The sequence below is a fragment of the Eumetopias jubatus genome, unplaced genomic scaffold, assembly GCF_037043125.1.
Source record: "Eumetopias jubatus isolate StellerSeaLion01/CBP00866 unplaced genomic scaffold, mEumJub1_p1.0 scaffold_2, whole genome shotgun sequence".
Classification (NCBI taxonomy): Eukaryota; Metazoa; Chordata; class Mammalia; order Carnivora; family Otariidae; genus Eumetopias; species Eumetopias jubatus.
The window spans coordinates 376,972-438,502 of NW_028274808.1; the positions used below are offsets into that span (position 1 = coordinate 376,972).

At 39.2% G+C, this 61,531-nt stretch overlaps 1 protein-coding gene and 1 pseudogene across 1 annotated transcript; both read right to left on the minus strand.

The window, feature by feature from the left end:
- Positions 1 to 41,119: 41,119 nt before the first annotated feature.
- Positions 41,120 to 42,073, minus strand: OR5V1 (olfactory receptor family 5 subfamily V member 1). Its single transcript, XM_028099696.2, has one exon. The coding sequence runs from the start codon at positions 42,071 to 42,073 to the stop codon at positions 41,120 to 41,122; it is 954 nt and encodes a 317-aa protein (XP_027955497.1).
- Positions 42,074 to 58,854: 16,781 nt separating this feature from the next.
- On the minus strand, positions 58,855 to 59,501 carry LOC114206063 (eukaryotic translation initiation factor 4E pseudogene; annotated as a pseudogene).
- Between the last annotated feature and the right edge of the window lie 2,030 nt (positions 59,502 to 61,531).

Genomic DNA, 61,531 nt, shown 5'->3' on the forward strand with positions numbered 1-61,531 from the left:
ACAATATTGGTTATTGATAGGCTGAGACCAGCAAAAAACAGTATGTAAAGAATCTGGTAAGAAGTGATCAATAAATATCAGTTAACACCTTTTCAATCTTGCAACCCTATGATCATAGTCCTCCTCCTACTGGGATCTAGTATACGCTTATACTTTCAATTGTTCCAATACAAATTCTTACTTAGTAATTAGTTGCCCACTTACACTCGTATCTGAATGGAAAAACAATCACCTGAAAATATGGGAAAAATAAGTAAATCTTTTTTGGTCTTTATAGTATGGATAAAAATGTATGGTTTATTTTCTCCACTCCATATTCTCTCCACACTTATTGAAAGTGTGACACACATGTTTTAATGGTGATAACAGAGCTGAGATTGTCAGTGTCAGAAGGCACCTACTCATTGCTTTTGGAATTGCTCTCCACAGGAAGACTGCCCACTACTATTAACTTGGCCAACACTGAATTTAAAGTAGCTAACTTAAAAAATAAAAATATCCTCTCAAATGTTTCCGGATAAAATACAAGCCAAAATGTAGTCTTTGGAAAATGACAGAAACAACATATAATATTCCTATAAAATACATTTCTTTATTTGTGAAATAGTGAGAAACCAAAGTAAGGTCATAATAGATGCAAAATAAAACAAGAGCACAAGTATATTGAATGCCTGTGTGTTTAAGAAATTCATAGGAAAGCATAGACCTCCTGAACACTGAGTAGCACATTGCAGAAAGATATAAAACTGCAAATACATGGAATAAAAGAATTACTTTTCAAGAAAGAATGACCTGGATGAGCTATGGACCAGACAGCATCATCTCTGAATGATGGAAATCGGGTCATTGGCACTCAGTGGTATACATCGGGAATAAACATCATATGGTACCTTACATTTTTATAACTGCATAAATCTTCACTGAATAAAAAGTTGAGAGGCATTTGTCAAGCTTAGCACACATCACCCTATTGTTTTACTCTCATAACCAGCAACCTAAACAAATTTTTTAAAAAAGAGTTCTGATTAAGCACAGTAGGTTGAACAAAAATGTTAATTCCCATTCCTTTCTAAACACCATAAAAATTACCCTAAATAAAAAGTGACATGAATCTATAAGGACAAGGACTCTGGAGAGGGATGGATAACCTGGAAGAGATGAATAAACTTTTGGAAGACAGGAAACGGGGATGGGAGGAAGCCAATGACTTCCAGGGAACAAGACAAAACCCCACTGGTTTCAAAGGCCTGGGAGGTGGGGGAGCAGCTGGTAGGAACGGGCCCCAGAAGCAGGGCAGACCTAGCAGGGATGGGCAGATGCCAGCCCAATGCTCAAGTCAGAACAGTTCAGAGATCTGCCTGAAAGGTGACAGTCCTTCCAGCCCACACAACCAGGACCAGCAAGATGAGAGAAGAGGGAGCCACACAAAGACAGAGTGAACCCAGCAACTGAACAAATTGTTGAAGCTACCAGCATGGGGGCTGAGCATTCACATCTAAAGGCAGATAAATAAAAACGTCACTTGGGTTCTCAAGAGAAATACTGGAATCTAAACCACAATGAGGCAACAGCTTCAAAATGTCAAGAGAAATGGATTTCCTACTCAGAAATCTATGCTCAGACAAAATCTCCAACCCGTGAATACATATGAATATATGAATATTATCAAGGCATGTTCCATCTGGGAGGCTCTCTCTCTTCTTGCTGTTCACTGTCTCAGGAAGCAACCAGAAGGAGGAAGCTAAGAAAGTGAACAGCCCCAGGTGCAGCCAACATGGGTCCCAGTCAGGAAAGGAAGGGAGAGAAGGCTAGTGAGGGACTTCAGAACACACCACCCGAAACTGGCCACCCTGGTGAAGGGTTGTTTTGAGTTAAAGGCACTTGAAAAGCACCCAATACAAGAAACACACTGACCTTCTGCTTCTTGAAAGCCGGAGATGAAGTTCCCATTTGAAAGATGTCTTCCCAACTCAAGAAGGACAGTGACATTCTTGTCATCAAGGAGGAGAGAAGTTGAGAGGAAGAGAATCCCACACAGCTGAGCTTGTTATTACTCCTGTCTTCCTGCAGCTCCCCCCCATGCAGCCTCCGATCCTTCTGTCCCGTTCCCACAATTGTGTCTTTGCTCAGCTGAATGTAATGGTGAGGAGGTTCCACCACCTGAGTCTTCCTTCCCTAGGAGGGCTCCTGTGTCATGCAACACCCGTATTCCATGCATTTGTATGCTTTCCCTTGTTTATCTGTCTTATGCCAATTTAATCCCCACCTAAAAACTTAAGAAAAAAAAGGTAGGAGTCTGCCCCCTTCACCAGGAAGGCTGCAAAGGTAACTGGGAGGAAGGCAGGCATGTGGAGATGCAGCTTGGAGCCTGAGCTCCAGCACAGCCCATCGAGATGAGACAACAGATACCTAATGTGCTCCATTGTTAGGAGATGAAACTTTCAGTGGTGGGGCCTGTATTAATAAAAAGTGCAGAGAAGAATTACACACACATGTAAGACATTTATTATCTCAATGAACAAGGAAAAGCTATGTGAGGAAAGAAATTTGATCACAGGGCACCCTACAGCTCAGCTATGGAAACTACCTTTGTTACTGCTATAATATAAACTCTGAGTTATTAAAAATTAAGATATAATTATACTAGGGGGTTTGAGGAATAGGGGGGTGTGTGTAGGTAAGGAGCAATTAAATATTATGTAAAAGAAAGCTATAGTCTTATCTTCCTTAGTAGGAAGCTAATAGAGAAATATGAAATGGAACATAAATGAGGGAACAGCAGCCTGCATCCATGCCACAGAAAATCCTGTTATCTCCACTCTCAAGCACACCCAGAATTTTACCACTTCTCTTGCTAAGACCCTGCCTGGGTCCCCCTCATCTCTCCCTCGATTACTGCTGTAGAGTCTGTTTGGCCTCATCACGTCCAGGCTTCCAAAGAGTTGTTCTGAGACCCAAGGTAGACTCCTCTGCAGAGGCCTGAATTTCTATTCTGTGCACAGGAAGAGCTTAAGTCCTCACAATGGCCTGCAAAGGCCACGCCTCTCCTGGAGAGCTCATCCCCACTCCCCTCCTGAATCAGTCTGCTCAGCTCTGCTGACCCCCAAGTCATCAGTAAAATTCGCCAGGTGTCCTGCTGCTGGGCAGCCTTAGCTCATCTCTGGAGGGAAAACTGGATCCAGACATGTGCTTGGCTAATTTCTTCCCCTCCATCGAGGATTCAAATCTCAGCTCTGCACAGAGAGCGCTCCTAACACTTCATTCCACCACCTGTTGGTCTCACCCACCTGGTGTTCCCACCTGCTTCATGGTTTCCATCTCACCATCTCTGGACATACTCCATAGCATCTTTATTAGGCTTTAGTATGTATTATCTGCCCCTTTCCCCTAGAATTTTAACTTCTGAGAGACAGGAGCCTTTGTTTTGTTCCTTGATACATCCCAAGTACACGAGAAGATCCTGCCACACAGAAGCACTGAATGAGAACATTCTGGAAATGTTGAGTCAGTTTAGAAATACCCAAGAAAAATGGCAGATAAAAACTAAAGAAACGGAAAATGCTCACCTTATGAGAACAGAGTGGGATTCCATCTACTGCTTTGTTAATCTCTGTAGAACCGTTTGACTTTAAATTAGTTACATATATTACTTCAGGACATAAGTTCAAATTTTAAACTCAATTTTGAAAATAAAGAGATGCATATTACAAAATAAGAAAAATTTGATTAAAGTATTGGTTTATTTAGTTTCAGACTTTAAGCACATTTTTCCATAGTTGTGACCACACTCTATGTATGCCTCTCAGGAGCCCGCTTAGTGGTATTTGTTGCTTTGTCCTCATTATTGTTAAAAATACCAAAAAAATGTAAAAAAAATATAAGACAAGAAATACATACAATAGGGACATTCACGGGGCAAAAAATCTCTCCTCTAGTCCTAACTCTGTCTCTCCATTCCCTATGCCTCCTGGGATACTCTGCACACTTACTTGTGTATGTGGGGTATTTACACATGTGTCATATGTATATTTGTTTGAGGATATATGTGGTAGAAGAATAGATAATGTAGCATTTGTGTTATGTTACAAATATCCTCCTGTACCTTTTTCCCTTTAAATACATATGCAGGAAACCATTTTAATTTTATACCTAGAGCCCTGCTTCATTATTTTTAATGAATGCATAATATTACATTGTAAAGGTGTATTTAACAACTTAGGAACTGGTGGTATGATACTCTGACCCTTTGGTAATGCAAAAATGTTGCAGTGAGGGTCTTGTACATATATCTCTCTCTACAGGCACAGGTGGGAGCATATGTCAGGTGGATGTCTAAAAATGGAATTGCTGTGGGGCAGAGCAAGATGGCAGAGGAGTAGGAGACCTAGATTTCATCTGGTCTCAGGAATTCAGCTGAATAGGGATCAAACCATTCTGAACACCTACGAACTCAACAGGAGATCGAAGAGGAGAGTAGCAACAACTCTCTGAACAGAGAAGCGACCACTTACTGGAAGGTAGGGTGTGTGGAGAAGTGAATCCGAGGCGATATTCGTGAGGATAGACGGCGGGGGAGGGGCCTCCGTCGGCGGCTTCTGGCAAGTGCTAGAGCCGCGGAGCACAAAATCGGACCTTTTAGAAGCCGGCTCCGCTGAGGGACGGCGCTCCAGTGGCTAAGCGGAGGGTGGAACCCTCGCGGGACAGTGGGGTCTCAGGACCCTTGGGGTCACAGAAAGACCGGGGGAGCCTGAGTGCGGCAGAGCTCCCAGGGATCGGAGCGGGGAAGCCGGCTGCAGAGACGGAGCTGAGGCGCGGGCTCTCAGCTCGGGGTGGCCATAAACTGTGATCCGCGGCCCAGTCGGGCCACTTCTCCAGCAGGGACCCAACAAGCGGCAGATCCGGGGAGACTCCGCTTCCTTCCCGGGGAGGAGTGGCGCGGGAACGCACCACAGGGATCTGCTGGGTTTGGAGACTCCACCCGGGGTCGGGTGCCAGAGATACAAACGCTCGGTCACAGGCCAGGTGAGCACGGAGAGCGGCCGGAGACCGGGGACAAGGGAGTGACTGCTTTTCTCTGGGGGCACACTGAGGAGCGGGGCCCCGAGTTCTCAGCTCCTCCGGGTGGAGATTGGGAGGCCACCATTTTTGCCCTGGTCCTCCAAGGCTGTACGGAGAGCTTGCAGGGAACAAAAGCTCCTGAGATCAAACCGCAGCAGCTTGCTTAGCCCGGACCGACAAGGGCGGGGCAATTCAGCCTCCAGCAAAGATATTTGGAAACCACAGCAACAAGCCCCTCCCCCAGAAGATCAGCACGAACAGCCAGCAAGCCAAGACCAAGTTTACTGATCAAGGAGAATGGGAGAACTCCAGCGCTAGGGGAATACTGCACATAGAATTCATGGCTTTTTTTACCATGATTCATTAGTTCATCAAAGTTAATTTTTGTTAACTGTTTTTTTTTCTTTTTCTTTTTCCCTTTTTCAACCAACATCTTATCAATCTCTTTAAAAAAAAAACAAAACATTTTTTATTTTTCATTTTTAGAGTCATATTTTATCCCTTCATAGTAGTTACCCTTATTTTTGGCATATATATATAAGTTGTTCTCTCTTTAAAAATTTGAGATACAGTTTCTTCTAACAGATAGAAATATACCCTAAATCACTAGTGTATGGTTCTGTTCTAATCTCCTGCCTGATCATATTCTCTCCCTTTTTTCTTTTTTTTTTTTTAAATCTTCTTTCTTTTTTCAAACAACTTCTTATCTTATCAAGTCCTTTTATAAAATCTTTTATAATTTTCAGCTTTACAGTCATCTTCTATCCCTTCATTGTATCAACCCTTATTTTGTACATATATGTCTCTTCCTTTAAAATTTTAGGAGGCACTTTTTCCTAACAGACCAAAATACGCCCAAAATCTAGTGTGTGGCACTGATCTATGCACTACCCTGATCATATTTGATCACATTCTGCTTTTTTTGTATTGTTCTGTCTTTGTTTTTATCTCTTTCTTTCTTTTTCTCTTTCTTTTTTCTTTCTTTCCCTTTCTTTTCCCCTGGTTTCAGGTCTTTTCTGATTTGTATACAGTATATTTGCGGGGGACGTTGTAAACCTGTTAGCATTTTGTTCTCTCATTCATCCATTCTCCTCTGGACAAAATGACAAGATGAAAAAAATCACCTCAGCAAAAAGAACAAGAGGTAGTACCGTCAGCCAGGGACCTACTCAATACGGACATTAGGACGATGTCGGACCTAGAGTTCACAATCATGACGTTAAAGATACTAGCTGGGCTTGAAAAAAGCGTGGAAGTTATTAGAGAAACCCTTTCTGGAGAAATAAAAGAACTAAAATCTAACCAAGTCGAAATCAAAAAGGCTATTGATGAGGTGCAATCAAAAATGGGGGCACTAACAGCTAGGATAAATGAGGCAGAAGAGAGAATCAGTGATATAGAAGACCAAATGATGGAAAGTAAAGAGGCTGAGAAAAAGAGGGAGAAACAACTACAGGATCACGAGGGCAGAATTCGAGAGATAAGGGATACGATAAAACGAAACAACATTAGAATAATTGGGATCCCAGAAGAAGAAGAAAGAGAGGGGCAGAAGGTATATTGGAGCAAATAATAGCAGAGAACTTCCCTAATGTGAGGAAGGAAACAGGCATCAAAATCCAGGAGGCACAGAGAACCCCTCTCAAAATCAATAAAAATAGGTCAACACCCCGACATCTAATAGTAAAACTTACGAGTCTCAGAGACAAAGAGAAAATCCTGAAAGCAGCTTGGGAGAAGAGATATGTAACCTAAAATGGTAGAAACATTAGATTGGCAACAGACCTATCCACAGAGACCTGGCAGGCCAGAAAGGACTGGCAAGATATCTTCAGAGCACTAAACGAGAAAAATATGCAGCCAAGAATACTATATCCAGCTAGCCTGTCATTGAAAATAGAAGGAGAGATAAAAAGCTTCCAGAACAAACAAAAACTAAAGGAATTTGCAAACACGAAACCAGCCCTCCAAGAAATATTGAAAGGGGTCCTCTAAGCAAAGAGAGAGCCTAGAAGCAGCAAAGATCAGAAAGGAACACAGACAACATACAGTAACAGTCACCTTACAGGCAATACAATGGCACTAAATTCATACCTTTCAATAGTTACCCTGAATGTAAATGGGCTGAATGCCCCAATCAAAAGACACAGGCTATCAGATTGGATTAAAAAACAAGACCCATCCATATGCTGTCTGCAAGAGACTCATTTTAGACCCAAAGACACCCCCAGATTGAAAGTGAGGGGGTGGAAAACCATTTACCATGCTAATGGACACCAAAAGAAAGCTGGGGTGGCAATCCTTATATCAGACAAACTAGATTTTAAAACAAAGACTGTAATAAGAGATGAGGAAGGACAATATATCCAACTTAAAGGGTCTATCCAACAAGAAGATCTAACAATTGTAAATATCTAGGCCCCTAACATGGGAGCAGCCAATTATATAAGGCAATTAATAACAAAAGCAAAGAAACACATTGACAACAATACAATAATAGTGGGGGACTTTAACACCCCCCTGACTGAAAAGGACAGATCATCTAAGCAAAAGATCAACAAGGAAATAGGGACTTTAAATGACACACTGGACCAAATGGACTTCACAGACATATTCAGAACATTCTGTCCCAAAGCAACGGAATACACATTCTTCTCTAGTGCCCATGGAACATTCTCCAGAATTGATCACATCCTAGTTCACAAATCAGGTCTCAACCGGTACCAAAAGATTGGGATCATTCCCTGCTATTTTTCAGACCACAATGCTTTGAAACTAGAACTCAATCACAAGAGGAAAGTCGGAAAGAACTCAAATACATGGAGGCTAAAGAGCATCCTACTAAAGAATGAATGGGTCAACCAGGAAATTAAAGAAGAATTTAAAAAATTCATGGAAACCAATGAAAATGAAAACACAACTGTCCAAAATCTTTGGGATACAGCAAAGGCCATCCTGAGAGGAAAGTATATAGCAATACAAGCCTTTCTCAAGAAACAAGAAAGGTCTCAAATACACAAATTAACCCTACACCTAAAGGAGCTGGAAAAAGAACAGCAAATAAAGCCTAAACCCAGCAGGAGAAGAGAAATAATAAAGATCAGAGCAGCAATCAATGAAATAGAAACCAAAAGAACAGTAAAACAGATCAACGAAACTAGGAGCTGGTTCTTTGAAAGAATTAAAGAGATTGATAAACCCCTGGCCAGACTGATCAAAAAGAAAAGAGAAATGACCCAAATCAACAAAATCATGAATGAAAGAGGAGAGATCACAACCAACACCAAAGAAATACAAACAATTATAAGAACATATTATGAGCAACTCTATGCCAGCAAATTAGATAACCTGGAAGAAATGGGTGCATTCCTAGAGATGTATCAACTACCAAAACTGAACCAGGAAGAAATAGAAAACCTGAACAGACCTATAACCACTAAGGAAATTGAAGCAGTCATCAAAAATCTCCCAAGAAACAAAAGCCCAGGGCCAGATGGCTTCCCAGGGGAATTCTATCAGACATTTAAAGAAGAATTAATACCTATTCTCCTGAAACTGTTCCAAAAAATAGAAATGGAAGGGAAACTTCCAAATTCATTTTATGAGGCCACCATTACCTTGATCCCAAAACCAGACAAAGATCCCATCAAAAAGGAGAACTACAGACCAATATCCTTGATGAACATGGATGCAAAAATTCTCACCGAAATACTAGCCAATAGGATCCAACAGTACATTAAAAGGATTATTCACCACGACCAAGTGGGATTTATCCCTGGGCTGCAAGGCTGGTTCAACATCCACAAATCAATCAACGTGATACAATACATTAACAAAAGAAAGAACAAGAATCATATGATCCTCTCAATAGATGCAGAAAAAGCATTTGACAAAGTACAGCATCCTTTCTTGATCAAGACTCTTCAGAGTATAGGGATAGAGGGTACATACCTCAATATCATAAAAGCCATCTACGAAAAACCTACAGCGAATATCATTCTCAATGGGGAAAAGCTGAGAGCTTTTCCCCTAAGGTCAGGAATGCGGCAGGGATGTCCACTCTCACCACTGGTATTCAACATAGTATTAGAAGTCCTAACCACAGCAATCAGACAACAAAAAGAAATCAAAGGCATCCAAATCGGCAAAGAGGAAGTCAAACTCTCACTCTTTGCAGATGATATGACACTTTATGTGGAAAACCCAAAAGACTCCACCCCAAAACTGCTAGAACTCATACAGGAATTCAGTCAAGTAGCAGGCTATAAAATCAACGCACAGGAATCAGTGGCATTCCTATACACCAACAACAAGACAGAAGAGAGACAAATCAAGGAGTCGATCCCATTCACAATTGCACCCAAAACCATAAGATACCTAGGAATAAATTTAACCAAAGAGGCAAAGGATCTGTACTCAGAAAACTATAAAATACTCAGGAAAGAAATTGAAGAAGACACAAAGAAATGGAAAAACGTTCCATGCTCATGGATTGGGAGAACCAACATTGTGAAGATGTCAATGCTACCTAGAGCAATCTACACATTCAGTGCAATCCCCATCAAAATACCATCCACTTTTTTCAAAGAAATGGAACAAATAATCCTAAAATTTGTATGGAACCAGAAGAGACCCCGAATAGCCAGAGGAATCTTGAAAAAGAAAAGCAAAGCTGGCGGCATCACAATTCCGGACTTCCAGCTCTATTACAAAGCTGTCATCACCAAGACAGTATGGTACTGGCACAAAAACAGACACATAGATCAATGGAACAGAATCGAGAGCCCAGAAATGGACCCTCAACTCTATGGTCAGCTCATCTTTGACAAAGCAGGAAAGACTGTCCAATGGAAAACAGACAGTCTCTTCAACAAATGGTGTTGGGAAAATTGGACAGCCACATGCAGAAGAATGAAACTGGACCATTTCCTTACACCACACACAAAAATAGACTCCAAATGGTTGAAAGACCTAAACATGAGACAGGAGTCCATCAAAATCCTAAAGGGGAACACAGGCAGCAACCTCTTCGACCTCAGCCGCAGCAACTTCTTCCTAGAAACATCGCCAAAGGCAAGGGAAGCCAGGGCAAAAATGAACTCTTGGGACTTCATCAAGATAAAAAGCTTTTGCACAGCAAAAGAAACAGTCCACAAAACCAAAAGACAACCGACAGAATGGGAGAAAATATTTGCAAATGACATATCAGATAAAGGGCTAGTATCCAAAATCTATAAAGAACTTATCAAACTCAACACCCAAAGAACAAATAATCCAATCAAGAAATGGGCAGAAGACATGAGCAGACATTTTTCCAAAGAAGACGTCCAAATGGCCAACAGACACATGAAAAAGTGCTCAACATCGCTCGGCATCAGGGAAATCCAAATCAAAACCTCAATGAGTTACCACCTTACACCAGTCAGAATGGCTAGAATTAACAAGTCAGGAAACAACAGATGTTGGCAGGGATGTGGAGAAAGGGGAACCCTCCTACACTGTTGGTGGGAATGCAAGCTGGTGCAGCCACTCTGGAAAACAGTATGGAGGTTCCTCAAACAGTTGAAAATAGAGCTACCATACGATCCAGCAATTGCACTACCGGGTATTTACCACAAAGATAAAAATGTAGGGATCTGAAGGGGTACGTGCACCCCAATGTTTATAGCAGCAATGTCCACAATAGCCAAACCATGGAAAGAGCCAAGATGTCCATCGACAGATGAATGGATAAAGAAGAAGTGGTATATATACACAATGGAATATTATGCAGCCATCAAAAGGAATGAGATCTTGCCATTTGCAACGATGTGGATGGAACTGGAGGGTGTTATGCTGAGTGAAATAAGTCAGTCAGAGAAAGACATGTATCATATGACCTCACTGATATGAGGAATTCTTAATCTCAGGAAACAAACTGAGGGTTGCTGGAGTGGGGGTGGGGTGGGAGGGATGGGGTGGCTGGGTGATAGACATTGGGGGGGGTATGTGCTATGGTGAGCACTGTGAATTGTGCAAGACTGATGAATCACAGATCTGTACCTCTGAAACATATAATGCAATATATGTTAAGAAAAAAAAGACGAAGAAGAAGATAGCAGGAGGGGAAGAATGAAGGGGGTAAATCGGAGGGGGAGACGAACAATGAGGGATGATGGACTCTGAAAAACAAACTGAGGGTTCTAGAGGGGAGGGTCGTGGGGGGATGGGTTAGCCTGGTGATGGGTATTAAAAAGGGCACGTTCTGCGTAGAGCACTGGGTGTTATGCACAAACATGAATCATGGAACACTCCATCAAAACTAATGATGTAATGTATGGTGATTAACATAACAATAAAAAAGATAAAAAGCTTCTGCACAGCAAAGGAAAGAGTCAAGAAAACAAAGAGGCAACCCAGAGAATCAGAGAAGATATTTGCAAATGTTACTACAGACAAAGGGCTGATATCCAAGATCTATAAAGAACTTCTCAAACTCAACACCCAAAAAATAAATAATCCAGTAAAAAAATGGGCGGAATACGTAAACAGACACGTCACAAAAGAAGACATATAAATGGCTAACAGACACATGAAAAAATGTTCATCATCATTAGCCATCATGGAAATTCAAATCATAACCACACTGCGATACCACCTTACACCAGTTAGAATAGCAAAAATCGACAAGGCAAGAAACAACAATTGTTGGAGAGGTTGTGGAGAAAGAGAACCCTCTTACACCTTTGGTGGGAACGCATGTTGGTATAGCCATTTTGGAAAACAGTGTGGAGGTTCTTCAAAAAATTAAAAATAGAGCTATCCTATGACCCAGCAATTGCACTCCAGGGTATTTACCACAAAGACACAGATGTAGTGAAAAGAAGAACCATATGCACCCCAATGTTCATAGCAGCAAATCTGCAATTGCTAAACTGTGGAAGGAGCTGAGATGCCCTTCAACAGATGAATGGATAAAGATGTGGTCCATATATACAATGGAATATTACTCAGCCATCAGAAAGGATGAATACCCAACTTTTGCATCAATATGGATGGGACTGGAGGAGATGATGCTAAGTGAAATAAGTCAAGTAGAGAAAGTCAATTATCGTATGGTTTCACTTATTTGTGGAACATAAAGAATAGCATGGGGAACATTAGGAGAAGGAAGGGAAAGATGAAGGGGGTGGAATGGGAGAGGGAGATGAACCATGAGAGGCTATGGACTCTGAGAAACAAACAGAGTTTTAGAGGGGAGAGGGTGGGGGGATGTGTTGGCCCGGTGATGGGTATTAAGGAGGGCACGTATTGCATGGAGCACTGGGTGTTATACGAAAACAGTGAATCATGGAACACTACATCAAAAACTAATGATGTACTGTATGGTGACTATCATAACATTAAATTAAATTAAATTTAAAAAATAATAAATAAAATTAAGTTAAATTAAAAAGAAAACGCAACTATTCAGAACCCTTGAGATGCCACAAACGCAGTCCAAGAAGGAAGTATATAGTGATACAGGCTGTTCCCAAGAAACAAGAAAAGACTCAAATACATCTAAAGAAGAAAGAATGCCTATTATTCTGAAGCTGTTCCAAAATATAGAAATGGAAGGAAAACTTCCAAACTCATTCTATGAGGCCAGCATCACCTTGATCCCAAAACCAGACAAAGACCCCATCAAAAAGAATTACAGACCAATATCCCTGATGAACATGGAAGCAAAAATTCTCACCAAGATACTAGCTAATAGGATACAAAAGTACATTAAAAAGATGTTTCACTGGGACACCTGGGTGGCTCAGTTGGTTAAGCAGCTGCCTTCGGCCCGGGTCATGATCCTAGGGTCCTGGGATTGAGTCCCACATTGGGCTCCTTGCTCTGTGGGGAACCTGCTTCTCCTTCTCTCTCCCTCTGCTTGTGATCTCTCTGTCAAATAAATAAAATCTTAAAAAAAAAAAGATGTTTTACCACAACCAAGTGGGATTTATTCCTGGGCTGCAAGGGTGGTTCACCATTCATAAATCAATCAATGTCATACACCACATTAATAAAGAAAGGACAAGAACCATATGGTCCTCTCAATGCAGAAAAAGTATTTAACAAAATACAGTATCTTTTCTTGGTAAAAACTCTATCCAGTATAAGAATAGAGGGAACATACCTCAATATCATAAAAGCCATCTATGAAAAGCCCATATTGAATATCATTCTCAATGAGGAAACACTAAGGTCAGGAACAGGACAGAGATGCCCACTCTCACCACTGTTCACCATAGTACTAGAAGTCCTAGCCTCAGCAATCAGACAACAAAAAGAAATAAAAGGCATCCAAATTAGCAAACAAGAAGTCAAACTCTCACTCTTTGCAGAGGACTTGGTACTCTATGTTGAAAACCCAAAAGACTCCACCCAAAAATTGCTAGAACTCATACAGGAATTCAGCAAAATGTCAAGATGTAAAATCAATGCACAGAAGTCAGTTGTGTTTCTATACATTAACAATGAGGCAGAAGAAAGAGAAATCAAGGAATTGATCCCATTTACAATTGCACCAGAAACCATAAGATACCTAGGAATAAACTTAACCAAAGAGGTAAAGGGTCTATACACTAAAAACTACAGAAAACTTATGAAAGAAATTGAGGAAGACACAAAGAAATGAAAAAAAAAAAAAATCCCATGCTCATAGATTGGAAGAACAAATATTGTTGAAATGTATATGCTATTAGAGCAATCTACACATTCAATGCAATCCCTATCAAAATGCCATCAACATTGTTCAGAGCTGGAACAAAAAATCCTAAAATTTGTACAGTACCAGCAAAAACCCTGAATAGCCAAACGAATGTTGAAAAAGAAAATCAAAGCTGATGGCATCAGAATGCCTGACTTTAAGCTATATTACAAAGCTGTGATCATCAAGACAATATGGTACTGGCACAAAAACAGACACATAGATCAATGGAGCAGAATAGAGAGCCCAGAAATGGATCCTCAACTCTATGGTCAACTAATTTTCAACAAAGCAGGAAAAAATATCCAAATGGAAAAAGGACAGTCTTGGGGCGCCTGGGTGGCTTTAGTCTGTTAAGCATCTGCCTTCAGCTCAGGTCATAATCCTGAAGTTCTGGGACAGAACTGCATTAGGCTCCTGTTCACCAGAGAATCTGCTTCTCCCTCTTACCCTCCCCCCTCTTGTGCTCTCCCTCTCTCACTCTATCTCAAATAAATAAATAAAAACTTTTTAAAAAAAGCAAAAGGACAGTCTCTTCAATAAATTATGCTGGGAAAAATGGACAGCCACATGTAGAAGAATGAAACTGAACCATTCTCTTACACCGTACACAAAGATAAACTCAACTTGGATGAAAGACCTAAATGTGAGACTGGAATTCATCCATATCCTAGAGGAGAATATAGGCAGTAACCTCTGAGACCTTGGTGCAGCAACTTCTTGCTAGACACGTCTCCAAAGACAAAGGAAGCAAAAGCAAAAATAAACTATTGGGACTTAAGATAAAATGTTTCTGCACAAAATTAAAAGACAAGATACAAAATGGGAGAAGATTTTTGCAAATGTCTTATCATTTAAAAAGCTAGTATCCAAAATCTATAAAGAATTTATCAAACTCAACACCTAAAAAACAATTATTCCAATCAAGAAATGGGCAGAAGGCATGAATAGACACTTCTACAAAGAAGACATACAATTGACCAACAGACACATGAAAAAATGTTCAACATCACTAGCCATCAGGGAAATACAAATCAAAACCACAATGAGATACCACCTCACACCAGTCAGAATGGCTAAAATTAACAAATAGGAAACAACAGATGTTGGTGAGGATGTGGAGAAAGGGGAACACTCCTACACTGTTGGTGATGCAAGCTGGTGCAGCCACTCTGGAAAACAGTATGGAGGTTCCTCAAGATGTTAAAAATAGAGCGACCCTCTGACCCAGCAATTACACTACTAGGTATTTATCCAAAAAATACAAATATAGTGATTTGAAGGGGCACCTGCACTCCAATGTTCATAGCAACAATGTCTACAATACCTGAAATATGGAAAGAGCCCAGATTTCCATTGACAGATGAGTGGAGTATATATAATGGAATATAATATATAATAATAATACACATATAATGGAATATATAATGATATTACTCAGCCATCAAAAAGAATGAAATGTTGCCTTTGCAAGACCATGGATGGAACTAGAGGGTATTACGCTAAGTGAAATAAGTCAGCCAAAGATAGACATATATCATATGATTTCACTCATATGTGGAATTATTAAACAAAACAGACAAATATAAGGGAGGGGAAGGAAAAATAAAATAAGACAAAATCGGAGAAAAAGACAAACCGTAAAAGACTCTTGACTATAGGAAACAAACTGAGGTTTGCTGGAGGGGAGGTGTGTGGGAGGATGGGTTAACTGGGTGGTGGACATTAAGGAAGCACGTGATGTAATGAGCACTGGGTGTTATACACAACTTATGAATTACTAAACTCTACCTCTGAAACTAATAATTTTTATAAAAGACTTTCTTTCCCTCACACTGTGCCCTTCCCTTCCACTCTCTCTTTCCTTCTGTCTCTTTCTCTCTCTCAAGCAAATAAATAAATCTTTAAGAAATTGAAATAAGGGAAGCCTGGGTGGCTCAGTTGTTAAAGCGTCTGCCTTCGGCTCAGGTCATGATCCCAGCGTCCTGGGATCAAGCCCTGCATCAGGCTCCCTGCTTGGCAGGAAGCCTGCTTCTCCCTCTCCCACTCCCCTTGCTTGTGTTCCATCTCTATCTCTCTCTGTCAAATACATAAATAAAATAAAATAAAATGAAATAAAAAAATAAAATAAAATAAAAAGAAATTGAAATAAAAAATTGCAACAGATCAAGAGATTTAACATGTTTATAATATTTCTTTCTCTTTCATATTATCCATGTTAATTTTCAACATTTTATGCTTTATTAATTGTGTAAAGTCTTAAGCACATGAGTATTCTGTGTTTTATGATGGCAAAAGCCACCATTTTGGTCCCTCTTTAATTCCATTTTTTTCAGGCTTTTTTCTTTGCAAATCTTATACAAAATAAGTGGAATATGAGTTTTCAAATGTGTAGCAACAAAGCTTAACCAGTGTAGGTTACCAAGAGATAGCCTAAAATGACTACTAATCCAGTACTTTTTTCTCCTCAGTTACTAGATTATGCAATCCATCTGCAATAACATGTAAACTATATTTTTTTCTTTTAAGTTGCACACCAATGAAACATGTTAACAAAGTTTATGAAATTTTCTCACATTGACCTATTTTATTAATGACCTTACTAAGTTACAAAAAGAACAATTTTTATCTCTATTCCTATACTTTCAAATCTTTTTCATTAATCTGTATTTACATATGCATGCTAATTAAATAATACCATATTATTGTTCACTGTCATAATATGGGTAATAGAGTCATTCTTTTGTCTATAAGGTATTTTTATTACCTTGTAGTCTTCTTTTGAACTTCTTCATTCACTTCGATAATATTGTGTTTGTCTTTGAAATCATTCAATCATTCAAAATTTGTAGATTAACTTGGGAAAAGTGCTCTTTAACAGTTTCTTTTTAGCAAGAAATATTAAAGGTTTTGTTGTTTGCACTGAAGAAAAATTTGCTTTCTCTTTATGAAAGTAACCTGCAATTTTCAGTAGCCTCACTCTGTGATTTTGCATTTTTGTGGTTGCTATAATCCTGGCTCACTTTCTATTCATGTCAACCATGCACTGCAGATACCAAGCATCTTTGAACACCACCATAGATTCAGGCATAGGACCTGAGTTCTAAGGTTAGACTGTCCAGCCTGAGACCTCATCTTGAAGAAGCAGGCACCATGTGGCTTGTGGTTCAGCTGAGGTTATTGGCCAAACACCCACTGCACTATGGGGAGTGGTGGTGGAGTCTGGAATCTGCCCCAGGACCCACAGGAGCAAAGGTAGTCCAAACCCCTCAGGACCAGCACTGTGCTCTCCCTCACTGCCCAGGACTTCTATCCCCTACACTGGATTATCAGGCCTTTCCAGAGATTCTGTGAGGTAGCTAAGTACAGCCAGAATGGGTTCTGTGTATTGCAACTAAGACATTTGGGAAATATAACTGCAAAGCAGTTGTAGAGAGTAGACTCCTGCTCTCCCACAGAGACCAGGAGACAAGAAAGGTATCTTTCTTGAAGATTACATTTCTGTGGGATGGCTCCCTGGTCTTTGAGAAAAACATTCCTGGGGTACCTCAGTTGGTTAAGTGTCTGACTCTTGCTTTAGTCTTAGGTCATGATCTCAGGGTCTGGGATAAAGCCCCGGGTTGGGCTTTGTGCTCAGCACAGAGAAAGCCAGAGAAAGTGTACCACTTCCAAAATGAGGCAAATACACAAGTTTCCCTCCTTCATACAGGTGAATGCAGATTAAGAAGGGAAACAGGACAAGTGGGTGGCTCTCTGGAGGACTAAATATTTTCATCTAAAAATGAGACTGGATGTTACTTAAAGGGACTGTTTAAATTATCAGTTTAGACTAAGATTAAACTGGGTTTGACATTAGTTAATTTGTATGCCTGCTGAGGGCTCAGCAGAAAACAAGACTGTCTATGGACAAAAAATGATGTTGTGCATTTTTACCTTCTCCAAAGTGTGAAGTTCAATTCTACATACATTCATTACCTGCTTCTGGGGAATAATTTACTTCATGATGGGTTTTGTGCCCAGTTATCTAATTCTACCAGGAGTCTTACATAATGTAATACCCTCCAGCTACCTTGGACATTTAAACTCACTTTGAACTCAGTTCATTATCAAAACCAGTCACCATGAGCCCCACATTCCTGTACACTAAGTCAGCAGTCATGGGTTCAACCAGGATTTCATACTTTCTTCACTCTGTAAAACTCATTTCTCAAAACAAGGCACTGGAGGGGAAAAATGAACGGATAAGACGGACCTCTCTGCTCCCCAGTTCAATATCCCCAACCCTTAACCCAGACCACACATACTGAGTTGTTAATTACCTATTTAAACTCTTCTGGGAGATTTTTAAAAGATTTTATTTTATTTATTTATTTATTTGAGAGCATAAGCAGGGGGAAGGAACAGAAGGAGAGGGAGAAACAGACTCCCCACTGAGCCAGGAGTCCGACATGGGGCCCAACCCCAGGGCTCTGAGAGCATGACCTGAGCTGAAGGCAGACACTTAACTGACTGAGCCACCCAGGTGCCCCAGTAGATTTTTTGACATAGCCTAGATTATAATAAATTTATGTGGTGGGGACAATGAGTTCCAAAAATTCAAAGAGGAAAGGAAAAACAAGAGACAATAATTGGAGCACCTCAAAATTAAATGCAGTTACAAAGAAAAGGGGCACATGGGTGTGGGCAAAATAGGGGAAGGGAATTAAGAGGTACATACTTCTGGTTATAAAATGGTTATAAAATAGGTAAGTCTCAGAGATGGAAATCACAGCATAGGGAACACAGCCAAAGATACTGTAATAACTTTGTGTGGTGATAGTGACTGCGTTTATGATAGTAAGCACTGAGAAATGTATAGAATAATCAAACCACCACAAATCAGGTGTTGTGCACCTGAAACTAATATAAGATTGTATGTCAACTATATGTCATTAAAATTTCTAAAGGTTTTTAATTAAAATTATATATATTTAAGGTATACAACAGGATGATTTGATGTACTTGATTCCTACAATCAAGCTAATATTAATATATTATCTCCTCACATAGTTATCTTTTTTGTGTATGTCACAAAAGCATCTAAAATCTACTCTTTCAGCATATTTCTGGTGTCCAGTACAGTATTATTAAATATAGTCATCATGCCTGTACATTAGATTTCTAGACCTATTTATTTTATTTGCAGTAATTTACATAACTGCAAATTTGGGCTCTTTGATTTATATGTCCCAATTTCCCCCACCTCCTCAGCTTCCTGGTACCACCATTCTACTCACTGCTCTGAATTTGAGTTTGTGGTTTTTTCTTCTTTAGATTCCACATACAAATGAATTCATACAGTATTTGCCTTCCTCTGTTTGATTTATTTCACTTAACATAATGTCCTCCAATTTCATCCATATTGTTGCAAATTGCAGGATTTCCTGCTTTCTCATAGTTGAATAAGATAGAATTAATTTTATGACCTATTAATTTTAGTATTTGCTGATGCCATTAATGGCCAAGGAGAAGTGGGGAACAAATTGGATCTCTAACTGGAATGTCTTAAATTCATTTTTCTGCATGTCCTATTTCAGCTAGCCTGGCTATAGACTGAACACTTAACAAATGAAATCTTGGTGGTCAATAAAAATTGTGTGTGGGGGGGGGGTCTAATCTTTCCTATATTACACTTAAGGAAAGCAAGATTCACATATTTTCCCATTTCCTTCTCTGTCAAGTTCTCAGGTAAGCAGACACATTTACAGCATTTGTTTGCTTCAACATCCTGCCATAGGTCCCCATCAGAACTCCTGCTAGGATGCTTTTACAAAATTGGCTGTTGATACTAGAAACCATGAGTCTGTCTCTAAAAAAAGAATTTCTTTTGTGAGGACTAAAGTTTGGTTTCTTCCAGAGCAGATACTAAGAAGAGAATGTGCATGTAATCTGCTGACTTGGGTGGTAACCCCAGGGAAAATTGTAGGGGGGTGTAAAAGGAAAAGAAAGACCTGGGTGAAGAGTACAATAATGAGCAAGTGACCACTGCAGAGAGGAGGAGCTCACTCCTGCTGCAGGGACTGCAGGTGACAAAGCAGGCATGTCTCAGAGTTAGCACCTGAAGGGACCAGAAAGCTGGGTAAGATACGTATCTATCAACAACTGGAGTCACTGGTAACTTCTGGGTGGTGTGTGGCTTTAATTCTAAGCTCTACAGCAAGCCCAGCAGGTTCCGATGGTGAAAGAAGCTCTCAAAGACACACAGGCTGGAATCCATGACTATATCCATGAAATGTTAAGTGTTGTGGCATTCGGAAAGGGCATAGAGTGCATTTTCCATAGGAAACATGCAGAATGAAAACATCATGACACCACAAAGTTATAAGTAGATGTCAGCTATCTCAGTTTCCCCCACACCTACTAGAAAGCTATCAATCAAGTGAAAATTAGAAAAAGCACAAAATATATATAAAAATATATAAAAGGAGACACAAATACCATGCAGCTCTGCAGCAAATATTTAAAACTGAGTAAGGCAGACACAGCAGAGTGACTGAACTAATCCTTCTGCTGTAAGCAATATGAAATGGGAAACATAAATAGGCCACTCTTTTCAGAATTTGGACAATAAGCAGTACAGGATGTTAATCGTAGAAAGAAAACAGAACAAAACACACAAGGTGGGTGTATCAGGATTCTCCAGGGACATGGAACCAATGGGAGATACATCTCATCTTTGTGTCTTCTCCATACACACACATATATCATCTATATGTACCTACAGACACACATGTATGAGACAGAGACACAGAGAGACAGGAGAGACAGAGATACATGAGAAACAGAGACACAGGGACATAGAGACAGAGACACAGAGAGATGACAGAGATGCTGAGAGAGATCTTAAGGAATTAGCTCATGTGTTTGTGAAGGTCGGCAAGTCTGAAACCTGTAGACGAAGGCTGGCAGGCTAGAGATTCAGCTAAGAGTTGAGTTGAAGTCTGGAGGCTGAATGTTGAAAGTTGAAGCACAATTTCTACGTTGCAGTCAGGCAGGAGGCAGAATTCCTTCTCTTCAATAAACCTCAGTCTGTGCTCTTAAGGCCTTCAACTGATTGAATGAAGCCCACCCACATTATGCAAAGTAGTCTGCTTTACTTAAAGCTAAGTGATTGTAATGTTAATCACATCTTTAAAAATACCCTTCTTGTGACATCTAGACTAGTGTTTGACTAAACAGCTAGTCAACAGAGTCTCAAGTCTGACATGTACAATTAACCATCATAGTGAGCCTCATGGTGACTTGGTTTTCTGCTGAGGCATTCCCTAGGGAACAGTGAAGAAAAGTAGATCTGAAACAGACCACTAAGGTGTCTTGGAGCTTAGGAAGCAGAGACCAGAAATATCAGCAAAGAAATGAGACTCATAAGGCACCTGGGTGATTCAGTCAGTTAAGCAACTGCCTTCAGCTCAGATCATGATCCAGGAATAGAGTCCCACATTGGATTCCTGCTTCAGTGGGAGTCTGCTTCTCCCTCTCCCTCTGCCCCTCCCCCTGCTCATGTTTGCTCTCTCTCTCAAATAAATAAATAAATAAATAAATTTTTAAAAAAGAAATGAGAATCATAAAAAAGAACGGAATTGAAATTCTAGAACTAGAAAGTACATTATCAGAAGTGAAAGATTCATCACCCTATTACCCCCTCTCCCCACCTTCCTCCCCTCTGAAACCCCCAGATTGTTTCAAGGGGTCCATAGTCTCTCATGGTTCATCTCCCTCTCTGATTTCTCCCTCTTTGGATTTCCCTCCCTTCCCCTATGGTCCTCCATGCTATTGCTTATGTTCCACATATGGGTGAAACCATATGATAATCGTCTTTCTCTGTTTGACTTATTTCACTTAGCATAATGCCCTCCAGTTCCATCCATGTCGATACAAATGGTGGGTATTCATCATTTCTGATGGCTGAATAATATTCTATTGTGTATATGTACCACATCTTCTTTATCCATTCTGCTGTGATGAGCACTGGGTGTTGTACTTAACTAGTGAATCGCTGAACACTGCATCAAGGACTAATTATGTACTATATAGTGGCTAACTGAACTTAAAAAAAAAAAGAAAGATTCAGTAGATAGGCTTAACCCATTTAGGTAGATCAATGAACTTGAATACAAATTATTAGAAACCACTGAATTAAGAACAGAGAACAACTTGTAAAATAATAACTCCAAACTGAAAGCAATTCATATATCCATCAACAAAGATGGACAGAGTAGGGTATAGCCATTAAATGGAATACAACGTAGCAATAAAAAAGATTAAAACAATAGACACAACACAATGAATCTCATAGGTGTTAGGCTGAGTGGATGGAGCTATGAGAAGGGTGTCAGTATGGGGCGGGGGGGAAATGATGGTGATGTCCCAGTGTGGGTCCCAGATTTAGCATAGGGGAAGGACAGCATGCAAATTAATGGTGTCCTGGTGTAGGGTGTGGAGCACCCTCATGGGGTTACTTAATAATGACAACCAGCATGTGTCCCATCTCTCTTGTGGGTTCAGGAGGGCATCCCCATGGTGGGGAAAGGCTTCTGGGGTGAGTAGGAGCCAGAAAGGGTGAAGTACGTAGTACAAGGAAAGATTTCAGTTATTTTGTTGATCAGTTACATGATGGAGACATGGCCTTTGGATTACAGCTGTCAACCCCAAATGTAAAAGAACTACCACATGAACAACATGGGATCTTCTGAACGTTGTACTATGTGGGACAATGGTACTCAGTGAGGTTGGTGTTGTCTCCAGGGACATTTGTCTGGAGTTAGGTTTACTTGCCACTACTATTTGGGGGGATGCTCCCAACATCCAGTGGACAGAGACCAAGATACTGCCGAACACCCCACAATGCTGAGAAAAGCCCCCAAACAAAGAATTATCTGGTCCATCTAGGCTCAGTGTGAATGAACCTAGAATGTGTCAATAAGGCTTTTGTTGAGAAATCCTGACATGATGCACTGTGGCTTAAGGAAACCACTCAAGAGAAAGCTGGCCAAATATGTTGGCACAGTTTTATCCTCAAAGTAAGGATACAGCCTAATATGGAAGCAGGAAGTTGTAGATTAACAAGACAATGCTGATCACTCAACATCAGATGTAAAGAAGTGGAAGAACCGTAATGGGAAGGACCGAACACTACATTCACAGAAGAGTATTTATTTACATGACAGGCTGTGTCCATTCCTAACCCCCACCATTTCACCACAACTTTCCTGTTCAAGGCCAATAATCATTCCTTTCTATTTAGCAAAGTTTCATGGTTGAATCTGATTTCTCAATAATAATTGAAATACTTGTTCTTGATGATCCTGAAGTAAGAGTTTGTGGAGGAGTGGTTCAAAGTAGGAACACAGCATGAACTGACCTGTTCTAAGGGGGGGCACACTTCCTCTGTGACACTAGGTGAGATCACTGCCAAGAGACAGCAGTGTAGGAATGAAGGAATTGTGAGTCCTATGATGATTCCTGAGGGGAGTAGGGGCAGCAGGGACCACTGAGCATGAATTTTATTATTTTATAAGGACACCAGAGTGCATGCCTATGGAATTTTCTCTCAATTTTCTAGACTCTATGACAGAAGAGACTGTGGGCTGCTTTGGGTGTTTGTGGAAGCACGGTGGGAAGGTAAGCATGCTGGGGGTCTGGAAGTCAGAGGAAAGGGCCAACGTCTCCTCTCATTGTCCTTTCTGACCCTCTACAATCATGGGTCTTCTCCATGGGGCCAACAATGTGGTCTGGGGGAGCCTGAAGGCTCAGATAAAAGGGAGGTTAAAAAACTGAAGGTATCTACCATTTATATCAACATGGATGGAACTGGAGGGGATTATGCAAAGTGAATAAGTCAAGCAAAGAAAGACAAAAATCATATGGTTTCATTCATATGTGAAACATAAGAAATAGCGCAGAGGATCACAGGGGAAGGGAGGGAAAACTGAATGGGAAGAAATCAGAGGAGTCAAACCATGAGAGACTCTTGACTCTGGGAAACAAACAGGGTTACGGGAGGGGAGGGGATGGGGTAACTGCGTGATGGGTATTAAGGAGGGGCAAGTGTTGTGATGAGCACTGGGTGTTATATGCAAATAATGAATTATGGAAGACTACATCAAAAACCAATGATGTACTGTATGGTGAGTAACATAAAAATAAAAAAAAGGACACACAAAGGAAAGAAATGGAAGGTACCTTTGAGGCAAGAAATGAAAAAGAAGTCATGGGAAAGGCCACTTATATGATTCCACTTTTACAACTATTTATAGGATTACTTTCTCACAAAGGTGAAACTATAGGGACAGAAGCAGATCTGTGGTTACAGAGGCTAGCTGGGGGAGAGGGCTTACTAGGAAGGTATGTGAGATAGGTTGGGGGTGATGGAAATGTTCTATGGCTTGACTATTACTGTGGTTACACCTCATAAAAACGTATATTCAGAGGGTGAAATACTGTGTGTAAAATATACGTTAATAAAAAATTTGGAAAGGAGGAGTGGGAGAAAAGGAACAGGTAATTGTATGAACTTGGCCAAAATCAAGCATGGAGCCATGAGGGAGGGTATGGCTGTGGGTAGAAGTGTGGGTAGAGGTAGGAGGAGGCAAGATGGCAGAGAAGTAGTGGACCCCATTTCAACTGGTCCCCTGAATTTATCTGGATATCTATCAAACCATTTTGAACACCCATGAAATCAGCCTGAGATGTAAGAAATATATCTAGATCTCTACAAGCAGAAAAGCACTGCTTTTTGCAAGGTAGGACGTGTGGAGTTGTCAATCTGCAGGGAGATACTGGAAGATAAACAGAAGGGGTGGGAGCCTCCCTAAGCTGGCTCCTGGAAAGTGATATAACATTGAAGCACAAAATCAGAACCCTGAGAAATCTGCTCTAGAGAGAGACATCCCTCTCTGAAAGTGTCTCTGGAAATGCAAAGGCAGAATTCTAGGTAGGGCATTGTGGTTTCTGGAGCCAACTGGGTGCCTGAACTTGTAGAGTGCCCAAGCAATGGAGCCAGGAAGCAGGTTATGGTCAGCGAGCCCAGGAAGGGACCCTCAGCTCAGATCACATAAACTGTGAGCCAGGCAAGATGATAATTGCTCTTGTCCTGAGCAGCCTGAAAAAATCTGGAACCTGCGCCCATGACGAGGCAAAAACTCACAGAGTGGTAGCGGCCCAGAGAGGACATTAGAGCAGCACCCAGACATGATCCAGGAGCTTCAGGTGTGTCTGCAAGAGCCCATGGCTGCTCATGGTTTTATAATCACAAAGGACAGTGGCACTCCCGAGCCCCTGGGACTACCTCTGAGAGACTTGCTGTGGGTGTGCACCACGGGAGGCTGTGGTTTTGCTGGCACTTACATAAGTGAAGACTCTTTCTCCTGGAGGCTTTGCTAAAGAGGGCAGACTGAATTTTCTGCTCTAGGCCAGAAGTTTCACTGCAGCCATTTTTGCTCTGATCCTCTGAAGAGAAGCGGAAAGCCCCCAGGGAACAAAAGCCACACAGAAGACCGGTTTCCACTGAGCCCATCCATCGGACAGGGGCGGGGCAACTCTGCAGGGTTACCTGAGAAAGAGCAGGCAGGCCCCTCCCCCAGAAGACAGGCTGGAAGAACAAGTGGACGACAACCTTATGGACCCCATAAGACTGTAAATTCCCAACACCAGGGGAAAATGGTATATTGAGCTCCAGGTGTGGCCTCATGACTTGATTATTTTTCAGATAAAATTTTCCTTTCCTTTTTTTTCTTTTTCTTATGCTTTTTCTATGTTTTTCTTTTTACCTTCTCCTCATTTCAACTAGATGTTTATTATATCAACTTATATTTCATAGTCGCTTTTTAACTTACATTTTTCACACCTATAGTTTTTATAGATATATGCTTTATTTTAGTCATTTTTTCACTCTATTCAATATTTTTCACACCTACAGTTTTTATAGATATATGTTTTATTTTAATCATTTTTTCACTCTATTCAATTTTACCTTTATTTATATATGAGTTTTATTTTCTTTGTAATTTTGGGATGTAATGTCCTCTAAAACACAGACCAAAATACACCCAGGAACAACTGAAACACCCTGTTTTATCCACACAAAGATTATAACCCCTCCTTCCACTCCCCCTTTTTTTAATTTTAATTTTCTAATTTTATTCTTGAGTTTCATTTGGCTTTGCTTTTTGATGGTGGCTTTTGACCACTCTGGATTCTGCTAATGTACATCTCTCTTGGGTCGTGGTTTATATTTTGGACTCAGCTCATTCACTCAACCATCGCTTGACAGAATGACTAGGAGGAGGAACTTTCTACAAAGAAAAGAAACAGAGACGATGCCTGTGAGAAAAGAGAAATTAAGGAATCAGATTCCATTTACTATAGTAACCAAAAATTATAAGATACCTAGGAATAAACCTAACCAAAAAGGTAAAGGATCTATACTCTAGAAACTACAGAACATTTACGAAAGAAATGGAAGAAGAACAGAAATGGATTGGAAGAGTAAACATCGTTAAAATGTCTAAACTGCCCAGAGCAATCTAAACTTTCAATGCAATCCCTATCAAAATACCATTGACATTTTTCACAGAGCTGGAACAAATAATCCTAAAATTTGTATGGAACAAAAAAGTACTCCATACTGCCAGGGAAATGTTGAAATAGAAAACTAAAGCTGGGGGGCATCACAATGGCTGACTTCAAGCTCTATTACAAAGCTGTGATCATCAAGACAGCATGGTACTGGCATAAAAACAGACACATAGATCAATGGAACAGAATAGAGAGCCCAGACATGGACCCTCAATTCTATGGTCAAATAATCTTCGACAAAGTAGGAAAAAATATCCAATGGAAAAAAGTGTCTTCAATAAATGGTTCTGGGAAAACTGGACAGCCACATGCAGAAGAACGAAATTGGACCATTCTCTTACACCATGCACAAAGATAAACTCAAAATGGATGAAAGACCTCAGTGTGAGACAGGAATCCATCCAAATCCTAGAGGAGAACATAGGCAGTAATTTCTTTGACATTGGTCATAATAACTTCTTGCTAGACATGTCTCTAAAGGCAAGGGAAACAAAAGCAAAAATGAACTATTTGGACTTCATCAGGATAAAAAGCTTCTGCACGGCAAAAGAAACAGTCAACAAAACTAAGAGGCAACCCATGGAATGGGAGAAGTTATTTGCAAATGGCATATCAGATAAAGGGCTGGTATCCAAGATCTATAAAGAACTTCTCAAACTCAACACCCAAAAAATAAATAACCCAGTCAAGAAATGGGCAGAAGACATAAACAAACATTTCTCCAAAGAAGACATACAAATGGCTAAGAGACACATGAAAAAAATGTTCAACATCACTAACCATCAGGGAAATACAAATCAAAACCACAATGAGATACCACCTTACACCAGTTAGTATGGCAAAAATAACAAGACAGGAAACAACAGATGTTGGTGAGGATGTGGAGAAAGGAGAACCTTCTTACACTGTAGGTGTATGCAATCTGGTGCAGCCACTCTGGAAAATAGTATGGAGTTTCCTCAAAACATTAAAAATAGAATTACCCTATGATTCAGCAATTGCACTACTAGGTATTTACCCAAAGCTACAGATGTAGTGAAAAGAAGGGGACCTGCACCCCAATGTTCATAGCAGCAATGTCCACAATAGCCAAACTGTGGAAGGAGCCAAGATGTCTTTCAACAGATGAATGGATAAAGAAGATGTGGTTCATATATATAATGGAATATTACTCAGCCATCAGAAAGGATGAATACCCAGCATTTACATCAATATGGACGGAACTGGAGGGGATTATGCTAAGTGAAATAAGTCAAGCATAGAAAGATAATTATCATATGGTTTCACTCATATGTAGAGTATAAGGAATAGAGCAGAGGACCATAGGGGAAGGGAGGGAAAACTGAATGGGAAGAAATCAGAGAGGGAGACAAACCATGAGAGACCTTGGACTCTAGGAAACAAACTGAGGGTTTCAGAGGGGAGGGGGGTGGGGGGTTGCAGTAACCAGATGATGGGTATTAAGACATCAGGTGTGGTGATGTGCACTGGGTGTTATACGCAACTAATGAATTGTTGAACACTATAAAAAACTAATGATGTACTATACATTGGCTAACTGAGCATTAAAAAAAAGAAGAAGAAGAAGTGTGGGTAGAGGTGGACCTGATGAGTTCATAAAACCCTTTGGCCACCTCCTTTGGAAAGTCTTTCCAGAAACCTTGTTTTGTTTTTGTGATACTTTTCATATCAGCTGTTATATTTACTACATTGTATTCTGATTACCTGGTAGGTTTATCTGTTCCTGTCCTTATATGATGGATTATTGGAGGATGGGAATGAAGAGTTGACTTCTACATGGTTGTGTTTTCTGATGTCCAGCAGGTACCACAATGCCACATACTAAGTTGGTGATTGACAGCAATTCCAAGAAGAATAAACGAATGTGGGCAAGGAGGTCTGAGGTTAATGTGGCAGCTGGGCCATCTACCTGGATGTTGAGTGGGCCAGTATGACATCCAGTGTGGATGCTCAGTTATCTGCACAGACACCCTGGCAATGGCCAGAGTTGGTGCTGGGAGGAAAGCTCGGGTACAGGAGCACAAGGCTCAGTGAGAATAGGGACATGCCTGGAAGGTATGTAGGTGAGGAAAACAAGATGCAGGCTTCAAAGGGAAAGACCTTTTTATGTGATGGGGAGCAAGAAGCAATCAGGAAAAAAAGAAGGAACTTAGAGAACAAACATTTTGAAAGAAAGGAGCAGCTTTGAACTAAGGAATGATAAGGGAAACAGTATGTGAGAGAAAAACTGACCACTGATGTACAGGAAAATCATCATGAAAAGGAAGTGAGTGGTATTAGGGAATTTGTTCATAATATTGCTAGGGTTCTAAGGAAGTATATTAATGAGGATATGATTCAAAGGGAAGCATCTCAAAACAGAATAAGAATGACCATATAGAGTACATAAGGTGAGGTGACTGATGGTGAAGAAAAACTGTCATGCTGCCTGGTTTTACTTTTCTCCATGTAGAACTTCCACAAATGAAAAAACTTGCTTGCCTTCCAAATAATACATTTTGGTCTTAGGGAAGAAAGATGCTCTTTCAAAGATGTAGTAATCTCTTGGGCCAAATATAAGCAAATAATAACTCCTTAGTCATAAAGCAGACTGATGGAGGACATGAAAAATTTCAGAATTATTTTGGTAAGTAAGAGGAACATATAATTTCACCTTGATTTGCATAAACAGTCATTGGGAAAGCGTTGTATGAATTATTTATATGTTGAAAAATGGGTGCCATGCACTATGGTAATATTATTCATTCAAAACCTCACTACATCAAAAACTAATGATGTATTGTATGGTGACTAACATAACATAATAAAATTAAATTTTTAAAAATCACTCTTTTGTAAAAACCATTTTATAAAATGAAAAAGGAGAACATTTTGTACTAGATGCTTCCTGCAAATAATAGAGAGAAAATGGAATCAGTTTCTCCTAAGATATCTTTAACGTAATCATAAAAATAACTTTCACATGACAAGTACTGTATGGTGATCACTGGCAGGATCAGGCAAAGCAAGGTCACTGGAATTTGTGCTGCATATTAATATAAGTATTCCAAAATGAGGATTAATCTGAGGTTTTCTGGAAAAGACAGTCTTTGAGTGGACAAGAGAGAAACATTATGGTTGCATGAACTGCTCTTTTGAATATTTTCTCTCGAATTGCAGAGTACTAAAAACTGCAGTATTGTTCTGCATGACATTGTTTGAAAATGCACAGGAGTCATGGATCCAGGATCATGGTCCCTGCACTCATGATGTGTCTTGCTACCTAATAAATACTCTCATCTGGTGTGAATTTGTAGTTGGATCTGAGTGAGGCTGAAATGGGGCAGTCATGGACAAGAGTCCTGAGATGTGAGTCTAAAGAGAAAAATTATGTTTTTCTTTAAGTAAAAAAAAACAATTAGTTTCCAAATCAGCCTTAAAGCAGGATTTAACCATTGGTCATATTATTTTTGTGTGTGTATATAAAAACTTACTCAAGTATGTTAATGAAAGTCAGCAAACTGGTGGTTTAACTAGAACTTTGAATATTATGGAAGGTTATTGTCACAAGGGTCTAGTTTATCAGAATAACTAAGGTTTCCATGGATACTCAGAGTTGATATTAACAAGGATCCAGTTCTCATTCATTCTGGGTGACTCTTAGAGAAAAATAAACAAGGTTTCTTACAGTGTCTTCCTTTCCAATAGTAACAATGATTTGTACTTCCAAGTGGAGGGGGGGGTTGTGTGCTATTACCTATCTCTTTTTCCCTGAGGAGGCCTTAAACTTTGAGGAAAGTTCATGCCAATGTTCCTGGTTAAGTGGTATTCCCCAGAGGCCTCTTCTAGGAGTTAAATTGTGAAGTTGTTAAAATCATGAGGAAAACTGATGTACAAACACCAACTGCCAAACAAAGCGGGCTCCTCTGGAGAAAACCCTGAAGTGGTCAATATCCATGCCCTGATCAGGCATCTCACTCTTCAGAGATAATTGTTTTGAGGTGTTTAAACAATTATGTACTTACTTCGTGAAAACATTCGTAACATTTTAATAACATAATTATCTGTATTCTTTCTAATGAGCCCCCAAGTGACCTTGATAAAATAAGACCTTGCTTGAGAACAGCAATTTCCAAGGAGACCATTTTTAATTGCTTGGAAACTGCAAAGTGATGGTGTTAACAGCTGCGGCTTGCTGTGTGTGGAATGCATGGGCTCCTCCCTGGTACAGGTCCTGTTGAGCACATGTATATAGTACAAATTAAGAATTGCCATGATCTGGAGTCTCAGAGAGAGGATAAACACTGTAGGGGTCTCCAGAGTTATTCAGTTACCTGCTCTCTTTAGCAGAAGAAAGAATTCACACTCCAGAATTTCAAATCGTTTTTTTTACTTTTTATTTAAATTCAATTAGCCAATGTATACTACGTCATTAGTTTTTGACATAATGTTCAATGCAGAATTTCAAATCTTTCTTTGTTTTGTGTTTATGTGAGCTCGAATAATCTAATGAAATACTCCAAATAGAATGATTCAATCCCTTTTTACCTATTTCATGAAAACAATACACCATGCTGCTAATTCTGAATGTAGCATTACATCAGTTAAGAACACAGCTTTTAAAATTGGATTCTTTGAAGGATGCCTGGGTGGCTCAGTCAGTTAAGCACCTGCCTTTGGCTCAGGTCATGATCCCAGGGTCCTGGGATTGAGTCCCACATCAGGCTCCTTGCTCATTGGGGAGCCTGCTTCTCCCTCTCCCTCTGCTGCTGTCCCTGCTTGTGCTCGCTCTAGCTCTCTCTCTCTGACAAATAAATACAATAAAATCTTTTTAAAAATTAGATTCTTTGAGTTTGAAAAACAGCCCACCCATTGTTAGATATGTGAACAGCTTAGAAAAGCTTCTTAACAATTCTGTGGCTAAATTGCTTATCTATAAAATGGTAGTAATAATCCCTCTTTTGCCTGGCTGCTGTGACTATCAAGTAGGTTAGTATATGTTAGTCCTATCCTATAGTCACATATAATAAGCTCTAATCATTCTCCTTCCCAAATAACCATGGGTTGTTTTCTACAGTTCCTTAGTTCAAATATTACTTTTGCTTTTATGGTTTTAATACACAACTAATGAATCACTGAACACTATATCAAAAACTAATGATGTACTGTACAGTGGCTAACAACATAATAAAAAATAGTATTTATTATACAGAAAATAAAAATGAAATTAAGAAAACCATAATGGTCTTGACTAAGATTGTACTGGTATTTAACAGTAAATGCCCAACTTCAGACTGAAACCTGTTGACTACAAGTCTGATGGTGTTCCCAGCACCCCACAGCTATCTCTATGCCCACTTACAATGGCTATTATGGCCAATTTTTCCAGTGCTGAGAGAGTTGAAACAGGGTGGAAAATGGCAACTGGAAGAAACAAGCATTGACTATTTTGTTTCACTTAATGTTAAACAAATTTCACAATATAGGATCAGGTTCACAATCTAATGGCATAAACACCTCACTCCATGTCTCCCACTAAATGCAGCCACAAAACCTGAACAGAGTACAAGGAGAAGTTATTTGAACACCCTGAAAAGTCAATATTAGCAGGTGGATTGGGGAAGAATACTGGAATTCAAAGAACTACCAAATTGGAAGTGTTTAACATTTTTTTCCCTCCAGAATCTCTCAACCTGAGCTTAACACAATCAGAAACACAGAAGTAACACAATTAGCACCACACCACCATCAGAGAGAGCTCTAGGAGAAGCCCTCTGTCTCTGGCTCAAGGAGATGAAGGGGAATACTTAATGTTCAGAATGAGGAATATCAAAATCTATCCTAGTCCAGATTCTTGAGAGAACAGAACCAATAGTAAGAGTATAGAGAGATAAATTTATTTAAATCCCTGGCATGCTGGACTCCCAGGCAGACCTGAGGCTACAGGTCAAGCCTTAAGACTGTCTGACTGAAGACCCACACAGGAGCTGATGTCACAGATCAGGTCCTATTATTTTTTCTCTTTTCTCTATTTATCATGTCCAGCCTATTCTGTGGCAGCAGTGGGAACAGAACTCACAAGTGTAAAATTTCTGATAGAGGGGAACATACAGTTCCATGAGAGTGGAGCAAACCCCACTAATGTTTTCTCTCTTCCAGCTCCTCCTCAAGCTGAGCACAGTTGACGAAGTAGATGGCAGACCAGGATAATTAGAGCTCTAGGTCTCTAATCAGAGGACAAAAAGGGACCCCACAGAACCAGATATTACCAGGGAGATCAAAGAATGATAACAAATTTCACATGTGTGAATCTGATACGAAATAGCATATAGCAAAAACTTTCTGATGCGACAGTCAGTGGGACTGATCTGAAGAACCTGAAGAAGCTTTGAAGATTGAACCAACGTTGCTTCCACAGAGAGGTGTGCTGGAACCTGAGGCTTACACTTAACCAGTTGAATTGCCTGCTAAGGCATCCACATTGTCCATAGGATTTATTTTATTTATTTATTTATTTTTACCCTAAGAAAGAACACGCTATAGAAACTTTTTTTTAATTTAAATTCAATTAGCCAACATATGGTATACCATTAGTCTCCAATGTAGAGTTCAGTAATTCATCAGTTGCATATAACACCCAGTGCTCATTACATCACATGCCCTTATTAATGCCCATCACCAAGTTACCCCATCCCCTTACCCACTTCCCCTCCAGCAACCCTCAGTTTGTTTCCTATAGTTAGTGTCTCATGGTTTTTCTCCCTCTTTGCTGACTTCCCATTCATTCCCTCCCATCCCCTATGATCTAGTGTGCTGTTTCCTATATTCCACATGTGAGTGAAACCATATGATATTTGTCTTTCTCTGATTGACTTATTTTACTCAACATAATACCCTCCAGTTCCATCCAGGTTGATGCAAGTGGTAAATACTCATACTTTCTGATGGCTGAGAAATATTCCATTGTATATATGAACCACATCTTCTTTATCCATTCATCTGTTGATAGACATTTAGGCTCTTTCAACAGTTTGGTCATTGTGGACATTGCTGCTATGAACATTAGGGTGGAGGTGCCCCTTTGGATCACTACATTTGTATCTTTGGGGTAAATACCTAATATTACAATTCCTGGGTTGTAGGGTAGCTCTATTTTTAACTTCTTGAAGAACCTCCATACTGTTTTCCAGAGGGGTTGCACCAGCTTGCATTCCCACCAACAGTGTAAGAGAGTTCCCCTTTCTCCACATCCTCGCTAACATTTGTTGTTTCCTGTCTTGTTGATTTTTGCCATTCTGACTGGTGTGAGGTGGTATCTCATTATGGTTTTGATTTTATTTCCCTGATGCCAAGTGATGTGGAGCATTTTTTCAATAACAAAAGACTGGCATTTCTGTCACCAGAGTCCTGGTAGGAAAGAAAAAAACAGTGTGTGATATTTTTAAAAATATATATTAGAAGAAATAATGAAAAATTCCTAAGTTTGGTAAAAGCCATAAGATATATATAAGATATAAAAGATAACAGATTCAAGAAGCTGAGACAACTCCAAACAAGACAAATCCTCCCAAAACAATCTACAACCAGAGAAAATAATGAAAATTAAATAGGAAATATGGAAAACAGCCAGACTAAAACAACGGATCAACTAGAGACCAGTGATCTGAACAACTGCAGGTTGCTCATTGGAAACTATGGAAGCCAGAAGGAAGTGGACCATTGATACAGTGCTTTAAAAAAAAAAAAAGGCACAATTTTATGTGCAGTGAAACTATCCTTAAGGAATTATGTCAGGTAAAAATATTCTCAGATGAGTGAAAACTAAGAGGAGGGGTATCCAGAAGAACTTCACTGAAAGAATTGCTAAAGGAAGTTCTATGGATACAAGGAGAACAATACCTGAGGAAACTTGTAAAATCAGGAGAGAAGGAAGGGAACAAAAGTAGTAAACATCTAGGTAATGATAGTAGATTATCTTTCTTCTCTTAAGTTTAAAGAATTCTCTTGATCAAAGAGAAAGTCAAGGGAGATCAATAAATACTTAAATCAAATGAAAATCAAAATATAATGGTAAGATGGGTGAAATGCAGCTCAAGTAGTGCTTAAATCATCATATTAGAAAATAAGAAAGTGCTCAAATTAATAGCAAACTTCAAGAAACTTAAAAAATAGAAAATAGAAAAAGAATAGGAAAGGAATCCAAATCATGTAGCTGAATGCAAATAATAAAGAACAGTAATCAAAGAAATTGGAAACAGACAAACAATATGGAAAAATCAAGGAAACCAAAAGTTAGTTCTTTGAAAATAATTAATGAAATAATAAGCCTCCAGCAATATTGACAAAGAAACTAAAGGGAAGATAGAGATTAGAAATATCAAGAATAAAATATCAGAAGTGAAAGATGTCAGCTCTCACCATTTCTATTGAACATTTTACTGAAGGTTTTGGGCAAAAAAGCAAAAAAAAAAATAAGATGGATAAAGAAGGAGCAAAACTCTATTTATTTGAAACATAATGTTGCCATAAAAATGCCTTTGGAATCTGCCAAAACAAAACAAAACTTACTTGAAAGGCACTAGTAAGAGAACTTAACAAGAGGACATCAAAGAAGTTGCTCAGGTCATACAGACAAAGTGTACCTGGAGCTGATGTCTTCGACAGGTCAGACTTGCACTGAGATTCTAAAACTCTGATGTTGGTAAATCTTGACAAGAAGAACATGTGGAGGGAGCTGTATACAAGCTTATGTTAGATGTGTTCACTGATGGATGCCAGGAACGGTGGCATCTCTTAATTGTATGCAGAAAGATACACGTTTTCCATTTCTAAGAGTTGGTGAGGTTTAAAAAATTCTAACCAGATTTATCTTAAAACTGGAGGTTTGGTGAGATAATACATAAATTCAATTATTCCCTTCTTCTACATCCCAAACCTTACCCTGTAGGTAAGGAGTAGACTATGGGCTTACTTTAAGGGATTTATGAGCTTGCTTAGGCAAACAACATAAATTGTTGACTGACTAAATAATATATTTTGCATATTTGTACTATTATCTTTTAAACGTATGTTGTGGCTAATACAAAATTAATTCCTTAAAATTCCAAAAGAAAATAAAAATTAGCAAGATTTTAGTAGATAATATTATTACACAAATTCATCTGTGTTTCTATATTTCTATACACTAGCAACAAACAACTGGGAAATCAAATTTAAAGAAGAGAACCATATGCGAAAGCATAGAAACAAACCAGAAAATATTTTGGAATGAATTTAATCAAAAAGACATGAAGGACCTCTATACTGAAGACTACAAAACAGTGCTGAACTATTTAAAAAGCACATGTAAATGGAGAGATAAAACATCCCAATCTGGATCACGTAATCTAAACTGGGATGATGTTGCTCCCAAGGGGGTGAAAATTGGTTCTTGGGGTACAAAAAACTTCTTTGATGTTACAGTGACTTGTGTCCCTTCAAAGGCCACAGTTCATAAACATCTGCAAATATATCTGAGGTATTAAAATTTCACGGGGGTGGGATGATTAGGGAGGAAAATATGAAGAATTCTCCTTAGAGGGACAATTTTAAATGATTGGGAAACCCTGCTCTACGTAAACTCTCTCCAAATTGTTCTATACTTTCAATGCTTATAAAAACCCCAGCAGGCTTTCCAGTAGAAATTGATAAATTAGTTTTAAAATTTATTTGTAAAAACAAAGGTACTTAGATAACTAAAACATCCTTGAATAAAGAATATATTTCAGTCTTTAAACAACTGTATTTCAAAACTTACTACAAAGTTACAGTAAGCCTGACAGTGTGGGGTTAGTAGATGAGTAGATCATGGAACCAAAAATGTAATAAAATGCTGTGTGAGAGAGTAGAAATCAGCTTGAAATGATAAAGCAAAAAGCAGCCTTGCCCTTATTCATGCCAGAGGGCAGACACAGATAAAGCAGCTGCAGAGTCAATAGGGCACACAGTAGCACTTTGAGGGACTGCTGCTTTCTTCTCAGTAGCACCCTAGATTTACTACATCCATCTATAACTCGGGGTACCTAATTGCTACTCTGGGCTGGCCACAGGATAGCACCTAGTCTCCTGTTAATCCCTGCTTCTCCCAAGCCCTCCTCAACAACAGTACCCAATTTAGAACTGAGCCCTGCTTCCCGTAGACCCTGCTCAGACTTCTTCAGATGGAAACCAACCCTTATGGATGATGCTTGCTTCCTTTCTGTTGTCAAGTGGAACATGCAATGGTTACTCTGGAGTTCCCTCCCTCCTTGCAAATCAGTAAATCTTATTCTTTTCAGAATACAGGTTACACCTGGTAGTCTAAGCTCAAACAGAACATAAAACATCTAGATAGAGCAAAATATATGTGCCCAAGTAATTTTGACCAAAATGTCTAGATAACACAATATGGAAAGGATAGTCTTTCCAACAAGGTATGCTGTAAAAACACAATAAAACACAACTATCTCTTCAGAAAAAAATAAAAAATAAGCCTCAACATTACGCCAAAAATTAATTCGAGTTGGATCATAGACCTAAATATAAAAGCTACAGGAAAGTATCTTTGTGGTTCTATGGAGGGCAAAGATTTCTTAGGGCACAAAACCCAAAAGAACTAACAGTCAAAGGAAAAATATATATATGACCATTTGTTCTCTTTTTTTATTTTATTTTATTATGTTATGTTAGTCACCATACAGTACATCATTAGTTTTTGATGTAGTGTCCCATGATTCATTGTTTTCATATAACACCCAGTGCTCCAGGTAATACATGCCCTCCTTAATACCTATCACCTGGCTAACCCATCCCCCCTCCCCCTCCCCTCTAAAATCCTCAGTTTGTTTCTCAGAATCCATACTCTCTCATGGTTCATCTCTCCCTCCGATTTCCCCCCCTTCATTTTCCCCTTCCTTCTCCTAATGTCCTCCAAGCTATTCCTTATGTTCCAAAAATAACTGAAACCATATGATAATTGACTTTCTCTGCTTGACTTATTTCACTTAACATAATACCCTCCAGTCCCATCCATGTGGATGTAAAAGTTGGGTATTCATCCTTTCTGATGGTTGAGTAATATCCCATTGTATATATGGACCACATCTTTATCCATTCATCTGTTGAAGGGCATCTCGGCTCTTTCCACAGTTTGACTATTGCGGACATTGCTGCTATGAACATCGGGGTGCATGTGGCCCTTCTTTTCACTACATCTGTGTCTTTGGGGTAAATACCCAGTAGTGCAACTGCTGGGTCATAGGGTAGCTCTATTTTTAACTTTTTGAGGAACCCTATTCTGACTCTTGTAACCTTAATGTTTTAACAGGGTGCCAAGAGTCTCCCCCTCCAAAAAAATGTTGATTCCAAATACCTCCTGAGACTTATTTCATGCCACAGTTGAAAATGGAGGGAGGAGGAATACTCAGCCAGGAAAGAGAAGGAATTCCTGCTATTTGCAACAACATGGGTAGAACTTGGGGACATAATGCAAGGAAAAAGCCAGACAGACAAATACTGTATGGTGTCATCTATATGTGGAATCTTTTTTTTAAAATGTCAAACTCATAAAAACAGGGAGTGGAAAAGTGGTTTCCAGGGTTGGGAAGTAGTGGTCAGTAAAAGAAAGAGGGAGTTAAAAGGGTATAAACTTTCAGCTCTAAGGTGAATGAGGTCTGAGGATCTAATGTAAAACATGATGGCTATCTAGAGTTGAGAACACTGTATTGTATAATTAAAATTTGCTAGGAGAGCTGAACTTAAATATTCTCATCAAGAAAAAAGGATAAATATGAGAGGTGATGGATGGATGTGTTAATTAACAGGATAGGAGGGGTCTTTTCACAATGTCTACTTGTATCAAATCACCACGATGTACACTTGAAATATCTTACAATTTTATATGCCAATTATACTTCAATAAAGATGAATTTAAGAGAGAAAATATATATATAATGACCAATTGGAATTCATCAAAAGTAAACATTTTTGCTTTTTAAAAGACAGTATAAAGGAAAATGGAAAAGTATGTCGCAGGATGTAGTAACTGTGGGGAGAATTATTTAGTTTCTAAAGGAGATCAGGTGATAAGACAGGCAGTTCCTGGGAGACTGAATGCACTGACCACAGATCATTGTTGTCAGGTGGAGGTCTCTTTGAAACAGGGAAGGAGTCTGCACACAGCACTGCCATGGGAGAGTTAACTCAGAAGTGAGGTGCGGCTGACAGGTGTGGGCTAGGCACTGTGGCAGGGCACAAAGATGGGAACCAGGATGCCAGCTAGGGAGGCAAGAGCAGCTCTGAGGAAGAGGAGAAACAGCTTCTGGCAGAACTGGGAAGGAAGGGACTAGACCCTGGCCCCTCCTCCATGAGCCCTTCTCTCTGCCCTACATTGCAAGGAACTTCTTTGCATCTCTAAGCCTCCTTCCTTATCTTTCACATTTTCTCTCCCTTTCCCATATTTCTTTCTTTCTTAGACCACTTTGCTTGCCCACTTCTCTTGTCTTCATGCCTGTTCCTTACATGGTAATAACATAGAAAAAGCAGTACATTAGTACCTTTGCTTTTAATATGTGTGATTCCTACTCTCTTTTCTAACTATAGTTACTATGCAACAAACAATTTCTATTCCCCCCCAAAACAACCTGTAGTTACGTTTCTGTATATTTTTTTCCAATTCTGTGATCTAATTTTTTCAGCAAAGACTCTATTTTTGTATTTTATTTTTTATTATGTTCAGTTAACCAATGTATAATACATCATTAGCTTTTGATGTAGTGTTCAATGATTCATCAGGTGTGTATAACACACAGTGCTCATCACAACACATGCCCTCTTACTACCCATCACCCAGCTACCCCATCCTTCAACTCCCTCCTTTCTGCAATCCTCAGTTATTTTCCTGATATCCAGAGTCTCTCATGGTTTGTCTCCTTCTCTGACTTCTTCCCATTCAGTTTTCCCTCCCTTCCCCTATGGTCCTCTGCCCTATTCCTTATGTTCCACATATGAGTGAAACCATATGATAATTGTCTTTCTCTGCTTGACTTATTTCACTCAGCATAATACCCTCCAGTTCTATCCATGTCAATGCAAATGGTAGGTATTCATCCTTTCTGATGGCTGAGTAATGTTCCATTGTGTATATGAACCACATCTTCTTCATCCAATCCTCTGTTGAAGGACATCTTGGCCCCTTCCACAGTTTGGCTATTGTGGACATTGCTGCTATGAAAACTGGGGTGCAGGTTCCCTTCTTTTCACTACATCTGTATCTTTGGGGTAAATATCTAGTAATGCAATTTCTGGGTCATAAATAGCTCTGTTTTTAATGTCCTGAGATAACTCCATACCGTTTTCCAGAGTGGCTGTACCAGCTTGCATTCCCACCAACAGTGTAAGAGGGTTCCCTTTTCTCCACATCCTTGCCAACATCTGTCTTTTCCTGATTTGTTCATTTCACCATTCTGACCAGTATGAGGTTGTATCTCATTGTGGTTTTGATGTGTGTTTCCCTGATGCCGAGTGACGTGGGACATTTTTTCATGTGTCTGTTGGCCATTTGCCTGTCTTCTTTGGAGAAGTGTCTGCTTATGTCTTCTGCCCATTTCTTGACTGGGTTATTTAATTTTTGGGTGTTGAGTTTGAGAAGTTCTTTATAGATCTTGGATACCAGCCCTTTATCTGATATGTCATTTGCAAATATCTTCTCCCATTCCGTGGGTTGCCTCTTGGTTTTGTTGACTGTTTCCTTTGCTGTGCAGAAGCTTTTTATCTTGATGAAATTCCAAAAGTTCATATTTGCTTTTGTTTCCCTTGCCTTTAGAGAGGTTTCTTGAAAGAAGTTGCTGTGGCCAAGGTGGAAGAGGTTGCTGCCTGTGTTCTCCTCTATGATTTTGATGGATTCCTGTCTCACATTGAGGCCTTTCATCCATTTTGAGTTTATCTTTGTTTTAGATAAAGATTTCCTAAATTCTAAATACCCTATAAAATAGTAACCTGTTGTGTGGCCTTATTTCTAGAAACATTCTTTCAGGATATTCCATTTTTTGGACACAGTAAGGAATATAAGCTGGGATTGGGAAACTATGACTGTCTTCCTTCCAACATGAAGATAAATTGTCATTGACCCATGCGACTGGGGACAAAACTAACCTTAATTGTCAGCAGAACCAGAGATAAAACATCACTTCATCTTGATTCACATAGCTCTGTCAAAAACAGTGTAATGTGAACTCAGTGCATGATTATGATGCTTTATGAAGAAGAACCTAATAAAGAAAGAAAAGCCAAAAGCATGACTTAAGGAATAAGAAGAGGAATATAATAAACATATATGAGGAGCATTAGGATAAGGGCTTTCACATTCCTCAACATATAAGTGGTAATACACAAAGGAAGGAAAGTCCTAGAAGGTAATGACCATCAAGCACATATTGCATGAAAGAGTGGCACCATATTTTGAATGAAGGATTCAGGAATGGACAGTATTCTCAGAAGAAAATACCTAAAAACAGCAACATCCATGTCTCTTGCACAGGACTAACTAAACTAAAGCTCAAGAATATGTACACTTAGACTTGAGTGTGTCAACTGCTCACTATCTGTCCCAACACTGCAATCAACCTGTAAGTTTAGTGTCACTGCCAACAGTTGGCTAGTGAAAAGTTAATTTCTGATATAAGAATATTGGTTACAGATGAGTGAAAGTTACATATCAAAAGAGGGAATCAGCATCTGCCACCTTCTCCCCATGGCCTTCACAGCCCCTTTGATGTCTTTATTCCTCAGTGTGTAAATTACAGGGTTTAACATGGGGGTAACAACACTGTACAATACGGAGATTAGTCTGTCTTTCTCCAGTGAGTAAGATGAGATGGGCCGCACATATGTGAAGATGGTGCTGCCGTAGTAGAGAAGGACAATGACCAGGTGCGAAGCACAGGTCGAAAAGGCCTTTTGCCTCCCCTCTGAGGACTGGATCCTCAAGATGGTAGAGATAATAGAGAGGTAGGAAAGGCTGATGCCCAGGAAAGGAGCCCACCCAATGAAGACCCCAATGGAGAGCAATGCCAACTCATTTACAGAAGTGTCCCCACAAGACAAAAGCAGCAAAGGGGGGATGTCACAGAAGAAATAATGAATCTGGTTGTTGCCACAGAAGGGCAGGCGGAAGGTCAGTGCTGTGTGCATGACTGAGTTGAGGAAACCCCCAGTCCAGCATGAGGCGGCTAACCGGACATACAGGGTCCTGTTCATAATCACTGAGTACCTGAGGGGTTTGCAGATTGCAATGTAACGGTCATATGCCATGGCTGCCAGGAGGAGACACTCTGATCCTACAAAGAAAATGAAGGCAAAAAGTTGAGCCACACATCCTCCATAGGAAATGCTCTTCTTCTCTGATAGGAGATGCACCATCATCTGGGGGACATTGGTGGTGGTGTAGCAGATGTCAAGAAAGGCCAAATTCCTCAGAAAATAGTACATGGGAGTATGTAGATGTGGATTAGCCATGGTCACCAAGATAATGAAGAGATTTCCTCCCAGAGTACAGATATAAATCATAAGGAATACTGTGAAGAGTAGAACTTGCAAATCATTTAGGTTGGAGAATCCCAAGATGATGAATTCAAACAGAGCTGTTTGATTCTTTCCTTCCATGATGTTGCCCACTTCCCTTTGGGGGATTGGGCAAAGAGAAACCCAGATTACAATAATCCTATGCTGCAGTAGCAATGGTCTGCAAAACAAGGGAACAAGTGTAACAGAGGACAGTCATTACCATGCACATCAGATTCCAACCCAGAAGGGCAGCATCCTCCAGAGCTCATACCTACCACCGAACACAGACATAAGTGATCCAGTGTTTCACTTGTAAATAAAATCTCAAAAATACACAATACAGACAGTATTTAATTAGAAAAAAATCACAAGAGGGCTCTGTACATCCTACGAGTTCCATATTAATAATGGCTGGGTCAGTTCCACCTGCAATCATCCTGGTGACATGTGAACACGAGTTGCGGAACACAGAATGTGCAAGAATCTCTGAGCAAAAACCCTTAATGTCTCCACCAAAGAAAGAAAACATCCACTAATGATTTGGTGTATGTCCTGCTAATCAGTTTTCCATGCATAAATATTTAAAAGTAGGCTCAGAGAGTACATATTCTAACCTGTTTTTTCCTCAGGCACCATATTGTGATAAATTCTCATGGCCATAAATATTCTCCTAAAACATGATGTTTGGGTTATATACAAGTCTTCTTAAGAATACAGCAAACTTTTAATATATTCCTTGTTAGTGGATATTCGTATTGTTTTTTTATTTAATTTGTTATGATAAGCTTCAGTAGTAAACATACTGAATTAGAAACCCCAAATTTCAGGTTAAGTTAATTGTATTTTAATAAACTTTTCAGGAGACTCATCCCAATAAATTAGAGACCCAGTGCTCTGGAAACTTGTAAAGTCATTTGGCTAATGCAGGATTCCATGTCTGTGTACAGTCACCACAGGTGCTGTGTGGAGGAGGACTCTCCCACAACTTTGGAGCACTTTCTATCCAGATTCTCACTAGCTCCTTCCCCTTTTATAAGTCCCCAAGATAAGTAATTGAGTAATGCTGCCATTCCAATTTCTAGATGAAAACACTGAGTCTCAGTGAAATAAATGTCTGGCAGAGTTATGTAGCCACTGGGTGAAAAAATACATATAGTTTTATCTCTCCCAAACTGATAGACTTTTAACTGGGTGTCCAAAATTTAATTTCCCTTAACTGATGACAATAGAATGCTCTCTAAAAATATTTTTAATATGGCTTATATTCATACAATTGGATTATTTTAGTTTCAAACTTTTAATGATTTGTATTTCTATTAATGGCAATATGCTATGTCTGCACCATCTTGATGGTCAAATCTAACTGTTACGAAACATCTGGTCTTTTACTTGAATATGTTTATTTGAATAATTGATTCCTAGGATAGTTGTTATTTCCTGGCCAGATGTAAATTAATTTGAATGTTCGTGTTTGTGTCATTAAAGAATACTGTTCTAGACTTTAAGTTGGTTAATAAAAATGCTTGATAAAATTAAAATAGTTATACAAAGTATCCCTTAGTTCAAAATGCTCAAGTTCTAATTCAAGAAGAATGAATTGTGCAGTTTGATATCTGAAGCAAATTATAGGAGCTAAAGAGGGAACTGAAACTTTTTAAAAATGAAGGTAACTACTGGGCCTCTACTCAAACAGCACTTCTTTGACTGCTCTGCCCTGTGCCCATGTGTGTGTCTGAACCTTAAATTCAGAAGGGTGAGAGAACATGCCAGATAAAGGTTCAGATTCCCTTAGTGTATATTTCACATTACCAGGAGCAAATGAATTCTCCAGGACAACTATATTTCCATCTAAAGAATCCCCAAACCCTGGTCATTCCTAAACTCTGCTTACACTTTTACCTTTTTTACCCTTCCTCCTATTTCTGAGGATAAATTAGACCAATCCACTAGGCTAACCCATCCTGCTCATTTTATTCAATCATATTTTGAGAAACTTCTCTTTGCTGGGCATGTCGGTTTGTGCTAAAAATAAAATGATGAACAAAGCAGAATTTGACTGTACATTCAGGAGAATGCACATTGGGGGTTATAAATTTACCAAATGTTTTTTTAATATAATAAAAACTGTAATAATTGCCTTAAAAGAAAGCAACATAGGGTTCACCCTGTTTTGGAGAAGTCATCAAAAACTTCCCTTAGAAAATGTGAATTGATATCTCAAGCATGGACAGAGGTTAAGTAGGTGAAGGTGAGTTAGGTGTGAAGAACCTTCACACTAAGGAGAGCAGGTGCAGGTTCTGGAGGCTGGAGGCAGTATGAGGCTAGGAAGCCCAGGAGGCTGGAATGAAGGGAAAAGACAGGAGGTGCTTTGGTGGAGTTGGTGTCATTGGGAATCTAAGAGCAGCAGGACAATATTTCTGGGACCTGAGTTGTCCATGTTCTAGAAAGGCCCTTCTGGCCACTGTATGACCACTTCCATTCCATTGAATGGAAGGCATAGCAGTGGACAGAACAAGCCACCAAGGTCATCCAGACAGGGGGGTGATGGCATTTCAGATAAGCATGGAAGCATTGAGTCAGAGGAAATGGAGGCAGTGGAGGGATAGATAGTAAGAGACACAGTTTTTACAGTCTTAGTAGGAGGTGGGAAGAGGGTGGATTAGGAATAATAATCGTAACTGACATACATGGAGTGATCAACCATTCTACAAGCCTTAAAGTAGCCCATTCTCTCACCAAAACACATAAACCTATGAAATAGCATATCACACCCATATTGCAATAAACATTTTTTAAAATAAGCTTCAGAGAGATTAAATAATTTGCCTAAAATTACACAGCTATGACATGGTAACACCAAGTTCTACATTTCAGTTTGCAAACTTGATGATGTGCTGTGCTGACCTAGGTCCCTGGTTTGAGCAACTACATGGTTGACACAATGAGTCACAAAAACAGGGAAAGCTGGAAGGGGCCCAGCTCCAGGAGGAGATGATGAGTTCAGGGCTAGCCATGTTATGTTTGAGGCATCTTTGAGATATCCAAGAAAAGACATCATATAAATATTTGGTATTTGGACCTGAGAGGAGAGGTCATCCTAGAGCTGCAAGTTCATAACACATCAGTATTGAAATGGTTTGTTTCATGGAGCCCTGTGCTGGCAGCCACACCTCCTTCCTCAGGGTCTCCCACACCTTCACTTTCTCCCAGGGATCTCCTCATGGTGTGGCCTTGTCTACTGGGCCCCCAGTCTTGGCTGCCCCACAATCATCCTGCTCACATCCACCACACCCTTCCCATGTTCCCGTTGCTTGTGAGCTGCTATGCACTGGCTGGGTGACATGGGTTATACTGTGCTCCTGCTGACCACTGTCTGCCTCCAAACTAGAGTATCTTTTCCTTTGTTTTTCAGGATCATTTCTATCCACTCAACCTGGATGTCTTTCTTCCTCTCCCCATTTCTATCTGTCAGTCTTCATTGTTTCAAATCTCAGCTTCAACAACACTGTTTCCTTCAAATGAAACTTAAGTTTCTTCCTTCTAGGAAACTGCAGACCTCCACTGCACCACTCAACACACAAGTATTTGTGCAATTTATATCACCCATTTGGCCATAATCCTTGAGGATACTTGTCCTGTCTTACGCATCTATTTCCTAATAGTTATCTGGGGGACACAATGGTTTAACTTTCAGTAATTGATTGCTACTGTTTGAATGTCAGGCACTCTGGCAGAATTTCCAAGAAAAAAAGAGAGAGAGAAAACTCCTTCCCTTCCTCACATATTCAGAATTCTGTAGCACTTAGAAAAAAGGCTTCATATCTACCATATCATCTTACTCTCATACTATCATGAGTTATGGTTTCAAAAACTAAAAGTGACAGAAGATACCTGACTCTTTTAAGCTCACACAGTTAACAGAATAGAAAAACAATTATCCTATCTCCAAACCTGGAACAATGTCCCCCAGGTGGTATTCAAGTCATGATCCACAGGTGAGAGCTGCCCCTCCTATAGAAGAGACTAAGGGCTGTGAGTCACCATGTGAAGCACAGATAATTCACAGAGTTACATGAAAACAGCTTCTTCCTCTCTTATCCAAGACCACAAAATCTCATATAATATAAGAAAAAAAAGGTTTCCAGGGATTCACAGCATAGGAAGATCTCAAGGATGGCCATGAAGGACCCATAAATAATTGTTCTCAGAAAACTCAGGGGCACTTGGGTGACTCAGTTGGTTAAGCATCTGCCTTCAGCTCAGGTCATGATCCCAGAGTCCTGGGATGGTGCCCCACATTGGGATCCTTGCTCAAGAGGGAACCTGCTTCTCCCCTGCCTGCCATTCCTCCTGCTTGTGCTTGCTCTCTCCCTCTGTGTGTGTGTGTGTGTGTAATAAATAATGAATAAATCTTTAAAAAAAGAAAGAAAGGAAGAAAGAAAGAAAGAAAGAAAGAAAGAAAGAAAGAAAGAAAGAAAGAAGAAAGAAAGAAAGAAGAAAGAAAGAAAGAAAGAAAAAGAAAGAAAGAAAGAAGAAAGAAAGAAAGAAAGAAAGAAAGAAAGAAAGAAAGAAAGAAAGAAAGAAAGAAAGAAAGAAAGAAAGAAAGAAAGAAAGAAAAAGAAAGAAAAAGAGAAAATGTGCCTTCCAGGCTCTCAGTCCTGACTTCCTGCTTCCTTCTAAGGACTCGGGGCCTCTTTATTAGAGAGAATCCTCAAAAAAGGAACCTTAGAAATGCAGAATGTTTAAATTGCAAGGATCTCTAAAGTACATTATCCAATCCCTTACTTATAACTGAAATCACATAGCAAACACATAAACTGAATGAGCACAGCAAGAGCTACATAAATTAAAAACTAGCATGCAGTTATACCAGGTCAACGTGAGAGACAGTTTCCCATGATAAAGTCACACAATATGTGTTTCTGACACATATTCACAATGCAGGGTATTCTAGTCTCTTCTCTTTTTTGCAGAATAAAGACATTACTTTTTATTTAATAAAGAATCAGCAAACCAGCAGATGGACATTCTGAGTAATATCAAATTACCTGAAACAAAGGAAGTGCCAGGCTTACACATATTCAGCCTATTCCACCCAAAGCACAGACAGTTTGATTACTCCCTCCCCAGGGTAATCATGTTAGAAGTTAGTTGGACAATTAGGTAGTCAGAGCCAGGGTCCCCAGCAAGCAAACAGGGACCCAGGACAGTTAAGACCACAGTAGCATTCTGTCTAGCAGCTTCTGCAGAAGTGACTTTTGCAAAAGATCCTGAGACAAAACAATTAACCATAAAACATTTGTCACTATCACTAGTTAAGACCTAAGTCTCCAGATGTCAGCCCAAAAAGACCATGAGCACTAAACATTAACCTGATAGATAGACAGTGCATGATCAAAACCCTGATTGGCATGCCTTAGCAGCCAATCTGCAAGAGGCCCACACTCTGGTTGCTTAAAATAGTTCCACAAAAGAGCTTATAACAACCCTTAGATTTAAATGCCAAAATGGCAACCCTCTGGGGTCCCTTCCTTCTCCAGAAGCTTTGTACTATGGCTCAATAAATTTTGCTTTGCTGCCCACCACTCTTCACCTGCTCTACCTCTTCATTCTTCCAAGTGGCATGCCCAAGAACCTCAGGTACTAAAGGAATAGAAATCCTGTAACAATCATACTCCCCTTTCCCACCCATCTTTCTCACAGAGTAAAGCAGGGAAAAGTCTATCTCCAAGAGAAGTGGAGCTCTAGCTGCGCAATTAGAAAATACTTACTCATCTGTGATTGAAACTATGCCAGAGGAGCAGAGATTACCATTCAGACTCTTAGAACCTGATGTGGGGCTGCTTTTATGAGCACAAAGAAGCAGCAGATAATAATGGCCCCTGGAGACTCTGCATGAGGGGTCTCTACCTGAATGCCTCCTCGATCCCTAGAGGCCAGTGCACAGATTGGAGTGGGCACCAGGATGACCCTCGATGCAGATGATTCCCATGTCCTGCCGGGCTGTTTCCAGGGCCTTGGAGACACACCTCTGGGACATTGAACACAGGTCCTGAGACTCACTCCCAGGTTCCTGCCTCAGCTCCTGAGCATCTGGCCGTCCTCCAGCAGCTCTAGTACCATTATAGCTCTGCTTCAGGAAGTCTCATGAGGAGTCAGAACTGCTCCTCTTGGCCCACAGCTGACCACTGAGAAACATCTTGCACCCTTTCCCCACCATCAGAGGGGATGCAGTTCAATAGTTTCTTGTTGCTTTGCCACAGCCGATATATCAGTCCTTAGACTCTAAAATTCCCGGCATATGATCAAACTCTCTCACTGGATCTCTTTATCTCTACTGACTTAAGGAGAAGCATCCTCATTTCCTTGTAGAGCTGGGGAAGCTTATATAGCACACCAGTCTCACCAAGGAAAGTTCATGCACAGATTAACTTTTCAGCCACAGAATGAGTTCATTAAATATCCACTTCTTTGCAGGTTATGAATAAGTTGGTGATCTAGGATCTTGCTTTGGGTAAATTTGCTAGTTGGCTTAGAGATCTCAGCTGAAACAAAGACATATATCTTAACATCCCATAAGACAGTGTATTGATGTGGGGTGCTAAAAAGCTTTTCAATAGAATTGAGGCACAGAAATATCTGGAGACCACTTCTCCTTTTGCCATGAGTGTTCTCCCTCCCAATCCACAAGTTATTACCTTAAGCTATTTTCAAAACAATTTAGTTCCTAATGCAACAATGATGACTTTATAATTTCATCATTCTGTCATCTGTCCCATCATTATGTATCAGAAAAGTTATCACTCTAGGAAGCTAAAGATAATGCTAAGATTCTTAGGACAATCACCTGGCCTGGACATACCTTGAGTCAGAGGAGACTTCTCTGACAGCACAGTAAAGCTAGCACAAAGCAAAAATAGCTTTTACAAATTGTAAGTTACACAAAATTGATCTTCAAAATTCTACTATTTTCCCCAATTGCACCTGTGCCACGCACAACAGCATGCAAGTTTCCTGTGCCTCATAATTTCTTATACTGCTTGGCATTATCTAGCTTCCCAATATTCACAGATCTGGTGTAGGTGACATGGTGGGTCGGTATTGTTTTAATTTTATTTTATTGTGTTATGTTAATCACCATACAATACATCATTAGTTTTTGATGTGGTGATCCACAATTCATTGGTTTCTTATAACACCCAGTGCTCCTTACAGTATGTGCCCTCCTTAATACCCATCACTTGGCTAACTCATCCCCCCAACCCCCTCCCCTCTAAAACCCTCAGTTTGTTTCTCAGAGTCCATAGTCTCTCATGGTTCATCTCTCCCTCCGTTTCCCCCCCTTCATTTTTCCCTTCCTTCTCCTGATGTCCTCCAGGCTATTCCTTATGTTCCACAAATAAGTGAAACCATATGATAATTGACTTTCTCTGTTTGACTTATTTCACTGAGCATCATCTCCTCCAGTCCCATCCATGCTGATGTGAAAGTGGGTATTCATCCTTTCTGACGGCTGAGTAATATTCCATTGTATATATGGACCACATCTTCTTCATCTGCGAAGAGAGAGAGTTTGACGTCTTCTTTGCCAATTTGAATACCTTTTATTTCTTTTTGTTGTCTGATTGCTGTTGCTAGGACTTCTAGTACTATTTTGAACAATAGTGGTGAGAGTGGGCATCCTTGACATGTTCCTGATCTTAAGGGAAAGACTCTCAGCTTTTCCCCATTGAGGATATTTCCTGTGGGTTTTTCATAGATGGATTTTATGAACTTGAGGAATGTTCCCTCCATCCCTATACTCTGAATAGTTTTAATTAGGAAAGGATGCTGTATTTTGCCAAATCCTTGTTCTGCATCAATTGAGAGGACCATATGGTTCTTCTCTCTCCTCTTATTAATGTGTTCTATCACATTGATTGATTTGCAAATGTTGACCACTCTTGCATCCCGGGGATAAATCCCACTTGGTCATGGTGGATGATCCTTTTAATGTATTGTTGGATCCTATTAGCTAGGATTTTGTTGAGGATTTTGAAATCCATATTCATCAGGGATATTGGTCTGAAATTCTCCTTTATGATGGGGTCTTTGCCTGGTTTGGGGATTAAGGTAATGCTGGCCTCATAGAATGAGTCTGGAAGCGTTCCTTCTGTTTATATATTTTGAAACAGCTTCAGGCGTATAGGTATTTTTTCTTCTTTGAATGTTTGGTAGAATTTCCCAGGGAATCCATCAGGTTCTGGACTCTTGTATTTTGGGAGGTTTTTGATAACTGCTTCAATCTCGTTACTGGATTTGGCCTATTCAAGGTGTCAATTTCTTCCTGCTTCAGTCTTGGGAGTTTATAGGTTTCCAGGAAGGCATCCATTTCATCCAGATTGCTCAGTTTATTGGCATATAGTTGTTGATAATAATTTCTAATAATTGTTTCTATTTCCTTGGTGTTAGTCGTGATTTCTCCCCTTTCATTCATAATTTTATTAATTTGGGCCCTTTCTCTTTTCTTTTGGATAAGTCTGGCCAGTGGTTTATCGATCTTGTGAATTCTTTCAAAGAACCAGCTTCTAGTTTCATTGATCTGATCTACTGTGTTTCTTGTCTAATCTTAATTATTTCTCTTCTAATGCATGGCTTAGGCATCATTTGTTGCTTTTTCTCTATTTCTTTAAGGTGTAAAGTTATTCAGTGAATTCGGACTTTTTCTTTTTCTTTTTTTTTTTTTTTGAGTGAGGCTTGGATGGCTATATATTTCCCCCTTAGGACTGCCTTTGCAGTATCCCATAGGTTTTGGACCAATGTGTTTTTGTTCTCATTGGTTTCCATGAAATGTTTCAGTTCTTCTTTGATTTCCTGGTTGACCCAAACATTCTTGAGCAGAGTGGTCTTTAGCTTCCAAGTGTTTGAATATCTTCCAAATTTTTTGTTGTGATTGAGTTCCAGCTTTAAAGGATTATGGTCTGAGAATATGCAGGGAATAATCTCAATCTTTTGGTATCGGTCGAGACCTGATTTGTGACCCAGTATGTGGTTTATTCTGGAGAAAGTTCCATGTGCGCTCAAGAAGAATGAGTATTCTGTTGTTTTAGGTGGAATGTTCTGTATGTATCTATGAGGTCCATCTTGTCCAGTGTGTCATTCAAAGCTCTTGTTTATTTGTTGATTTTCTGCTTGGATGATCTGTCTATTGCTGAGAGTGGAGAATTGAGGTCTCCTACAATTAACATATTGTTATCAATATGACTCTTTATTTTGGTTAACAATTGGCTGATGTAGATGGCTGCTCCCATGTTGGGGATGTAGATATTTACAATTGTTAGATCTTCTTGTTGGATAGACCCTTTAAGAATGATATAGTGTCCTTCTGTGTCTCTAGCTACAGTCTTTAGCTTAAAATTTAATTTGTCTGATATGAGAATTGCCACCCCAGCTTTCCTTTGAGGTCCGTTGGCATGGGAGATGGATCTCCATCCCTTTACTTTCAGTCTGGATGTATCTTCAGGTTCAAAATGAGTCTCTTGTAGACAGCATATGGATGGGTCCTGTCTTTTTATCCAATCTGCAACCCTGTGCCGTTTTATGGGAGCATTTAGGCCGTTCATGTTGAGAGTGATTATTGAAAGGTAGGAATTTATTGTTATCATATTGCCTGTGAAGTCCTTGTTTCTATAGATTGTCCCTGTAAATTTCTGTTGTATATCACTCGGGGTCTTTCTCCTTTTATACAGCCCCCCTTAATATTTCTTGCAGGGCCAGCTTAGTGGTCACATATTCTTTCAGCTTCTGCAGGTCTTGGAAGCTCTGCATCTCCCCATCCATTCTAAATGACAGCCTTGCCAGATAAAGTATTCTTGGCTGCATGTTCTTCTCATTTAGTACCCTGAATATGCCTTGCCAGACCTTTCTGGCTTGCCAGGTTTGTGTGGATAGGTCTGACGTTATTCTGATGTTCCTCCCTCTGTACATAAGGAATCTCTTCCCCCTAACTGCCCTTAAGATGGTTTCCTTGGTTCTAAGATTTGCAACTTTTACTATTACATGCTGGAGTGTTGGCCTGTTTTCCTTGATCTTGGGAGGGGTCCTCTCTGCCTCTAGGACATGAATGTTTGTTTCATTCCCCAAATTAGGGAAGTTCTCAGCTTCAATTTGCTCAAATATATTTTATAGTCCTCTCTCTCTCTCCACCCCCTCTGGGATTCCAATAATTCTGACACTGGAACGTTTCACAGTGTCACTTATTTCTCTGATTCTATTTTCATAGATTCTGAGTTGTTCTTCCCTGGCCTCCTCTTTTCCCTTTTTGTCTGTTAAATTGTCTTCCGGGTCATTAATTCATTCTTCTGCCTCACTTTCCCAAGCTGCTAGATTATCTAGATTAGATTGGATGTCATTGATAGCATTTTTAAGTTCTGCCCATTCAGCTTTCTTGTCTGCCCTTAGAGACTCTGTGTTGCCATTAATTGATTTCTCCATTCTAACTATTGTCTTCACAAATGCTAACCTGAATTCCATCTCTGACATCTTGGTTATATCTGAATCCATTTGTAAATCTGTGGCATAAATTATAATCTCTGAGTTTTTCCTATTTTGGGGGTTCCTCCTCCTAGTCATTCTGTTGAGGGGTGGTTGAGGGAATGTATAGAGTCCAAATTATTGACCAGAACCCAAGCAAGATGCACCTGTTTTCTAGGGACCTTAAGGTTGCTGGCCTCTTGTTTCCCCAGCCTGTCTTCTGGGGGAGGGGCCTGCTGCACTGCTACTCAGTCAACCCTGTTTGGGCAGAGTTGCCCTGCCCCCTGTGGCAGGGGACGCGCTCAGTGAAAACTGGTTTTGGGGGGCTTTTGTTCTCTGGCAGATTTCCCTAGGGGTTTTCCATGTCTCTTCTGAGAGTCAGAGCAGAAGAGACCATTTCCAACCCTCTGCCTCAGAGCAGAGAGATCACAGTTCTTCAGTGAGCTCTCCAGGCCACATTATCTCCATTTCTGTCTGTGCTGCTATAAACTGCAGCAGCCTGGGTTGTGCGCTCCTCAGCAGGTCTCCCAATCCTCGCCTCCAGGTTGGGGCACGGGGGCGCGTTTCTGCCCTTTGTGCTTCTAAAACTGCCAGCCACCCAGTTTTCACATGTGACCTGGTATTGTTTTAATTTGCACTACTCAGATTACTAGCAATTTTGAACATCTCCGTAAGGGGGACTACTTTGTCAGCCATTTAGACTTGCTCTTCTATCAATCTGCCTATGTCTATCCCTTGTACATATTCTCCATTAAGTTTCCTGCCTTTGTCTTATTCACTTGTATGAGTTCCTTATTTATGTGGGATCTCATCAGTTACTTATAAAGTTTAGCTTTTGCAAATAACTTCTAATAATCTACCATCCGTGCATTAACTTTATCTATAATGTCTTTCATAGAAAATAAATCCTTAATTAGTCATGATAAAATCCGTAAGTTCTCAGGTTATGGTTTGTGCATTTTGAGGCTTAAGTTTTTCCTCACTGTGAGGTCACAAATATATTCTCTTATACTTTTATATTAACTTTATAGTTTTCAAATTTTAAATTTTTGTTTCTTAATCCATTCTTTTCACAGAGTTCATCTTTTTTACAGAGTGGAAGTTAGAAATCTAATTTTATTTTTCTATATTTAATGATCTGGTCTTTCCAAAGTACTACCAAGCTTTCCCATTATTGTAGTGTCATGCTGAGTACACATTAGGTCTCCATGCAGATACTAGGTCTGTCTCTGAGATCTCTGTCCCATGGGATTTTTGTTTGTTTTTGCACCAGGAACCTGTCTATTAATAGGCCTTATACTATATCTTAATGTCACGTTCACCAATTCTCCCCTTTAAAAGTTTTTTTTTCCAAAAAATAACCTAGAAAACTGTGAAAATACTACTTTAATACAATCTTCAGAAGTTTGTTAAGTTCATCGCATTCAACTTATAAATTTTTGGGGGGAAACTGATATATTTTAATGTCTCTCTAACCAAAAGCACATACCTTTTAATTTATGTAAATCTTTTTTTAAGTTTTTATTTAAATTCAAGTTAGTTAAACATACAGTGTAATATTAGTTTCAGGTGTACAGTTTGGTGATTCATCACTTCTATACATCACCCAGTGCTCATCACAACTGTACTCTGTACTCCCCACCACCTGTTTCCCCCATCCCCCACCCACCTCCCCTCTGGTGACCATCAATGTGTTTCCCCACTGTGTGCATCTTTTTTGCTTCTTAAATTCCACATATCAGTGAAATCATATGGTATTTGTCTTTCTCTGCTCAACTTATTTCACTTAGCATAATTCTCTCCAGTTCCATCCATGTCGATGCAAATGGTAGGTATTCATCTTTTCTGATGGCTGAATAATATTCCATTGTATATAGGAACCACATCTTTATGCATTCATCTATCAGTGGACATCTGGGCTCTTCCCATAGTTTGGCTATGGTGGACATTGCTGCCATGACCATTAGGGTGCATATGCCCCTTCTTTTCACTACATCTGTATCTTTGGAGTAAATAGTAGTGCAATTTCTGGGTCATAGGGTAGTTCTATTTCTAACGTCTTGAGGAAACTCCATACTGTTTTCCAGAGTGGCTGCACCAGTTTGCATTCACACCAACAGTGCAAGAGAATTTCCCTCTCTTCACGGTTCCCTTGAAATTTAAACATGTAGCTAGTGGACAACATTGGAACATGTAGTTGTAGAGTGTCTTAGTTATTTGTGGCCATGTGTATTGCCATATAAATTTTATTTTATTTTATTTTCCCATACAAATTTTATTGTTTTCAGATTCCACAAAAACGTTGAGACTTCGAATTGAATCTATACAAATTTGGGGAAAAGGTGACATCATTAAAATATTAAACTTTCCAAAGCATAAAGGGATAAATATGGTTTATCTCTCCATTTTTATCTTTTTAATTTACACTCAATAGTATTTTAGACTTTTTGCCCTAGATTTTCAAAGAGTTTTTGAGTAATTGCCTATCTAATTTTTAAGATGTTGGGTGCTTTTCTTATTTTAATTTATACTTCAGTATAATATAGAAAAGAAGTATTGTTAGCAGAAATCCTTGTCTGTCAGCATTTTATTATTAAGAACCATGTATTCAGTAGGTTTTATGTAGACATTTTCTATCATTTTAAGGATGCTCTCTCTTATTCCTAGATTTCCATGAATTGTGTTTTTTATAATGAATAAACATTGAATTTATCACTTTTTCTACACCTATCAGTATATATAATTTATCTTTCTTTTGTGTCTACGTGATAAAATACACTGATTGAGTTTTACTATTAGTCACCTTTATATACCTGATAGAAGGCAAATTTAGCCATGATATGTATTTTCACTGGAATCAACGTTATCCTATTTTATAAGATTTTTATTTTGATGCTCATGATTGATATAGGCCTGTAAGTTTTGTTTCTTGTACTACTCTTGTTGACTTTTATATGAATGCTATAATAGCCTTATTTAATGTTTAAAGGATACTTCTGGGGCACCTGGGTGGCTCAGTTGGTTAAGTGTCCAACTCTTGATTTCACTCAGGTCACGATCACAGGGTCGTGAGATCAAGTCCAGCATCTGGCTCTGTGCTAGGCATGGAGCCTGCTTAGGATTCTCTCCCTCTGTCTCTCCTCCCCACTCCAAAAAAAATAATAAATGAAAATAAAGGTTACTTCTTATTTTTTCTATTCTCTGGAAGAATTTCATAAGATTGACAATATTTTATTTTAAATTTTGATGGAATCTACCAGTAAAACCAACTAGTAAAACCATCCAGTAAAACCACCTGAATTTTCTTTGTAGGAAAAGTTATAATTACAGAGTGAATTCATGTCATGTACAATGATGAATGCCTGACTGTCCAGCTTTTCTTTTTATTCTTCTTTCAACTTTGGTAAGTTAGGTTTTGTTGTTTTATGAAAATTTTCAAAAGAGCTGACATAAAGAAGTTCATAATGGTGCTTTATATTTTTTCGTTGGGGGAAAAGAATAACATATACAATTTGGAAATGATATAAATTTTAGTTTCTTATTGTTCAGAGCAGACAATGGTAATCCAACACTGAGTAGGCATACCAGACAAGCTTAAAGATCATCAGTAGTGCTCAACACACACTGAGGTGTAAAGAAACCATTATACAAAAAGTGTTACATTCATTTTTTTTAAGATTTTATTTATTTATTTGACAGAGAGACACACAGTGAGAGAAGGAACACAAGCAGGGGGAGTGGGAGAGGGAGAAGCAGGTTTCCCGTTGAACAGGGAGCCTGATATGGGGCTTGATCCCAGGACCCTGAGATCATGACCTGAGCCAAAGGCAGATGCTTAATAACTAAGCCACCCAGGCAGATCCTGAACTCTTTTTATCTCATTTATTTTGTTTTTAGATATGAAATTTTATACTAACAAATTAAATAATTTATTTGGATACTTTTTTTTCATTTTTAAATAAACTGCCCAACTAGACTCAACTGTTAAATGTGGGCATGAAAAACTGGCCAGATCAATAGTGTAATATTTATTAGTAAACATAATTTTAGAGTCCACTGCATGCTCTCTTATATTTAAAGCACTGTAAGACTCATTTTAGCTTGATCAGTTGGGGATAGGGCACCAGTCAAATAATTCGTGAAGCTAGCTTGTGTTTGGATAGAAATTATTTTGTAAGAGGTAAGTAAAAGATTTAGTTTTATCCTAACGGGAAGGAGGATGAGTTGAAAGTACTTTATTTTCAAATCACCATCTCTGTTAGTTCTTTATTACGGACTTTTCCGTTTCCATCAATCTCTGCCTTTCTGACAATTTCACCATCTTCTTCTGACAGTAGTGTTTCCTCTGAGTTTTGTCAGTATGTGATGTTGTTCCACCTGGGCATCATCTGACCATCATCAACCTTGTTAAAAAGCTCAGAATTCCTCATGGATTTGTTTTCATTCTCTGTAGCTTTTATTTTTATAATCATCATGGTAAAATTTCTGGCAAATCAGTGATACATTTATTTCTTTCATTGTACGTTACACTTCCACGGGGTTCCAATTAAGAGAATGTAAGGAAGCCCCCATTTCCACTGTTGCCATTTTTGAGAGAGACGGATTCTGTGATCTCTCATTTGGTCACCTGTCTCCTGCTCAGAGGAGGGAGTCAGACCTGCTCAGGCGCTTGAGGAGCTGGGGGCGTTCCCCTGCTACTGCCCCACACACCACTTGCCACCCTGCTTCTCTGGGACTCCTGGAAGCAAACTGCATGTCTGCCTGTGAGCAGAAACGTCAGTGCAGACCTTTCTTCATTCCTGATATTCGGTATCTGTGCCTTCTCTCACTATCATTGATCAGTCTTGCCAGGGTGTGTAAATTTATTAACTTTTTTTTTTAGTATAGTTGATACACAAAGTTCCGTTAGTGTAAGGTATACAGCATAGTGACTGACAGGTTTGTACATTGTGCTGTGCTCACTGGGAGCGCAGCTGCTACTGTCCATTCATCACTGGTACAGTATCATTGACTACACGCCTGATGCCGTGCCTTTTACTCACTCCTGTGACATTCATTCCATCACTGGAAGTCTGAAAGAATCAGAACTTCACTTTGTTAACCTTACTATTGTATGTCTATTTTCTATTTTATTGTTTTCTGTCTTTATATTTATTCTTTCAAACCTTGTACTGTCTTTAAGCTTGCTATTCTCTTCCTGTGTAACTTAATTGAGATGGATATTTACATTGTAAATTTTTTGGGTTTTTTTTCAATTCTAGCATATGTGTTTAGGTTATAAATTCCTCTTGAGCACAGTTGTAACAGTATCCAATAACTTTGAAATGTTGTCATTTATCTCTCATTTCAAAATGTTTCCTAATTTTCCTTTTATTTGTCTAAAAGAATTCATTGTACACATTTTATTTATAGTTTTGTACACTGTCAATATGAATGGGACCAATTTTCTACTTGAGCCATTTTTTAAACAAAGCAAAATAACCTAAGTAATACAAAGTGTTAAAATACATTATAAAGATACAAAACCAGACATACTAATTCTAATTAGGAATGTAATTATGATGTTACATTTTTTATAATCCACAATTATGTTTAGGAAATCACACAAACATAGATCACTGATTTGAATGAAATGCATAAATTTGTGGCAAAGCTTTGTAGTTACAAAAAAAATTACCAAAAAATTCACAAAATTAACATTTATTCCACCTTTGTGTCATATTCTTAGATCCTTCACCAATGTTACATAAGGAAAAAAATAAAAGCAAAACAAATGAAAAACTGAAGTCAGAATCACTAATATTATCATGTAGGGAACCAAATAAATTAAAATCTAGCAGCCATCAGCAAGAGTACAGCAAAGAAAATGCTGTAAAAAGAAACAAAGAAAATTGCTAGAAAACTATATTCATCATACTCTTTCAAACTAGCAAAACATGCTCCTGGAACATAAACAGAATACATACAATGGAACATAAACAGAATTTTTTTCCTGTAAGGTATAGAAATGCAAGTTCTTTTTTGAATATTGTGGATAGGTAAAATATGTTTATAATGGTAATTCTACTAAGCTATTACAGAGTGGGCCAGGAACACATTTATGGATTCTGGGGATGATGTGTACTGTAATTCTTTGATTGGGATAGTGGACACTCTAGCCAAAATTAAAAAATATATATATATATATATATATATGAACACAGAAGTACAAAACAAAGACGAATGAGACTTCTCTTATATCTTAGCAACATTTAGATGGAAATTAAATTTAAATGCAGTCCACTCTGCTTTTGAAGAGGCTTTGGTTCAGTTCCCATATCTCGATTGCTTGACGCAGTCTCCTATGAGAATACTCAGAAGGTGTCTTCTTAAACAACAAACCTATTTTTAGTGGTGGAGCCACTCTTAGTAGCTGTGTCTGCATGGGACTGATAACCAATCATTATCTTTGGAGGAAGTCCTAACGTTTCCTTGTATACCCTCCCTATATGTGTAACAGCCTCTCTGTTTTCACATTCAGGAGTCCATATTGCTATCTTATCACCTTTAGCTCTAACATCAACAACAGCTCCACATACATCATCACTGTAGTCATCAAAAGATTCTCCAATAAGTCACAGCAGTGTCTCTAACCAAAATGGATCCAGCTCACTTCATCTCTGCTGCTTGTTCAATGTAATTAGCCATCATCCTCCTTGTTTGTTTTTCTTTTCTTCCCACATAGGCTCAATACCATCCTTAAAAAGTGAGTAGTTACAGCCAGGCATTAAATTACTGGACAACTGGATGTGGTTGTACAAAGTCCAAAAGTCTTCAACAGTATCAAACTTAAAGATCAGCCAAAGGTTTGCTTGCCAAGTTTTGCTTTTATCATTTTTAAAAAACTAGAGTATCCATCTGTTCTGTAAAGGGGGGTTAACCCAGGGTTAACAACCTCCTGATTAGATTCTGTTTTCTCTTCTTCTGTAGGCGGGGAATTAGGAGTAGGGGTGGTTTCCAGTTCCACAGTCGCCATCTTAGATCAATCTCCAAAATGTTTCCTAATTTTCAATTATCATATGGTTTCATTTATTTGTGGAACATAAAGAATAGCATGGAGGACATTAGGAGAAGGAAGGGAAAGATGAAGGGGGGGAAATCAGAGGGGGACACAAACCATGAGAGACTATGGACTCAGAGAAACAGAGTATTTTAGAGGGGAGGTGTGGATGGGTTAGCCCAGTGATGGGTATTAAGGAGGGCACATATTGCATGGAGCACTGGATGCTATACAAAAACAATGAATCATGGATCACTATATCAAAAACTAATGATGTACTGTATGGTGATTAACATAACATAATAAAAAATATTTTCCATTAATGCATCATAATTCAGTGACATCCATATGCCATTATTATGGATTTCACCAATAAAAATTTTGACTCAGTTAAAAAAAAGTTTCCTAATTTTCAATGCAATATTATATTAACTCATGCATTATTTAGAAAGGTAGTCCTTAATTCCCAATAAGTATATATATTTATTTAGGACTTTCTACATTACCCTATTTTTTGTTGTTGATGACTAACAATTATATTGAATGGTTTCAATCCTTTGAATTTGTTAAAACTTTTAATCGTCCAATGTACAGTCAAATTTTACAAATATTCCATGTGGGGCTTGAAAAACGCATACTTGGGGTACCTGGGTGGCTGTCAATAAGCATCTGCCTTCAGTTCAGGTTATGATCCCAGGGTCCTGGCATCGAGCCCCACATTGGGCTCCCTGCTCATCGGGAAGCCTGCTTCTCCCCCTCCCACTCACCCTGCTTATGTTCCTGCTTTTGTCTGTCAATAAATTTATAGTAGCAATGTCCAAATAGCCAAACTATGGAAAGAGCCTGGATATCCATGGACAGATGAATGGATAAAGAAGATGTTTTGTGTGTGTGTGTGTGTGTGTGTATTACTCGGGCATCAGAAAGGATAAATGCTTACCATTTACCTCAGCATGGATGGAACTGGAGGGTATATGCTGAGCAAAATAAGTCAATCAGAGGACGATTATCATATGGTTTCACTCATATGAGGAATATAAGAAATAGCACAGAGGATCATGGGGAAGGGAGGGAAAAATGGAATGGGAAGAAATCAGAGAGGGAGAGAAACCATGAGATATTCTTAACTATGGGAAAGAAACTGAGGGTTGCTAGAGGGGAGGTGGATGGGGGATGGGGTAACTGGGTGATGGACATTAAGGAGGGCATGTAATGTGATGAACACTGTGTGTTATATGCAACTGATGAATTACTGAACTCTACATCTGAAACTAGTAATGTTCTGTGTGTTGGCTAATTGAATTTATTTTTATTTTTTTCAAAGTTTTTTTCCTTTTTTATTGAAGTATAGTTGATATGTAACGTTACAGTAGTTTCAGGTGAACCACATAGTGATTCCAAAAGTCTATCCTTTATGCTATGCTCACCACAAATGTACCTACCATCTGTGACCATATAATGCTATTACAATACTATTGACTATATACTCTTCCTTGTACCTTTCATCCCGACTATTCATTCCACAACTGGAAGCCTATACTTCCCACTCCCCTTACCCATTTCGCCCATTCCTACACCCTCTTCCCCTCTGGCAACCATCAGTTCTCTGTATTTATGATTATGATTCTGCTTTTTTTTCATTTATTCATTTGTTTTGTTTTTTAAATTCCACATAGAAGTAAAATCACATAGTATTTGCCTTTTTCTGATTTATTTCACTGAGCACTATATCCTATAGGTCCATCCATGGTGTAGCAAATGGCAAGATCTCACCCTTTTTTATGGCTGAGTAATATTCATATGTATATATCACATCTTCTTTGCCCATTCATCTATTGATTGACAGGTTGCTTCCATATCTTGGCTACTATAAAAAATGCTACGATAAACATAGGTGTGCATACTACTGGGTATTTACCACAAAGATACAAATGTAGGGATCTGAAGGGGAACATGCACCCCAATATTTATAGCAGCAATGTCCACAATAGCCAAACTGTGGAAAG

Coding starts and splice junctions, on each gene's coding strand:
- OR5V1 (XM_028099696.2), bottom strand. CDS start 42,073: ATGGAAGGAAAGAATCAAACAGCTCTGTTTGAATTCATCATCTTGGGA.